Source organism: Poecile atricapillus, chromosome 3 (assembly GCF_030490865.1).
Source record: "Poecile atricapillus isolate bPoeAtr1 chromosome 3, bPoeAtr1.hap1, whole genome shotgun sequence".
NCBI lineage: Eukaryota > Metazoa > Chordata > Aves > Passeriformes > Paridae > Poecile > Poecile atricapillus.
This window is the reverse complement of record NC_081251.1, coordinates 115,771,136-115,824,021: the sequence shown is the minus strand read 5'-3', so window position 1 is coordinate 115,824,021 and position 52,886 is coordinate 115,771,136. Positions and strand designations below refer to the sequence as shown.

At 52.4% G+C, this 52,886-nt stretch overlaps 2 protein-coding genes and 1 long non-coding RNA gene across 5 annotated transcripts; 2 read left to right on the top strand and 1 right to left on the bottom strand.

The window, feature by feature from the left end:
- The first annotated feature begins 1,078 nt into the window (after positions 1-1,078).
- ANAPC1 (anaphase promoting complex subunit 1) lies at positions 1,079-26,023 on the top strand. The gene is made up of 47 exons (XM_058835888.1): positions 1,079-1,404; positions 2,172-2,333; positions 2,485-2,536; positions 3,094-3,203; positions 3,383-3,465; positions 4,386-4,459; positions 4,706-4,851; positions 5,469-5,689; positions 6,268-6,477; positions 6,749-6,844; positions 7,095-7,185; positions 7,276-7,341; positions 7,490-7,627; positions 7,951-8,091; positions 8,327-8,387; positions 8,672-8,859; positions 9,268-9,342; positions 9,483-9,748; positions 9,957-10,048; positions 10,347-10,495; positions 11,442-11,520; positions 11,599-11,635; positions 11,726-11,796; positions 11,915-12,093; positions 13,963-14,189; positions 15,298-15,416; positions 15,830-16,101; positions 16,638-16,872; positions 17,631-17,722; positions 17,859-17,993; positions 18,111-18,193; positions 18,293-18,371; positions 18,649-18,723; positions 19,259-19,335; positions 19,525-19,615; positions 19,709-19,762; positions 20,033-20,226; positions 20,427-20,513; positions 20,863-20,980; positions 21,509-21,586; positions 21,902-21,969; positions 22,910-23,048; positions 23,699-23,785; positions 24,215-24,310; positions 24,475-24,673; positions 25,123-25,257; positions 25,750-26,023. The coding sequence occupies exons 1-47, from the start codon at positions 1,192-1,194 to the stop codon at positions 25,863-25,865; spliced, it is 5,856 nt and encodes a 1,951-aa protein (XP_058691871.1). The 5' UTR covers positions 1,079-1,191; the 3' UTR covers positions 25,866-26,023.
- A 1,327-nt stretch (positions 26,024-27,350) lies between these two features.
- LOC131577786 (uncharacterized) lies at positions 27,351-44,877 on the top strand. Its single transcript, XR_009277280.1, has 3 exons — positions 27,351-27,558; positions 44,076-44,422; positions 44,742-44,877. It is a non-coding gene; the product is annotated as an uncharacterized LOC131577786 (long non-coding RNA).
- Positions 39,026-50,159, bottom strand: BCL2L11 (BCL2 like 11). 3 transcript variants are annotated; one of them, XM_058835923.1, is made up of 4 exons: positions 50,043-50,159; positions 49,541-49,907; positions 44,920-45,032; positions 39,026-42,755 (listed from the first exon to the last, which is right to left on the bottom strand). In XM_058835923.1, the coding sequence occupies exons 2-4, from the start codon at positions 49,896-49,898 to the stop codon at positions 42,666-42,668; spliced, it is 561 nt and encodes a 186-aa protein (XP_058691906.1). In that variant the 5' UTR covers positions 49,899-49,907; positions 50,043-50,159; the 3' UTR covers positions 39,026-42,665. The 3 variants fall into 3 exon arrangements, with proteins under 3 accessions (XP_058691906.1, XP_058691907.1, XP_058691908.1); XM_058835924.1 differs by lacking the exon at positions 50,043-50,159 and having other exon boundaries at positions 49,541-49,971; XM_058835925.1 differs by lacking the exon at positions 39,026-42,755 and having other exon boundaries at positions 44,867-45,032.
- Between the last annotated feature and the right edge of the window lie 2,727 nt (positions 50,160-52,886).

Below are 52,886 nucleotides of genomic sequence, written 5' to 3'. Positions count from 1 at the left end.
GACAGGGATTGCTGGGAATAACAGACAGGGATTGCTGGGAATAACAGACAGGGATTGCTGGGAATAACAGACAGGGATTATTGGGAATAACAGACAGGGATTGTTGGGAATAACAGACAGGGATTGTTGGGAATAACAGACAGGGATTGCTGGGAATAACAGACAGGAATTGCTGGTACTAAATGCCAGGGAAATGAACAAGATGTGACCGGAGAAAGGGCCATGCAGAAGTAGGGCAGGGCCTTTCTGGGACAAACATCCTTGTTCCAGTTCAAAGAGACACAACAACAACAAAAAAAGGCAGTGTCAGCACTGAATTCTTTCTTCCTTTATTTCCTGGAGCCCCTTCAGGCACTGGAAGGGGCTCTAAGGTTTTCCTGGAGGCTTTTCTTTTCCAGGTGAACACTCCCAATTCTGATGGAGATTGAGCCTAAGGTTGGAGCCATCTCCATCCCACCTCCTCTCTGAGAAGGAGTTTAGGAGACAAGGGGGCTCATTCTCACTCTCCCTTACCCTCTCCTCTTTTTTACATCCCTGGTTTCTATAAAGATCACTCTACATGGATTCTGATTGTTCTTTACCATGGAATTCCGGGATGATTTGGGTGGGAAGGAACCTTAAACACGATCCAGTTCCTTGCCATGGGTTCGCACATCTTCCACTATCCCAGGTTGCTCCAACCTGGCCTGGAACACTTCCAGGGATGGGGCAGCCACAGCTGCTCTGGGCAACTCTTCCAGTGCCTCACCACCCTCACAGGGAAGATCTTTTTCCCAGTAAAACGCACTTTCCGTCAGTTTAGACACAATCTAGGACGACCCCAGGCCGTGTGCTGGGCCATCCATGACGGAAACCGCCACAGGAGGACAGCAGTCACCAACCACTGCAGCCCGGCACGGCTCGGCGGGCCTGTGGCACTAAAGCGGCATTTGGGGGCAAGTTTCCCGTCAGGAAGTGCCGGGAGGCGCTACAGTCCCGCTGCATTCCCACAGAATTCCCAGCAGGACACCCCGGCCGAGGCGCGGCCGCCCCGTGAGGCGCGGCCATGGCGGAGCGCGCGCGCGCGGGGCAGGGCGGGAGCGCCAAGATGGCCGCGCCCGCGTGAGGGGCCGCCGGTGGCGCTGCCCGCGCGTCCCGGTGCCCGCGGGAGCCGCCGGAGCGTCCCGGAAATAATGTGGATATCGGGGCCCCATGTCGGACCACTGTGACGAGAGGGCGACGATGATTGCGGCCGGCGACCTGCAGGAGTTCGCGCCGCGGGGCCGCGAGCAGAGCCGGCGGCACCCGAGCGCCCTGAGCCTGCAGCTGCGGCGGCTCCAGCCCGCGCCGGAGCTCTGCTCCTCCGACGGCGCCGCGGGGCTCGTGGGCTCGCTCCGAGAGGTCACGATCCACGACCGGCACCGGGTACGAGCCTTCCTGAGCCGGGGATTCCAGGGGGGTTGGGAGGGAAGGGGACTTACAGCCCATCCGGTTCCCTCCCGCCGCCGTGGGCTGGGGCACCTTCCAGGGTGCTCCAAGGCTCCTCCAGCCCGGCCGGGGCTTGCAGGGATGGGGCAGCCTTTGCCAGGGCCTCACCGCCCTCCCCGGGAAGAATTCCATCCAATATCCCATCCGACCCTGCCCTCTGGCAGTGGGAAGCCATTTCCCCTTGTGCTCTCCATCCAAACTCGGGTCCAAGTCCCACTCCAGCTCTCCTGGAGCCCCTTCAGGCACTGGAAGGGGTTTTAAGGTCTCCTTGGAGGCTTCTCCAGGTGAACACCCCCAGCTCTGGTGGAGATCGAGCCTAAGATTGGATCCATCTGCATCCCAGCTCCTCGCTGAGGAGGGGTTTAGGGAGCAGGGGGGTTCACTCTGAATCTCAGAACTGCATGAAGGGTGTCCCTTACCCTTTACTCCCTGGCTTCCATCAAAATAAATCTAAATGGATCCTGATGGTCCTTTACCTTGGAATGACAGGGTTTTTTGGGTTGGAAGGGATCATCTCATTCCACCATTCCACCCCCAGCCATGGACAGGGACACCTTCCACTATCCCGGATTGCTCCAAGCCCCATCCAAGCTGGCCTGGGACACTTCCAGGGATCCAGGAGCAGCCACAGCTTCTCTGTGCTGGCCAAACTCATCACACCCGAGGGTGTTGCGGCTTTTCCTTAACAAACCCCTGTTTTCCAGGAAAGCTGGCAGCTGAGGAAAGGCATCAGTGATGTCGGGGAGGAGGTGGACTACGACGAGGAGCTGTACGTGGCCAGCAATGTGGTCATCTGGAGCAAGGGCAGCAGAAGCCAAGCGTCCACCGTGTACAAGGCATTCACCGTCGACAGCCCCGTCCTGCAGGTGTGGAAACGTGGGAAAGAGGCACTGAGGGAATCCACAGACCCTGTCCAGACCGTGTTTTGGGGTGGGGTTGTTTGGGGGAACACGGGAAGGTGGCGTTGTGTGGGAGCAGCTCGTTCTGGAGAACTGATGATGCTGTGTTGGCTTTCAGGCCTTGTGGTGTGATTTCACTATCCCCCAGGAAAAATCGGAAAAAGCTGATGGTGAGTGTCCTATTTCTTGTGCTGCTGGGCTGATGCTCAGAGCTCAGCTCCCTTGGCTTGGAATCATGGAATTGTTTAGGTTGGGAAAGCCCTCGGAGGCCGCCGAGTCCAGCTGTTGCCAAGGCCACTGCAAAACCACGTCCCCAAGTGCCACATCCACGTGGCTTTTATGGCTCTGTGCCTGGCTGGATGCCCTTTTGGGGAAGAAATTTTCTGAGTATCCACCCTGAATCTCCCCTGGTGCATCTTGAGGCTGTTCTCTCTCATCCTGTCCCTTGTTCCCTGGAAGCAGAGCCTCACCCCCACCTGGCTGCACCCTCCTGTCAGGGAGTTGTGCAGAGCCAGGTCTTCCCTGAGCCCCCTTTTCTCCAGGCTGAGCTTTCTCAGCCATTCCTTGTTTTCCAGCCCCTTCCCAGCTGCATTCCCTTCTCTGGACACACTCCAGGAGCTCATTCACCGAGAACCTGAAATGTCAGAATTTACTTTTTGTGCCTAAGGGATGTCTGAAACAGAGTGCAACTTCACTCTGTGTAATTGTTTTCTTCCTTCCTTTCCAGTTTCAGGCAGTGAGGAAATAGTGGAGAAATGTATCTGCATTTTGCAGAATTCCTGCATAAACGTGCACAGCATGGAGGGGAAAGATTACATCGCTGCTCTGCCTTTCCAGGTAATTCTGCCTTGCTTTTTGTCCACATTTGGAACCTTTTTGTCCACATTTACATTCCCCAGCTCTCCATAAAAAGCCTGAACATCTTATTTTCCTGTAAAATCCTCAAACATAACCGATACAGCAGGTTATTAGGTTTTGTTTTTCCCCCTTTGTAAATCCATAATTTTTCTTTACAGGTTGCAAATGTTTGGCCAACCAAATACGGGTTGTTATTTGAGCGCAGCAGTTCTTCCCATGAGGTGCCTCCAAGTCCGCCCAGGTATGGGATGAGGGATTTGGGTGGTTTCCTGTTGGATAATCTAATAAGGAGTGGAGGAGTTGGAGGGAAGTGGTGGAAGATCCGTGTGTTTCTGATTGGAAAAGGTGAAATTGGGTGGAAGAGGAGGAAGCTGTGGCTGCCCCTGGATCCCTGGAAGTGTTCAAGGACAGCTTGGATTGGAGCAACCTGGGATAGTGGAAGTGTCCCTGCCTGTGGCAGGGGGTGGGATGGGATCATTTTAAGTCCCTTCCAACCCAAACCAGTCTGGGATTTTATCGATGTGACTCCTCCAGTCTTTTTATCCCATCCCAGTGACTCTGAGTGAGCACATTGAAAGCTGAGTGTTAAAAACTATTTGGGAGTGCTGGTCCTGGAAACAGGATCTGGGAAGCAGCATCCATTAAGGTTTGTCCTGGGAATTGATTCCAGGCTGTCATGGACAACTGGGAGAGTCACTGAGGGATTGGCATCAAGACAGTTTCAGCTGCAGGATCCCACTCCCTGTTGGCTGAGGATCCCATTCCCTGTTGGGTGGGATTCCATTCCCTGCTGGGTGTGATCCCATTCCCTGCTGTGTGGGATCCCATTCCCTGTTGGGTGGAGATCCCATTCCCTGTTGGGTGGGATCCCATTCCCTGTTGTGTAGGATCCCATTCCCTGTTGTGTGGGATCCCATTCCCTGCTGGCTGAGGCTCCTGTGGGAGCCCCCTGTGGATCCCTAAGGAAGCAGTTGGACAATGAGCAGTTTTAATCCTCTCTCTTGGATTTTCCCCTGGGATTCTCTAGTCCTTGGAAGAGCTGGATTAGGAAGAGAGCTCTGAAAAGCTGAGCCTGCTCGGTTAGCCCAAGGAGCTTTTGGAGATGGAATCTGTGTCCCTGCTGTCCCATTCCAGGCTCTGATTTGTCCGGCTTTTCCTTAGGGAGCCTTTGCCGACGATGTTCAGCATGCTGCACCCCTTGGACGAGATCACCCCTCTGGTGTGGAAGTCTGGAGGTATGTTGGATGTCACTGGAGTCCCTCAGGGTGGCAGCAAACCCCAGCGTGTCCCTGGAGCGTTCCCTGTATCACAACACCCGGGAGGAGTCACTTCCAAGGATGCAGTTAGAGGGGCTGCATGAGCAGGGATGCTGCACGGGGGCACAGCTGGAATTCCTTCCAGTTGTGGAAGGAAGAGAGCGTGGGAAATGCTGATGGCATCCTTGTGGAGCTGATCCTTTGGCACACATCCCCGTTTTCCAGGAGTGTTCGGATCGTCCCGGGTACAGTACGTGGCCGACCACACGCTGAGGATCGTGTTCCTCAGCGCTGACCCTTCCATCGTGATGACCTACGACACTGTGCAGAGCTTACACACGGTCTGGGCCCTCCGCAGAGTCAAGCCAGAGGTACGCTTCATTCCCTGGGGAATGCAGATCCCTGGAAAACAGCTCTTTCCATGCCCTTCTGTCTGTTAGGAACACCTGGGATATGGGATTTGCTTCATTTCTAAGAGGAAGACGTTGGGTGGGGCTGGTTCTTTGGGTTTTTTTAAGAAGTTTTTTCCATGGATTTCCCTGGAGCAGGGAGATCATGTGGTGGTGATGGTCATGGATCACGTTATTAACGTGTTATTCCACACATTGGACCAGAAGGTTTAAGAAAAGTGGGAAGTAACTCAGTGCCGTGGAAACTTTGACAGTGAGGGTTGGGATTCCCAGAGAATCCGTGGCTGCTCCATCCCTGGAAATGTTCCAGGCTGGACGGTGCTTGGAGCAGCCTGGGATAGGGGAAGGTGTTCCCATGGCAGGGGGTGGAGCTGTCTGGGTGTTAAGGTCTTTTCCAACCAAATCCTGTGATTTTGTGAAAACCATTGGAGCAGTTCCTGTGGGAGTTGAAGAGCAGGGTTGATGGGATTAACTCTGTAGGATGAGTGTGAATTTGTAACACATAACCGCTGAGAAAAGCTGTTGGAAAAGCATCTCCCTGGCTGTCCTTGCCCACATGCCGTTGGTTTTCGTCCTAGGAGCAGAGCCTGGTGCTGAAATTCCCAGAGCAGGGGGGCACCCCTCAGCACATGGCCACCAGCAGCTCCCTGACCGCTCACCTCCGGAGCCTCTCCAAAGGAGAGTCCCCTGGGGGCTCCCCTTTCCAGAACTACTCGTCCATCCACAGCCAGAGCAGATCCGGCTCCTCTCCCAACCTGCAATCCCGCTCCCCCACCATCTCCAACATGGCTGCTTTGAGGTGAGCACCCACAGCAAATCCCCAAGGATGGGACCTATGGAATCCCCTGGATGTGTTTTGCTCTCTGTCTTTCCATCCAAGGCTCAGGTGCCTCTCGTGGTGCAGCACCTGAAATTCCCTTGGAATGCCCTTCCCGTGCTGTTATCCCGACAGCACAGGAGGATAATGCCTGTGCCTGAGCCAAGGAGGCTGCTCTGTCGTGGATCAAGGAATGTCTCCAGGCTGTTTGAGTCCCAGGGGTGTTTTGGGCTGGCTTCTCTAAAGAAATTAGAGGGAAGAGGTTGGGAGGGATTTTTCATGGAATGAACCATCTGAAATCCTTTGGAAATCTCATCTATTGCATTCCGACAGAGATGCCTGGAAAATAATTAGAGAATTGTTTTCCTGTGCTAGAGAGCAAAGGGAAATCAACAGTGAGCCAGTTCCTGGTTTGGGGTTTGGTTGGGATTTAAAGTCAGTGGATGAGCTCCCTGGGATTCTCCCTGATTTTGAGGATCCGCTTTTTGTCCGCATCAACGTCTGATTTTTCCGTGATTTTGAAGCTCTCCTTCTGATCCGTGTCCTGTCTCTGCCTGCAGCCGCTCCCATTCCCCAGCCCTGGGAGTCCATTCCTTCTCTGGAGTGCAGAGGTTCAACTTCTCCAGCAGTGCCCAGTCCCCGAGGAGACCCAGCGTTACCCATTCCCCCAGTTCCGTAGCCAACGACTCCTTCCTCGTGCCGGAGACAGAGCCGATCGTTCCTGAGCTCTGCATCGACCACCTGTGGACAGAAACGGTCCCAAACATGAGGTCAGGTGGTTTTTTTGGGATGGGAGTTGGGAAGCAGGGATTCAAGTGAAATCACAGCTTATTTGGGTGGTTTTTCCGCAATTGGAGCCATCTCAGAGTCAATTCATGGACTTGCGCTCCCTGATTTTTTTGGGAAATGATTCCCTTTAAGTGCCTGGCTCCCTTGCAGAGAGCAGTTTTCCCTGGTGTGTTATCCCAGGCTTTCTGAATGGTTTCATGAAGTCTCCAAAGCAAAGCAGGTTCTAACCTGGTCCTTGTGTCTCTTTTCCAGAGAGAAGAATTCCCAGGCATCCAAAGTGTTCATTTCCACCGACCTCTGTGGGCAGAAATTCCTGTGCTTTTTAGTGGAATCCCAGCTCCAGCTGAGGTGAGCATTCCTTGGGGACAGGTGAACCAGGAGAAGCACTCCAGAAATTCCCAGCTGGAACTACATCAGGGGTTTTAATTAACTAGAAAATTAAAAACAAGTTGATTTATTTTGGGCAAAGCCGGGTAAAAGAGGAAAGAGCCACAAAACCCACAGGAAAAAAAAAGCACTGCACTGTTGGAAGAGTGTGTTTTCTTTCTGTAACACCCAGGACAAACCTTTTACCTTTCCTGTTCTCCCTAATCCCCAGGTGTGTAAAATTCCAAGAGAGCAACGATAAATCACAGCTGATCTTTGGATCTGTCACCAATATTCCAGCAAAGGACGCGGCTCCGGTGGAGGTATTGTTAACCTGTGGAATGTCCTTGTCATCCAGCTGGTGCCTCCTTAATGGAACACAAGGAGCTGAATGTGCTGCTTGAATATTCCAGGGAATTGACACTCTGCTGGTTCTGGAAGGCAGCGGGAATCTGGTGCTTTATTCTGGAGTGGTTCGGGTGAGCGACACCTTTTCCATCCCTAATTTATGTGCAGTGCTGGAAAGGGAATTCTGAAGCATCCGTGGCATTCATTAAATCATTTTTCTGGGGGTTCTTTTCAGAGAAAAACTGAACTTTTTTTTCCTTTCCCTTTTCCACCAAAAAGGTGGGAAAGGTTTTTATTCCCGGGCTTCCTGCTCCATCCCTGACAATGTCCAACCCAATGCCTCGGCCAAGCACTCCCTTGGATAGTGTCAGTACTCCATCCAAGCCTCTGAACAAGCACCTGGGGCCCCTGGAAGAGGTAAGAAATAAGGAAATATTCCTTTTGTTGTAATGACTGGTGGTCTTTTAACTTCCAAGGTGCCTTTTTGGAGTTGAAGCTTTCCTTCTTGTTCTGTAAATCCCCCGAATAAACCGTGTTTAAAGAAGATTTTTGTGGTGCCGTCCTGTTCATTTATTTCTGCTTGCCATAAAACTTCCAAGGCAGGGATTGGAGAGATTTTCAGTAGTTTCCAAGATTCTTGTTAGTACTTTAAACCCAACAATTTCAGCTCAGATCCACTTTAATTCTGAATTCCAGTTTTATTTGAACTCTAAAAAGGGCTCATTTTTCCCACTTTCCAGAGCGTGCTTTTGTCACCGGTTCCGGAATTAAGGGATTCTTCCAAGCTCCACGACTCCCCCTATGTTGAGGACTGCACTTTCCAGCAGCTTGGGACTTTCATCCAAGCTCTGAGGGATCCTGTCCACAACAGAGTAACTTTAGTAGGTATTTCCCTGTCATTTGGGGCTACGCTTCTGGTAACCAAGATTATTTCAAGATAATTCCAAGATTTCCAGTGTTTCACAGAGCTGGCGCCTGAATTCCACGTCTTACTGTAGCAAGAGGCAGGATGTGGGAATAACTTCACCCACTAAGGAGTTCTGAGTTGATAGAAAAGGACTCTGCCTGCACTTGATGCATTTCCTGATTTGTCTCCACTTTTGTTGGGTTTTCCAGGAGCTCAGCAATAACACCATGGTCCGGATCAGTATTCCTGAAATCGCCACCTCGGAATTAGGTAGGATTCCAAAGCTTTAGGTGGCTTTTGCTTTCCTTGGGGAAGGGCTGAGATGCCAGTTCAGGCTGGTTTCAGTAATGAGCAAAAAAAAGGAGCATTTTTCCTTATTTTTGTTGCAAACTGGAGGATTTGTGCCCAGCTTAAGGAAGAGCTGTTGGGAGTTTTGTGGCTTTGTTTAGAGCTGAAAGCAAGTCCAGCAAGAGGAACCTGTGGGGTTTTCCACCACTGATGAAGCAAATCCCAGGAATCCAGAGCTGATGGGCTGTCTCCTTCTTTCCCACCAGTGAAAAGATGCCTGCAGGGGGTGAAAGCCATCCTGCCCAAGGAGACAGCTGTGCAGATGTTGGTGAAGTGGTACAACGCCTACAACGCCCCGGGAGGGCCCAGCTACCACTCGGAGTGGAATTTATTTGTCACCTGTCTCATGAACATGATGGGTTACAACACTGAGAGGCTCTGCTGGACACGGAACGTGAGCAAATCCATTCCTCACTTCTAATTTCCAGTCCTGTTTTACTCTGTGTTTGTCATGAGGTACAAGGCTCATTTATCATGAGGCTGACAAGGTGCTTACTGTGAAAAGAAACAGTGAGGATTTGAGTCCAGCTCACACCTCACACTGCTGCAGGAAATTTGGTTCATCTCATCTGTATTAAATTGATTCCGAGTTGAAGCACAGGTCACAACTCAGATTGTTATTCCTTAAAGAGGATTTGGGATTTCTGGGGTTAGTTCAGCCACATCATGTCCTACTTGGTTGGAGCTCAGGTGTTGTGATTCACCTAGGAAACCTTCACTCCTGAGCTGCTTCCATTTAATTTTCTTTTCCCATTTGTTACTTTTAGTTTTATTTCCTTTTTTTTTTTTTTATTTGTTGCAGCTCGATTTTGAAGGATCACTCTCCCCTGTCATTGCTCCAAAGAAGGCAAGGCCGTCAGAAACTGGGTCAGATGAGGTAAGAAATTGTTCCCTGAGTTATATTTGGCTTGGTTTTTAGGGAAAAAAGTTCCTCTCTAACAGTGCTTTGGAATTACCTTTCTGGAAATTACGTTCACCATGGATCCTCTGTCTTTCTTCCCTGTTTCTTTGCTCTAGGACTGGGAATATCTCCTGAGCTCTGACTACCACAGGAATTTCGAGTCTCATCCCGTTGCCAAAGCTCTGCGCCTGGACCCTCTGGAGGTTTCTGCTTCCAAGGATGACTTTTCCCAGAGCCTCAGTTTGGATTCCTCCACCCTCCTTTTCTCCCACATTCCTGCCATTTTCTTTGTTCTCCACCTCATCTACGAGGAGCTCAAACTGAACAGTCTGATGGGAGAAGGGCTCCGCTCCCTCGTGGTTCTCCTGGTTCAGCTGGCCAGGTATTCCCACTGGAAAATCATTTCTTTTGATGGGATTGCCCAAACTGGAGCAAACTCGCCCTGTATTTGAAGGAAAGGAATATTTCAAACCTTTCCTGTCTTTTCCATGGCTCCAGATTCTTCCCCAGCAGCAGCAACTGCCCAAAGGTGGCATCTGGGAGGTTGGAATGGTTTTTCCTCAGTCTGTGACTCCCTCCTCTCATTCCAGGGATTTAAAACTGGAAGCTTACATGGATTATTACTACAGGGACTACCCAGCACTTGTCAAAACCTCCAGGCAGACCTGCATAATTGACCAGGGTGAGTTTAAGCCTTTGGCTGTTCCATGATATTTGGATATTCCCTTTGCTTTTTTTCACATTCCCCTCATTCTGGAGGATCCCTGCTTATTCCTTTGAGATAATTTTTCTTCCTTAAGGACATGCCTTGAGCTTTCATTCCTGTCATAAAAGCCCTTCTGACAGGAGGGATCTGTAACATTTTAGGGGGTGTAACTGCTGGATTTTTGTTGTTGAAGGAAATACTGGAGGAATTGGGAATGGTGAGGAATTCTTGTGCCATTTCCCTGGAGCTCATGGTCTTTGCTGTTCATCTTAAGTCCAAACAGGTTTCATGCTCCATCCCTCCTTTTTTTCTGCTGAGCCTCCAAGCATCTTCCAGTGGCTGAGTTCCTGCCTGAAGGGAGAGGGAGTGCAGCCTTATCCCTACTTACCAGGGATCTGTGAAAGGAGCAAACTGGTGGTACTGGTGAGTCCTGGGGGACAGGGAATACAGGGAATGTGCCTTGTTCTGGCAGCGCTGCCCTGTGGGCAGGGGTTGCCCCAGCTGCTGAATTTCCTGGGAGTGAAACATCCCTAAAGGAAGGTGAAATAACAGAGGGATTCACGCCCTGGATGGATTTTCCAGGTGGGAAGGATGTTCTTCTGTGTTTTCCTGTGGTTTGTGCAAAGTAATGATGGAGGTATCTGGATTTTGGGGATGAGAATTCCCCAGTTTTCTCCTTGGGCATGCCCCAACATCAGTACTTAGTCCTGTGAGTGCTGGAGGCATCTCCTGCTCAGCATCACTTCCTTACTCATTGGTGGGAAAACCCTTCCAACTGGGAGCAGAGGTGCCTAAGGAGGAAAAAGCAGGGAATAAAAAAAAAGCCAGGATCTATTTTCCTCCTCTCTCTGCCTGATCTGCCCTTGCAGAGCTCAGAGTTGAAAGATCTTCGTAAAGCCCACAAAAATCATTTTACCCGGATGCAAGTTTTCCCAGAATTGTCAAAATAGAGTGACAATTCCCTGGGATTTTCAGCTTTTCACTTGGAACCTTCCCAAAATATCCAAGATGTGGAGGGAACCATGTGGAAAAGGGTGTCTACAGACAGTGTGTGTGTCCTGCAGGAGAAATGGAATGTGAGAAGCACAGGAAGGATAACTGGGAACACGTTTTTCCCTTGGGAAGATATTTATCTTTTATCTCTGGAGCAATCTCCAGAGGGAAAGTTCAGTGCATTGTTTCAGGGTGGATTTTTTTTCCCCCCGAAATTCAAAGCTTAGAAGTTTTCAGTTGTTTTGGTTTCCTTCTCCTCACAATACACCTGCCCCACTTCTGAGGTTGTATTCCAGTTATTTCCTGCCTGTTTTTCTGGGAAGCAAAGGAATATCAGCCCCAAAATGACTTTTTTTTTGGTGTCTCTCCTCCCCAGAGTGTGGCCCTGTATATCCTTGGGGACGAGAGCGCCGTGCTGAACGAAGCCTCCCATTATTTGTACAAGATCACGTCAGGTAAGGATGCTTTGGCTCCATCCTGGGAGTGCCTCCAGCCTGGAAAACATGGAATTAACACAGCCTTGTCTTTCCTAGGCCAACGGAAGCAGCAGATGGAGCAGGATGACAGCCGGTATGGAGGCTTTTGCTGTTGTTTGGTTGAGTTTGTGACTTCCTGCTGACTTTTGGATGAGCATTTATTGGCTTCTCCTTAATTTTCCAGGTGCAGTTTCAAATCCAGCACTTCTGTTTCCAGCCTGGCTGAAAAGTTGGTCCTTTGGATGACCAGTGTTGGTAAGAGTGGAACAACAACATTCCCACATAACCATGTGCTCAGATAACAGGAAACACTCTTTGTCTGGGATTGATAACACTTTTTTTTGGGTTTTTTTTTTCCCTCCTTAATTTTCAGGTTTCACCTTGAGGGATCTGGAATCTCTCCCCTTTGGGGTGGCCCTTCCCATCCGAGATGCCATCTACCAGTGCCGGGAGCAGCCGGCCTCGGACTGGCCGGAAGCCGTCTGCCTCCTCATCGGCCGCCAGGATTTGTCCAAGCAGGCCTGGGAAGGGAGCCTGCAGAAGGGAAAATCCGTGAGTATGGCCACAAAGGGATTCCCCAATCCCGGCATTTGGGCAGAGCGCCCGCCTCAGGAATTTCCGGCTTAATTCCCAAACTGAGGGCGACAAAACGGAGGCTTTGCATGTACAAGGGTTTTGGTGTGAAAACCAACATCCAGCGGGGATGGATAATCATGGGTAGCTGGGAAAACTCAAGATAAATCACATTTTAAAACTCAGGCAAAAGTTTTGCCTCCAGAGCTGTTGGATTCCTCCTTTTCCCACCCTTTGGTTCCTTCTCCTGAGGCTCTGCCATCAAAAGCCACGGCAGAAGGAGAAGGAAGTGGGTATTTGTCTGTGGCTCCTTGTGTTGGCATGGCCAGCATCCTCCTTTCCACTAGAAGAGCTGGATTTGGAAGTACACTTGCCATATTTCTCTTTTTTCCCCCCCCAAAAAAAGGTTTTAGTTATTTTTATCCTGAGGTAAAATGATTTAAAAACCAGTGTGGCGTTTGTCTCTTCAGCATTTTCTTCTGATGGTGGCAATCACCAGCATCCCAAGGAATTGCATCTCACTGAAATTTGCTTTGTTGGGAGCCAAAAATCTTTGTAAAGCTGACATAAAATCCCTTCGTGGCAGAAGATTGGAGCCTTTTCCAAAGCCAGGAATTGGGATTTGGAATCTCAAGCCCATCTTGGTCAAGATCCTTTTTTGCTGTCTCAGCTTTGGAAAGGATATTAAAGTTATTCCAGTTCTCTACAACAAAGGCTTTATGACTAATTGCACATCAAAACTGTAATTAATTTGGCAGAAAGGTTAATTAACTCCAGGTCAAACCCCACCTGCCACCACATGAAAAATCCTTTTTGTTTGCTGTTGATGGAAGCTGTGCCCAACCGAAACCCTCACGAATCGTCAAAAACGATGATAGATTTGATCTTATCACTGACTTTATAACAATGCCTCAAATTGATGTGACCTTAAAAGGCCAAAGTGAGCTTCAAACCCCAAATTGTTTGTAATTTCTGGGGAGGGCAGGGTGGAGTTTCCTGTTTCAGAACGGACGCTGCTGCTCTGGGTGGTGCAGTTGCGCGTTGAGATGGAGCGCGGATTTACCAGCAGAAATTGGGTTTCATTCATCAGCTCTTCATTCACTCGCCTTCCTGGGGCCACGTGTTCCCAGAGAACCACAGGAAGATCTGCTCCCTTCATCATCCCCTGTGTGATGAGAACAAACAGGAGAGCAGAGTTTTAGAAAAGCATTCCTTGGAAAAAGGCTTTTCCAAGAGTGCTCCTAAGCCTTGGTGCTTTTCTGGTCATGTGTGGAAGTTCCAAAACCATACGGGTGCTGTGGTCAACTCCAAGTTGACTGATGGTGAGGAATTTTGGGATTTTCTGCTGTGCAGGCTGTTTGTTTTAATGGGTAATTCGCTTTTCCAAGGTGGTCATGGAGGGAATCCAAATTAATGTGTGAAAAGGCCGGCGCTTTGAAAAATAACGCGGGGTTTGGAGCAGAATGCAGCTCTGGCTGGGCTGGTCACAAACTGGGCTAATCACAAACTGGGCTGAGCAGGCAGCAAAAGGAAACCCCTTCCCTATGACTGCTCTGGAAAAGGGAAAGGTTTTGAAAGGACAAGAGCTTCGTCACACGTCACCTCCTCAATGTATTTGAGGTGTCATCTCTCCTCTTCAGTTATTTTTCCCATTTGGTTGTGCAAAAGAATTTGATTTCCATGTTTGGAGATCCTCCAGGCTTTTAAATTCCCGTAAGGAGCATGGGAATGCTGTGACCCTTCATCGGTGTGTCCACCCCTTCTGCACACAGACCCATCACTGTGCTGGGTGAGTTGAGGATGTGGTGCATTCCTGACCCGGAATTTCCCTCTCCCTCTCCCTTGCAGTCCATGGGCACGGTGCTGTCCTCGGATATTCCATCGGCAGCCGAGTCGGAGGAGGACGAGGATGGCATGAATGACATGAACGAGGAGGTGATGTCCCTGATCTGGAGCGAGGACCTGAGGGTGCAGGAGGTGCGGAGGCTCCTCCAGAGTGCCCGGCCTGTCCGGGTCAATGTGGTGCAGATGCCGGAAGCCAGCGACCACGAGTACATCGAGGAGAAGGAAAACAGGTAAGGAATCCTGGAAGCATGGAATACCTTGGGTTGAGTTAGGTTTGGTTTGGAAGGACCTTAAAGCCCATCTCATTCCAACCTCTGCCATGGCCATGGCCACCTTCCACTATCCCAGGTTACTCCAAGCCCCATCCAGTGTGGCCTTGGAACTTTCTCCATTTCCAACTGTTTCTATTTCCCAGTAGTTCGTTCAGCTAAAAGGTTGTGGGGATATCTTTGGAGGCTCAGAATCTTAATTTTTTTTTAAAAAAATCATAATCCAAGTCTTTGGAGTTCCGTGGATATCTCCAAAAGAAAAGAAAGCTCTGCTGTGTTGGAGCTGGGGGCTCTTGGGAAGGACACTTAGTGTGGACTCCAAGCAGCACACTGAGGTCAGTTGGGGTTGAAGGGATTTTGTAGCACTTTCTTCTGCCCAAAAAATGTGAAATATAAGCAGGACCTACTCTGTAGGGACCAAACCATCCATGCCATGCCTAAAGCTGGAGAACTCTTTGTGATAGGCTGGTCTTGAGTCAGGAGACCTTGGAATTCCACAGAAAGCACATTCACTGTCCCATCCCATTCCTTTGAAACCTGTGCCCAGTGGCCTCGGTTATCCCTGTCCTGCTTCTTTATTCACTTTTTTGGGGAGGGGGGTTTAAAAACCACCTCTTTAAAAAGCCAACCTGAGAACACCGTCACCATGCGATGTGCTCCGAGTCTGACCTAGGGAGCTGAGTAATCTAACGAGTCTAGAAAGTGTTTCCAGACTAAATCGTAGAGAGTTGTGGTCGGCATTCTTGGAAGCGCCTCATCACCTCTGTGCGTGGGTTATTACTCGGTGTTATCACCACTCATAGCAGGATCCCACAGGGCAGCCACCTTTGCTTGGCTTTCTCCTCTCCCCTTGCTTCCGACGCGGCTGGGAAGCGTCCTTGGAACGCGTTTATGGATCCAGCTTTAAGGGAAAAACGGCTAAAAGGTATCTCGGAGATGAACCTTGTAAGGACCAAAGGTTTGGCTCCAAAGGAGAAGGAAGGAAGGAGTCACAAGGAGGGAAGTGTTTGTAGGTTTGTTTATATTTGGGAAAATTTTCCATGTGGGTTTGGATTCACCTCCCCACCAGGTTGCTGCAGCTGTGCCAGCGAACCATGGCGCTCCCGGTTGGACGAGGAATGTTCACGCTCTTCTCCTACCATCCCGTGCCGACGGAGCAGCTGCCCATCCCAAAGCTGAACCTCACCGGTACGTTGGTCAGGGGTTCCATCCCAGAGCTGGATGGGCTGAATTCCAGCTGTTACCCCGTGACTGGGATTTTTATAGCATCTTCTCCACCAGGAATTTCAGGGCGCAAGTGTGGGTTTCGTGAGGAAGCAGCTCCTTTGGGCTTGGAATCTGCCACCTGGAAGGGTGGAAGATCCTTCTGGGATGGTCAGGGCCAGTGTTATCGAGCCCTGAGACCTTTTATCAGGTACAGAAGGAGAGAGAAGTGGAAAAATGGCCTGAACTGGTCAGTGCTGGGGTCATAGAGGATGGAGATCCTGCAGAGGGCTGTCCTGACATTCCTGAACGTTCTTGGATCGGAGCTGTTCCCTCACTTGGCGCAGCATGAAGAGCTTGGCTTTTCCTGACTGCTGTTCTCCCCTCTCCCGTGGCAGGCCGTGCTCCTCCCAGGAACACCACGGTGGATCTGAACAGCGGCAACATCGACGTGCCCCCCAACATGGCCTCCTGGGCCAGCTTCCACAACGGGGTGGCCGCCGGCCTGAAGATCGCTCCCGCTTCCCAGATCGACTCCGCCTGGATCGTCTACAACAAGCCCAAAATCGCCGAGCTGGCCAATGAGTACGCGGGCTTCCTCATGGCCCTGGGCCTCAACGGGCACCTCACCAAGCTGGCCACCCTCAACATCCACGACTACCTAACGAAGGTGAGACCTTGTGGCACGTCCCTGAGCCAGGTCGCGGTGGGGTTGGATTCTTTAGGCAAAATGAGGAAGGAAAAATCAGCAGGTTCCTTCGAGCTGTTGGGTTGGAAGTTTCCTGGTGTGGGAGAGTGTCGGGGTTGCTTCGTTACGGTCGTGGTGTATGGTTCGGGTCGGAAGGATCCTCTCTCAGCGTCAGGAGGGACTTCTTTCTGTGGGAGCAGCAGAGAATGGCTGTCCAGGGAGGGCATGGAGCCTCTGAAGGAACTCCATTCCAAACCCACCTGGATGCATTCCTGTGTCAACTGCTCTGAGTCAGCAGGGGGGATGGACTGGATGATCTCCAGAGGTTCCTTCCAATCCTAAACATTCTGGGATTCCGCGGGATGAGGAAACTTCATTTCCATTCAAAGATTCCCAGCAGCTTCACCACCAGACCGTTCCACCCTTCTCAGGGCTCGCTGGGATAGGCCACTGGAACACTGGGACAGGGGTTTTCCCATTCTTGGCCGTGCCTCACTGCTCCTTATCCCCTCTCCCAGGGCCACGAGATGACGAGTATCGGGCTCCTGCTCGGCGTCTCCGCCGCCAAGCTGGGCACCATGGACATGGCCATCACCCGCCTGCTGAGCATCCACATCCCCGCCCTGCTGCCGCCCACCTCCACCGAGCTGGATGTGCCCCACAACGTCCAGGTGGCTGCCGTGGTGGGGATAGGCCTGGTCTACCAGGGCACTGCCCACAGGCACACCGCCGAGGTGCTGCTGGCTGAGATAGGTGGGTGCCGACGCCGGAAAGACGGGATGAGGGCCGGGATGGCCGGGATGGGAGATGTAACGTCGGCACCTTCCCACCGCGGCGCTCCCCTCCCGTTTTCCAAACCTCACCGTCCCTCCTGGGAGCTCGTGCAGCGTGAAAAAGGAAAGCCAGGAAAGCCACTGGATTTAGGAATAGACACGTGGCGGCATCATTACTGTTCCTCCTTCTTCCACCTGGAAATTTGGTGTCCTAAATTGCCCTGTTTGGAATTTGAAGGGTTTTTAACCACTGGGCCTTAGGAGCTGATGTGAACAGCAGATTTATGATCTCACTTGTGCCCTCATTCTGAATTAATTCGTAGCAGCTTTTGCTCCATGTTTGCGTGGGACTATATTTGGAGACTGTGTGGTTTATTAAGCAGGGAATGGGGTCAGCTTTAAGGATGAAATTTCTGGATTCTGGAGCATTTAAGGATGATGCATTTCTGGAAATGGGATCTGCGCAATCCTTTTTTAGCAGCAGCGTTTGGATTCGTTCGGGATATTAAAGTACCCTCAGTTAAACTTGGCATTGTCACCGTGGCTCCGAACTCCAACCATAACATTTAGGAGGGAGCTGCTATTTGGGAGTGGATGGATGAGCTGCCAGTTCCTTGTCATTCCACTGGGGACTTCCCTAAGGAGGGACGGACAATATTTTCTTTTTCTCCTTTTGGTTGGAATTAAGCAATAAGCTGGAATTTTCAAAGGTGAATTTTGCTGGTTTGGTTTCTCCAGGGCGTCCTCCCGGCCCAGAAATGGAATATTGCACGGACAGAGAGTCCTATTCCCTGGCTTCAGGGCTGGCCTTGGGAATGGTGTGCCTTGGGGTAAGTCAGCTGCAATTAGGAGACTTGTTATCCATTGGGATGGCATTCCAAGAGCTGTTCCATCCCGCCTGCCTGTGTGTTTTCCTCCTAGAGGAGGGCACTTCCATGCTCTTCCTTCCTTCCTTGCATTCCTTAGCACGGCAGTAACCTGATTGGGATGTCGGACCTCAACGTTCCCGAGCAGCTCTACCAGTACATGGTGGGGGGACACCGGAGATTCCAGGCGGGAATGCACAGGGAGAAGCACAAATCCCCCAGTTACCAGATCAAGGTACGTGCTGCCAGTGCTGCCTCACTGAAGTTGGAAGTCTGGGAGGTGTCTCCATGACTTTGGGAGCATCATTCCCTTCGAGTGAAGCTGTGGGAAGTGTTCCCTGTGTTTTCCCAGGAAGGAGACACCATCAACGTGGATGTGACGTGTCCAGGGGCCACCCTTGCACTTGCCATGATCTACCTGAAGACCAACAACAGGTACTGACCTGGGAATCCCTGCAGGGTTAAAGGCTCTGCTGAGGTTTGGAATTGCTGGAATGTGACCTGGAAACCCTTTTCCTTTGCCGTGTCCTGCAGATCCATTGCTGACTGGCTCAAAGCACCGGACACCATGTATCTGCTGGACTTTGTCAAGCCAGAATTCCTTCTGTTGAGGGTAAGATTTCCCTTGGGTTTGTTCCTCAGTCTGTTTAAACGATGTTTAAGAGTTCCAGCCCATCCAGAATCCTTTGCTTCCCAGCCAAACTCACTCCTTCCAACAATTCCTCCTTGTAGTGTGGCAGCTTCCTTGTCATGGAGACAGAATTTAGGGTAGATGAATGACACAATTTATGGGGAATGTTGCATTCATTTTTTAGGTGTATTTTTATAGCTTTTCCCAATTGCATAGATAAATTTCCTCCCTCAGGATCTGGTTTTCTCCCTTTTTCCAGACCCTGGCTCGATGCCTGATTTTGTGGGATGACATCCTGCCCAATTCCAAGTGGGTCAACAGCAATGTGCCTCAGGTAGGTGTTTGTTTACGTGTGGTGTGTTTGCTTCCCGGTTTTACTCCTCCCTGGATTGTTTTCCGTGTGGATATTTCCATAGTCACGTTAGGAGCACAGGGAAATGAGCATTAATCTGACAGAGGTGACTGTTCCATAGGACCCCTGGATTTTAGGAGCTCCAGGGGCTGGAAAGGAGATGCTTGAGGAGGGAGGGGTGGGATTGTTCCAGACACAAAATGATGTCATGGAAAGGAAGGGATTAAACTTTTCCCTGCATCGCCAGGTCCAAAACTGCTGCCTGGAGCTGAGCATTGGGAGTAACTTCCCAACAGTGGAATCAGTGATATTCCAAGATATTGTATGGAGTTTTTACAACCAAATGAGCTCAATACCTATAAGAACTACAGGATGCCGATGGTCTCTGTGGGGAGAAAAAACAGCTTTTCCTTCCCTTAGACCCGCTTGGTGTCCCTTACCAACTCCTGATGGCCAGAGTTTCAGTTAGGCCTCAGCTTTCCCATGGATTTCTTTTCCTTTCCTTTTTCCTTTGCAGATCATAAGGGAGAACATAATCTCTCTCCATGCAACAGAGCTGCCTTCCTCCGAAGACCTGAGCTTGGAAACGCTGGCGTGAGTAACATCCCAAAAATCTCCTCCTAGGGAATTTTACCCTCCTGTAAAGGAGAGTTCCGTTACACGGGATATCCTATGAAGGATGAGTCTTCCCTTTTATTTTTAAGGGATGAAGGAGTTTGTGCTGTGCATTCAGATGAGGAGAAGAGGGACATTTAGTCATATCCTGTTTATGTTGTTCCTTAGGCAAGCTCACGTCTACATCATCGCCGGAGCGTGTTTATCCCTGGGATTTCGCTTTGCCGGGTCGGAAAACCTGGCAGCATTTCAGTGCCTGGTAAGGGGAGGGTTATTTCATTCCATTCACTTCCCAGGGAGCTGTCACTCACCTTTTGGATCCATAATCACTGGGCATTTCTCTTCTTCCTAGTACAAATACGCCACGGATTTCCTGAAGTGTTTGTCAGCTCCGACAGCATCCATAGTAAGTTTTTCCAAGTTCTCTTCCAGCAAAAAGATGGCTTTGTGTGGCCCTCAGCAAAACCTCAACGGGAACAGGCCCAGCCCTTTTAATTTCCTGGATTGCACATGACACATAGGACGTGGCAGGGCTGGGAATCATTGAAGGACTTGGCTCTCCCTCGTGCTGGGGAATGTGGTTTCCAAGCTCCGGGGTAGAAAGCGGTGGATCATCCCGTCAGGAACGTGCTGTTGGCCATGGAATTGTTATGAAACCTCTCTGTTGTGCTTGAAGACAGGTCACTATAACCTGGAGACGTGCCTGAGCGTCCTGCTCCTGGCCCTGGCCATGGTCATGGCCGGCTCTGGGAACCTCAAGGTGCTCCAGCTTTGCCGTTTCATGCACAAGAAGACGGGGGGAGAGATGAACTACGGCTTCCACCTGGCTCACCACATGGCTTTGGGGCTCCTCTTCCTGGGAGGAGGAAGGTAATGGGCCTTCTCCAAGGCCAGATCTCTGCTTCCATTTCCTCCATTTCCCCTTTTCTCCATTTTCCCAGGCGTCTTCTGTTGGAAGAGGAAGTCTTGTTGTCTCCATGCACTTTTGGAAATTCCTTATCCCACCAATTTGGCCTCCTGTGTTTTTCAGAAGGAAAACTAAAGGATAATGTTGGGTTTTTTTCCTACAGATACTCCCTGAGTACTTCCAACTCCTCCATTGCTGCTCTCCTCTGTGCTCTGTACCCTCACTTCCCCGTTCACAGCACAGACAATCGGTAAGGCTTTCCTGGGGGTCCCATTTCCTCCAGCTGAACCATCTTCTTACAAAAGACATGTATTGTCTACCAAAAAGATGGATTTCTATCAAAAAACAACTTTTGGAGGTTCTCCATTTAAAAAATGCTGTGCTCCTGTGATGTGGCTGCTCCAGTTTGCTCAGCTGGAAAGTTTTTCGTGGAAGAACTGTCCATTTATGACCCTTAATCCCTTTTGGTTCTGCTCCATGAAGCCCTGTTCTGTTAATTAACCAATACCATGGCTACAGGAGCTGTGTTTGGGTGTGGAATTGGGTGTCTGGGATGATTCCCAGCCCTGGGAATGCTGAGCTCCTGGTTCCCACCCCAGGTACCACCTGCAGGCTCTGCGTCACCTGTACGTGCTGGCGGCCGAGCCCAGGCTCCTCACTCCCGTGGACGTGGATTCCAACACCCCCTGCTACGCCCTCATAGAGGTCACCTACAAGGTAAGGTGGCTGGGGGGGCCCTGAGGAGCTGTGGGATGAGCAAACTCTGGAATTTATCCCAGTTTTCATTGGCAGTGGCCTCCAGTCTTGGGTGTGGTTTCAAGCCGTGGTGGAGACGAGGTGAATTCTGCACAAAAAAGATAAATTGGGCTCAACCCGCTGACACCTCTTTGTGGTGCTTTGGTGGCACCTGGAGAGCAGAGGGGAGGACAGGGAGAGTCACCAGAGGCTTCAAACAGGCAAGGAAGGGTGTCCTGCCTGACCCAGGTGCTTCTCCCTCTTCAGGAGGATTTCCAAAGGCACAGAGGTTTTCCAAGCCTTCTCCTAGTTCTGAGATGAGCAACTTGGTGTTTCTCCTGGGTGCTTCCATCAGGGAAGAGTCCTTTCTGCAGGATTTATTTTATGTGGGAGAAGGGAGATGCTCAGGATGGAGTTCTTGGAATTTTTAGGGGGAGGAGGTGCTGGTGTGTGGTTCTGCCAAAGAGTTCTCCATGTTTCCTAACCTGTGGCTCCCGTGACGTTTCGCAGGGCACGCAGTGGTACGGGGAGGCCACCGAGGAGCTGATGGCACCCACGCTTCTCCCAGAGCTCCACTTGCTGAAGCAGGTAGAGGAAATCTCTGCTTTAATGGAAAATCACCTGGATTTTGTGTCACAGATCTCAAGAGCTGAGGTCTCTGATGGGTTTTGATTCCTTAGCCTGACTCTGGAGGACATTGTCCCCTTATGATTCCAAAGACAATTCCCTGTCTCCTGTCTTGATCAAGATCCTCCGAGATCTGATGCAGCAGGAGACACAAACCTCCCCCTGAATTTTCTGCATGGGCAACACTATAAAACAGCCCAAAAAAAAAAACCCAGTGGAAACCTTTTAATTCGATGATTCTGGTTATATTTAGTAATAAAATGTTTTTATTGACAGATCAGAGTGAAGGGCCCCCGGTACTGGGAATTATTAATAGATCTAAGCAAGGGAACAGCTCATCTCCAGTAAGTGTTTTTTTAATGCTCAACTGAATCGTGACCTCGTAGTAATCTTATTTCATGGCTTTTTTTAAACCCTCCCACAGCTCAGAAAGAAACCTGGGTTTCATCAAGTCACTGTTGTGCATCTGACAGCACTTTGGGGGGGGGAAGAAAGAAACTGCAGAGTTGGGTTTCACCCATTGAGGTGAATAATTCATGCAAAAAAACAGGGTCGGGGAAAACCTGATAGTAAAACCCACAGAGGCTGGCAGTGGGATGGAGGCAGCAGAGAGCAGCTACAACTCATGGTTTTGGTTTGGTTTTGAGTGGTGGTGATGTCACCTTTCCCAGACTGCTGGGGACTGTTACTGCCCTGCGAAATGGCTTTTTCTCATGTCACCCCGTGTCACAGAGCGCCACCCGCCCTCGTGACGCGCTCGAAACGCGGGGGGCAGCTGTGGGAACCAGAGATTTTACCGGAACACAGGATCTGGGGGCGGCGGGGGAGCGATCGCTCTCATCTCTGCACGCCCCAGTGAGGGGTGGGAGAAACCAGCTGCCTCTTTCCTCAGTAATGTGCTGCTTTTAGGGCATTTACTTGCCATTAATCAATCCCAGAGTCATTTAGGTTGGAAAAGACCTCCAAGATAATGAGTGTAATCGTTGATCACCCTCTTGTCAGCTGGAGGGATTAAACGAAGCACAGTCCATTAGTACAGCGTGCTTTAGGTTGGATTTAAGGGTCACCCAGTGCCACCCCCTGCCATGGCAGGGACATCTCCCACTACCCCAGGGTGCTCCAAGCCCCATCCAACCTGGCCTGGGACACTTGCAGGGACCCACAGCTTCTCTGAGCAGCCTCTGCCAGGGCTCCTCTCACAGGGGAGAATTCCTTCCCAATATCCAGCCTGAATTTCCTCTCTTTGAGCCGGTTCCGTAAGTGGGCCCCATTGTGCCGTTCCAGGTCGATCCTTTCCAAGGGTGGCATCCTGTACGTGAAGCTCCGAGCTGGGCAGCTCTCCTACAAGGAGGATCCCATGGGCTGGCGCAGCCTCCTGGCAGAGACCGTCACCCACCGCAGCTCCGAAGCGCGCGCCTTCAAGGTACCGCTCCCGGGATGGTTCCTGCCAGGAACGCTCCTGAGGGAGGGAATTCTGCTGGCTTTCACAGGACAGTCATGTGTGGCTGCATCTGCCGTGGGCAGACACGAGTGTTGGACACCTCCGGCCCGTGAAGTGTTTGATCGTTGAATCATTTGGGGTGGAAAAGCCCTCCAAGGTCATGGAGTCCAACCTTCAGGTCATGGAGTCCAACCTTCAGGTCATGGAGTCCAACTTTTAAGTCATGGAATACAACTTTTAGATTGAGTCCAGCCTTCAGGTCATGGAATCCAACCTTCAGGTCATGGAATCCAACTTTTAGATTGAGTCCAGCCTTTAGATCATGGAATCCAACCTTTAGATCATTGAATCCAACCTTTACATCATTGAATCCAAATTTCAGATCATTGAATCCAAGTTTTAGATGATTGAATCCAAGCTTTGGATCATCTAGTTGAGCCTTTATATTGAGTCCAGCATTCAGATCATTGAGTCCAACCTTTAGACACGGATTCCAGCCTTTGGTGTGGGTTCCAGTTTTCTCCCTTGTGTTCTGGACCCTTTGGAAATCAGCTGTTGTTACCTTTGTGCACAGATCCAAAAAGTTCATTTTAGGAATGTGTTTTAATCCCCCTTTTTTTTTCCCCCCCCAGCCAGAAGCGATTTCCGCTTTCACTTCCGATCCCGCTCTCTTTTCCTTCGCCGATTATTTTTGCAAACCGACTGCAAACATGGGCCAGGTAGGAAGTGTTGGTGTGGACCAACCCTTTTTCCATGGATAAAAACTAGGGAAAACCTGCCTTAAACTCTAGAGCAGAATTTCACCTTGCAATCAGCAGGAACAGGGAACATCCTGCAGGATGTTGGGTAATACCAGGGCGATCCTCTGATTCCTGTTGGTTTGACATTGGGATTTTTTTGTCCCATTCCTTGAGGAACGTGTTTAACAAATTCAGAGATCCCTGAAGCATTTAGAGGGAGTCACAGAAGGTGTTTTATATGGAATTTCTTAAAAAAAAGTATTTAAGGGAGGGCATAAAACCCAGTAATTATCCCAAGGAAGAAATGGAGTGGTATCATTAGTTATCACAAATTCCTGTGATGCCACTGCGTGGATTAACTTCAGTGGGGGCAGGAAGCTGGGATGAGTTGTGCCTGTCTTTCCTCAGAAACAGGAAATCCTGGATCTTTTCTCCTCCATCCTTTACGAGTGCGTGACCCAGGAGAATCCGGAGATGCTGCCCACCTACATCGCCATCGACCAGGTAGGAAACTCCTGTTCCTGTTGGGGACAACGCTTCTTCCCACTCTTTGAGGGGACAAAGAGTGGCCATTCCCTGTGCTTTTCCAGAGGAGGGAGGGCAGGGGTGGAGGAGTCCTTTCCTTCCTGTTTCACTCCTGCTCCACTTCCCGCTCTCCCCGCTGCCAGGCCGTCAGGAGGCTGGAAAGGCGGGAAATGTCCGAGACCTTCGAGCTGTGGCAGATGAAGCTGGTGCTGGAATTCTTCAGCTCCCAGAGCCACCAGGAGAGGATGAGCAGGAATCCAACCCGAGGGCTCTTCATGAACTCGGAATTCCTGCCGGTGATGAAGTGCACCATAGATAACACCTTGGATCAGTGGCTTCAGGGTAAGGAGCAATTCCAATCCAACCAGTGTTGGAATCCTGGAATGATTTGGGGTTGGAAGGGACCTTAAAGCCCATCTCATCCCATCCCCTGCTGCTCACCTGGTTCTTGCCTTTGCTGATCCAGGTTGATTTTTTGCCTCAGAAGTGTGGAAGACTGATGAGGGAAGGGTTTTCAGTTTGGTGTGCAACATTCCCTGGAGAACTGTGTTTGCCTGGAGTGATGGGGGGTGTTTTTAGCAGGGAAAGTGACATTTCCCAGAGAAAATCCCTTCCTCATCTTGCACTGGGAGAATTTTCCCGGAGCAAAAGCAAGCGGTGAGCGCGGCAGGAGGAAGGAGCTCGGAAAACAACCTCCCACCTTCTGTGGGGAATGGAGATTTCATTGTGGGATTTCCCTGTGGGAATCCTGCTTCCCAAACCTCAGCAAAGGTATTCCTTGTGCCTTGCAGCCGGAGGGGACGTGTCCCTGCATTCCTACCTGAGCGGGCGGGCTCCGGAGGAATCCCAGCTGAGCATGCTGGCGTGTTTCCTGATTTACCACTCGGTGCCCACGCCGGGGCAGCTGGCAGCTGGAGGCTTGGAAGGTGAGTCTGGAATTGGGATCCTGGGAAATCCTGGATCCTTGCACTGGGCAGCTTTTCCTTGTCCTCCAGCAGCCTGGGAATACACCAGTCCTGAGGTTGCTCAGGGAAGAGGAAGGCAGCTGGATCTTCGTTTTGGGAGCTCTGTTCTTTCCTGGGGCCTGGGGTGGGAATGTCACCACATCCATGATCTGGGCCTATCCCAGGAATCTTATGCCAGCCACAGATTCCTGTGTCTGGGCATGGAAGATTGCAGTTGCCTGTTACACACCTCTCTTCTGGGTGATCTTTTCCTCTGTGTTCTCCTCCTTCCTGGATTTGGGATCTCTCCTAAAGGAGATTTGAGATCTCTTCCAGAGCTTCACTTCCCAACCAGCACACAGCAAAGGGATCCACGGGATGGCACCTCCAGAGCTCCCTGCAGCTTCTCCCTCTAATCCTGGGCAAACCTTTGGTCACTTTTACACCCTTTTCCTTTGCTTTGGATGTTTTTAGGGAGCAGGAACTTCTCAGAGCTGCTGCTGAAGCTGCGGAGGCTGCACGTGCCCGTGCGGGCGCTGCTGCGCCTGGCTCCGCTGCTCCTCGGGAATCCCCAGGCCATGGTGCTGTAGTCCCAGCAAACTTCCCAAAATCTCCTTCTTTTTGTACCTTCCCAAGCACCAGACTCACCCCCAGCTGTGGCAACCACGACCAGGAGTTATTTATAAATTGTTATGAGGAATTTAAAAAAAAAAAGCTATAAAAGTGAGGTCATAATAAATTTACTTTTGTATCGAAGGCTTGTGTGCAAATGTGTGGTTTTTGTGGGGAATTTGGGAAAGACCTTGGCTGGGAATGGTGCTTTTCCTGGGTTTTAGAACTCATTTGCTTGTGGTGGATCTCATTTCCAGACAATGGAGATAATTCCTGGTTTAATCACTTGCTGTTCCCTGCCTCCTTTCGTATCCTCCGGGATGAACTTGGAGCAGGGCTCGTTCCGTGTTGGTTCTGGGCAGAGCAGATCCTTAATTTGTCACCAAACCCTTGGAATCACTCCATGAAAAGCGGCCAGAGGCAAAGGCTTGGATTCTGCTTGTTCTGCTTCCAAATCTGACCTTTTTCTGTGGTTTTTATCCCTGTTTTTTCCCAAGGAGGGGAATCCTCAAGGAGAGGAGCCCAGGGATTTTGCAGAGGGATAAACGGAGGGAGGGAGGAAGGCAACAAAACAAGAAAAATTACACAAACCCAGTTATTATTAAAAAGAACAACTTTATTGTGTGTTCACTGAGGTTTTCCAGTTGCTTGAGGTGTCCTGACAAATCCCAACCCTCATCCCTTTTTTTTCCAAAGCTGTTCAGAAGCTGCTCTAATTGAATAAAAAGCTGAATTAATTTAATTTATCACACCTACTCCACAATCACCTTCTTTACGTGGATTCAGTGAACAGATGGGAAACCAGAGGAGCCACGAGGGGTGAGCCTGGAAGTTCCTTCCCCTGGGAAGCGGCTGCAGCTCGGGGAATTCCTTCTAAACTGGGGAAATGGGAAGCATGACGGGCTGATTTCCCTCAGGGAGTGACACCGGGTTTTCATGGAATCCTGGAATGGTTTGGGTTGGAAAGGACCTTAAAGACCACGGGCAGGGAAACCTCCCTTATAGCCCCATCCAACGCCGGCCTCGGACGCTTCCAGGGGTGGGGAATGCGATTCCCCACGACTTTTCCAAGGACTTTTTTTGCCTCCTCAAGCCTCTACCCCAGCCCCAGAACGAGCCTCCCGCGTTTATCCCAGCTGGACAAAGAGCCGAAAATCCAACTGCTGGATTTGGGGTGGAAAGCTGAGAAAGCTGGAGGCGTCCTGCATCCTCCTGCCGCCCCGATGGATCCCTGGGGTTTATCCCGCCTTCCCAGGGCGCTGCTGGAATCCCGCATTCCGAGGGAGAAGCTGGAAGGTGCGGATTCATCCCACCACCAATAAAACGAGCAATGACGATGAAACCAAGCATCTCCAGCGGCTCGGTCCTGCCAGGAGCCCGGCGCGGGGATGCTCCCGGTTTCCGCCGGATGCTGGAAAAGCGCCATTCCCGGCGTTTGGCGAGAGAGGGAGGCGAGCTGGCGGCCGGGGGGAGGCTCTGCCGAGGAGCTCTGGGGCTTCCTGTTTCCTCCCGAGCAGAATTTGAAAGCAGCGGCTGCCGTGAGCTGGACCAATGATCGGGGCACAGCGCGCCCGGGCCGCCCGCGCCCGTTACGGGAGCCCGGGCTGCGCTTCCCGGGAACACCGGGAGCACCGGGAACACCGGGAGCACCGGGAACAACGGGAACACCCGGTAAGGCGCTGCTCCCTTCCCAATCGCGGGGGAAAGGAGGGAGGAGAAAACCCAGCGGGAACATTTGGGGTTTGGAGCGGTGCTCGGGATCTGCCGGAGGAGCTCTGGAGGCGGCGCGGGGCTGCCGGGAGTTTGGGGATGCTCCGGGGGAGGTGGGGTGTGCAGGGTGAATTGGGAAGTTCTCCCTGGTCCTGCACTCCATTCCTCACCTCTGGAAGTGCCTGGGAGGTTGGACGGGGCTTGGAGCAACCTGGGCGAGGGGAAGGCGGCCCTGCCCATGGCAAGGGGTGGGTCGGGATGGGCTCTATGGGGCATTCCCAGGGCAGTCATTCCCTGATTCCACGGTAATGGCACAGCTGGGAACAGAGGCTGGGTTCCGCTGGAGTCTCCACATTGCTTAGTCACCTTTTTTGGGTATTTTGTACCGCCCTCTCCCGCCCGTTCTGTGCTGTCCTTTGGGATTTGGGCTGGGAAAGGCAGCGGCGATTCCCCTCCTGCCTCTGCCTCCATCCATCCATCCATCCATCCATCCATCCATCCATCCATCCATCCATCCCAAGCTGCGGTTCCCTGCGGAATGCTGTGTCCCACGGGCTCCCTCCTCTTCCTGTCCTGGCTCAGTTTTCACCCTCGGGATCATCCCACGGCAGCACATTCCCTCTATTCCCTCTCCCGGGGGGAATTACCCTCACCATCCTTCTCCGGCCCCGGCTGCGCGTCCCGCGGCTTCTCCGGCTCATCCCATCCCAATGCTCCGGTCCCGGCTGCGCTTCCCGGTGCATCATTCCCGGGAATGTCCCAGGGCCGGGACGCCGTGCCTGCCCCATCGCCGCTTTCCCCACTGAGTTCCTTTGGGGTTTTTTTTGGCCGGGGCTCGCAACTTTTCGGCAACAGTGACCTCTGTCGGCATCGCCCCCGGGGCTCCCGGCTGCTTCCCACGGCTCCATCGCGGGTCCCACCTCCGGCACAAACCGGACGCGATTATTTGGGAGCGATCCCGCCGTCCCAGCCTCTGGGGGATCCCACGGCAGAGCCCCGGGCTCGGGAAGGGGCAGCGCTGTCCCAGAGGTGTCCCCAGGAACACCGGGAACATCCCGGCTTCCATGGGCGGCCAGAGCTCCGTGACTCACGGCAGGATCTAATCCCGGGAGTGCCGCCTGCCCGGGCATCCATCCCCTGCTTGGCATGGAACCCAAATCCATCCAGCCAAAATCCAGGAGAGGGGACGGGAAAGAAGGGCTTGGAACCCAAAATCCAGCCAGCCAAAATGCGGGAGAAGGGACGGGAAAGAAGGGCTGAGCGGAGCTGCCAGCTCGGTTTGGGCATCACCTCAGCTCCTCCATCCGTGCCTGCGCCCACCCAGAGAGGCTTTCCCGGCTGGAAAACGCTTCCCGGCGCCTTTGGAGCGCGGATCGGCGGCTGCAGGTGGCGGCGAATTTTGGGAGGGCTGTGGGGCCGTGGTGGCGGCCGGGGAGTGACTCAGAGGCTCTTTGGGGCTCTGTGGTTTTGCTTTCATGGTTTTGCTGTGACTTAGCAACTTGTTTGTTCGCTCTGAAGGATGGCAGGTGCCGGCATGCCCGGCAAAAAGCTGCATCCCGAGGGATCCCAGCCTCATCCCGAGGGATTCCAGCCTCATCCCGAGGGATCCCAGCCTCATCCCGAGGGATCCCGGCATCATCCCGAGGGATCCCGGCATCATCCTGAGGGATTCCAGCCTCATCCCGAGGGATTCCGGCACCCTCGGGGTGTCCCATGGCCCAGGTGGATGTGGCTGAACCCCACAGGTGATGCAGGCAGGAGGTGACGCCATCCTTTGGGATCTGCATCCCTCAGCAGCTCCATCCTGCCGGGAATATCCGGCAGGAGAGGTTTCCACCCCTTTCTGTTTAGAAGGAGAAGGGGATTTTTGACGGTGATTCTGGTGTTTCCTAAAGCTCGCAGCCACTCCCGGGGTTTCTGGAGAGCTGGATTTGGAGGCTGGGCCAGCAACCTGGCGTTTTCCAGGGAGATTCAAATGACCCCCAGCATGTTTTCCTGTTTTGTCACAATATTGGAGGGGAAAAAAAGGTAGGAAGAGGGAGCCGGCTGAGTGTTTTCCCAGCACGGTGGAAAATACTCCCAAATCCTCGTGTTGCTCCTTCCCAGAGGATGCTCGTGGTGTGATTTATTCCAGGAAGGGCAATTCCCACCGGGCTGTCCTCTGCTGGGAGGAGCTCCAGGGATGTCCGTGGGAAGCACTGGACAAAGCAGCATCCATCTCCTGGTTTTTTTGGGGGAATAACCAAACATTTGGTGCCGCTGTAGCCAGTGTGGTGCTCCAACACCTCCAGAATTCCACAGGAATTTGGAGGTTTGTGATCCCTGGAGTCTCAGCCAAGGGAGCTGGATGGGGAATGGGTGAAAGCTGCAGATGAGGGCAAAAAGGGGATGGTTTTGGGTGTTTTTCCTCCCTCAGCTGGGCCAGGGCACCACTCATCCCATGGCAGGCACTGCCGGGTTTTTCCTTGTGGTGCTGGAAGGGTTAAAGCCAGCAGCAGCTCCTGGAGACAGGGATTGAGGCTGGAATGCTGGGCTGGAAGTTTGAGGAGCCTGGATTTAAAAAGGCTGATTAAAGGTTCCCCCTTCCCTCCGTGTCCCTGAGTCATCTCCAAACTCCGGCTGGATCCGGGAGCGCAGCCCTTGGGGCGCGTTGTTTTCCCAGAATTCCTGAAGGTTTCCCACAGCCCACGGAACAGAACCGGGGTGGGAAAAGTGGGGACAGGGGCAGGGTGACAGCCACCCCCATGCTGCAGGAGAGAGGGAAAAGGTCCCTTAGCAGTGAGGGAAAGGGCTCAGAGTGGGGTGAGCATTTCTAGGGAATTTGGGCATGGTTTCCATCCTTTCCCAGAGGATTTGATGGGAGGTCACGGCTTCTTTCAGGTGGGAATGGGGGAAAACGGGGCTTTCCAGGCTGGAAGAGTATCCAGGTGCCTGGGAGCATTCCCTGGATGAAAGAGCCTCCCTCTCCCACTCCGGGATATCTCATCCCTTTCCCAACCCCCTCCCTGGCCAAGGGTCCCCATGGATTTGGCTCCAGGCCCTGGGAAATGAAACCTTTCCCAGCAAAAGCTCCTTCTGCTGAGAAAAAACTCCCTGATCTTTTCCCGACGGGGGAGGTGGGAGAGGCCCTGGGAAAATCTCCTTCCCCACATCCTGGCGGGAGGGATATAAACCCCCGGCACATCCCGGGCTGGGAGCTGCGGCGAGGAGAGGCCAGGTAGGATTGGGATGGATTTGGTCTGGGATCCGTGGAGGGATGTGCCTGTGCCTGGGAACTGGGGGGCTCTGAGCAGAGGGAAAATGAGGCTGGAATTAATGGAATTCTGACAGTTTTCCCTGGCTGATGGCTTTTCATCTGCCGGGACAATTCCTGCAGCCCAGGGAAGGATGCTGGAGCCAAGGTTTCCACTGTCATCCCAACATTCCCCGTTATTCCCATTAATCCTCAATATCAAAGCATTCATGGCATTCCAGCAGAAGCTGCTGGATGGGGCTGGGGTTTCCCAGGAAAGCTGATCCAACCCCATGCCCCTAAATAACCATAGGAGAAGTGTGGGAAGCGCAGGGATGAATCCCTGTGGTGGAGCATCCTGCCTGGGATCCGGGGGGCACAAAGCCATGGATCATTCCCACCCTGGGAATTCCCACTGATTCCCACATGGATCAAACCCCACCAGCACAAACCTGGGAGCAAAGGGACAGAAATCCCACTCTTCTCCTGCTTCCAGCATTCCCAGTGCTGCTTCCTCCTCAGGGGATTCCCTGTCTCTGGAACAGAGGGAGCAGCAGAGGTTTTTAAAGCAGCCTAAAATCAAAAAATCCTTTACTCCCCATTTTTCCCCAGGGAATCAACAAGAGCACTGGGATTAGGACTGGGAAGGGGGATCTTGTCCCATTCCCAGTTATTTCAGTGGGAAACATTTAATGGTGGGAAACAAATGCAGTCATCACTTTGGGATTCACCCATTCCCATGAAAACATACCCAGAGCTGGATGTTCCCTGTCCAGCTGAGGGAACGCTGATCCTTGGGAACGCTGATCCTTGGGAATGCTGATCCTTGGGAATGGTGATCTGTGGGAACACTGATCCATGGGAACGCTGATCCTTGGGAATGCTGATCCGTGGGAACACTGATCCTTGGGAATGGTGATCCATGGGAATGCTGATCTGTTGGAATGGTGATCTGTGGGAACGCTGATCCATGTCCCGGTGCCGGAGCAAGGTGGGGCTGCCACCAGCGAGCGCTCCCAGCAGCACCAGTTTGGCTCCTGGCTGGAAACTGGGCTGTGGGGAGTTCCTGGAACTGCAGCCCCACGTCACGGCCGGGTGATTCCGTGACACGGGAGGAAGGGAAAACCCCACGGAGCAGCGCCGGGAGGCTCCGGCCAAAAATGAGTCAGCAGCGAGCGGGGGGCTGCTGGGGCTGCTGGGGCTGGGGATACTGGTGCTGGTGGTACTGGTGGTACTGGTGGTGCTGGTGATATTGGTGGTACTGGTGATACTGGTGCTGGTACTGGTGATACTGGTGGTACTGGTGGTGCTGTTCCTGGTTGTACTGGTGGTGCTGGTGCTGGTACTGGTTGTACTGGTGCTGTTCCTAGTTGTACTGGTTGTACTGGTGCTGTTCCTGGTGGTACTGGTGCTGTTCCTGGTTGTACTGGTTGTACTGGTTGTACTGGTGCTGTTCCTGGTGGTACTGGTGCTGTTCCTGGTTGTACTGGTGCTGTTCCTGGTGGTACTGGTGCTGTTCCTGGCTGTACTGGTGCTGTTCCTGGTGGTACTGGTGCTGTTCCTGGTTGTACTGGTTGTACTGGTGCTGTTCCTGGTGGTACTGGTGCTGTTCCTGGTTGTACTGGTGGTACTGGTGCTGTTCCTGGTGGTACTGGTGCTGTTCCTGGTGGTACTGGTTGTACTGGTGCTGTTCCTGGTGGTACTGGTGCTCCCAGTGCTGCCCTGCAGAGCTGCAGCATTTCCCAGCTGCTCCTCTGGCAGTGCCCAGGGCCTGTGGGCAGCTGCTCTTTTCTCCTGCCTGGAATTCCCGGGAATTCCATGCTGGGATTTTCCGTGTCTGGCCCAGGCCCCTCTGGAGCCCATTCCCGCGGTCTTGGGATTCTGAAGGGATTTGGGGATTTCCAGACCTTTGGGATTTATTTTCTTTTGGAATATCTGGGACCAAATCCTGGCAGGAAGGTGCCCCTTCCCAGGCTCTCTGAGCTCTTCCACATTTTTCCACGGCATTAAAATCAGGGAGGAGAATTTAAGTCAGGAAAGGCAATTAAAATCCAGCAGGGCAATTAATTAAAATCCAGCAGGGCAATTAATTAAAATCTAGCAGGGCAATTAATTAAAACCCAGCAGCTCCCACCATTCCCCTGCTTTTTATGTTTAAATAAATGCTATATTTGTATATTCATGTAAAATTTTAATTTATGTAAATATATTTATATATTACAATCAAAGACGTTTCTTTCTATTTAAATAAAAGTATTGAATGTGTTCCCACATGTAAACTTGTTTGTGTGTTTGTCGAATAATGCAGTGATTCATACATCAAAATACTTGTTTATAAAATGGAGTTGAAAAATAGGAATATATCATTATTATTATATTTATTATTTGTTATTAGGAATTTATATGTATTAAATTAAATTTGATAAGAGTGTGTGATGGAATATAATGTGATAGATATAATGAAAATAATATAATTAATATATTATATTAATACATAAATCATATATTCATATAATATATAATACATAATATATCTCTATAATATATAATATATATAGAGTAAATGTATATTATATATATATATTATATATATTATATAGATATAATATATATATAAATATATAATTAATATAATAGTGATGATGTTCTTAGGGGTGGAAATTAAGGAATTTAATTAAAATTAATTACATTAATTTTTATTTTACAAAGGGGTGAATAAAGGATTATTTTTACAATGGGAAAGGACTGGGAATAAATTAAAGCACTGGGAATAAATGCAAGGGTTGGGAATAAATGGAAGCACACCAGATTTAATGAGAGAATCACGGCAGGTGCGTTTCTTGGGATTGAAATTTCCAGATTCATTCCTAGGGACAAATCCCAATCTCTGGGATTTTCCTGTCTGATTTTCCAGCTGGATTTCTTAATATTGAATTTTTCACCTTAATTCTCAGAGGCCAATTCCCAACCCCCAGGGGGAAGCCCTGCACGGTTTTCCTGCTGGGATTTTTAAACGCTGTGAGCGTTTTCCCGGGATAAATCCCATTCCCTCTCAGGTCAGAGGGATCCTCCTCATGCATCTGCTGGGAAATCACGATGGAGAAAAATCAGACCAGCCCCAAATTCCCTTTCCCCCCCTGTTTTTCCATCCAGGGAGCGCTGCTGGCAGGGGGCAGCTGGGGATTTGACTGATGGAATATCCACGCGAGGATTATCAAAATCCAATTCCTGGTGCCGAACTTCCCCAAATCCCAATTTCTTCCCCGGTGGTGAATGGAGAGGGAAAAACCTGAGGATTTGGGGGACTCTCGGTGTTCCCCTCTCTGTGACACGAGCCAAAGCAAAAGGGATTTGTCTCGATTTCCCTTCTCTGCTCCCCTCAGCCAATATTCCCAGTCTGACCCTGGCACAGGGATGAGCCAATCCCCAAATTTATCCCCTGTCCCCTCCTTTTGCCACCTTTGGCTCAGGCTTGAGCTGGATAATGTGGAGAAGGAGAAGTTGGGTGCAGGAAGAGTTTGCCTCGAGCAGCAGCAGCGAGACGAAAACAGCCGAGTGGAAATTGAGCCCATCTCGAGATTTGAAATGAAATCCTTTGGAAATTCAGGATTTCGTGCCTTGGCGAGGCTGTTCCAGCCCTGCTGCTCCCTCTGCACTGCGCGGGACGGGGAGCAGCGTCCCAGGAGCCTTCGGAGGCTGCTTTTGGTCATCGCTTCTCGGCACTAAATAGAGGAAGAATAAGTTTCAAGCGAAGCGTGTTTTGTTTTGTCACAGGAAGTGGAGAGAGCTTTGGGAGAGCCCTGCGACACTGACTCGAAATTGTGCATTTTAGGGTTTTCCTGGCCAAACCGATGGCGTGGGATTGGCACCCGCTGGAAACCGCGGCCGGTGGGCACGGGGGGAGCCGGGCAGCGGGGCTCCCCTTTCCCAATTTTCCCGAGAGAGGAGGTTTGGGGCTGCAGGGCTTTTGAGGGGGAAGGCAGCCCTTCCCGAGGGAGCCTCTGGCCGCTCTTCCCTGCTCCAGGGAGCCCGAAATTGTGGTTCCCAAGGGCGGGGGGCCGGGCGGCTCTGGGGTGCCCCTGCTCCGGGAAACCGTTTGGAGCCGCTTTTCGGGCGCTTCTGGGCTCGGGCGCCGCCGCCAGCGGCAGCCTCAGGAAAAGGAGCCGGGTTTCACAATGGCTCAGTCCTCCCCCGGCCGGGCAGCCCCCGCCGAGCCGCCTCCTGCCCTGAAAAACCCCAAAATTGGTTTTTTTCTCTGTGCTCAAGGGGCCGCGCACGGCGCTTCCCTCGCCGGCACCCCGGGAGAGGCTGCGCTGCTCGGGCATCACCGAGCTCAGCCCGGCTGGGTGACAGCTCCCAGCCCTCCCTCCCAGCCCAAACCCCCCAAAAACCCCCTGCCTTTAACCCCTGTGCTCCCCCAGAGCCGCTGCTGCCGGCAGGAATCGCCCAGCGCGGCGAGCGCGGTGTGCGCCGAGGAAACGCCGCTTGAATTTCAACCAAATTGCCAAATTCCCGCTGCTCCCGCCGTGGTAATTTGCTTTTTGGTTTCGCTATTAATGCTGGAGGGCTGCGAGGTCGGCGGCGTCGGCTTTGGGCTGTAATTCACAGCCCCGCTGATTTCATCCACGCTCCGCCGCCAGCACCGCGGCTCACCCGGGGAATTTGGGATGGGGACGTGCCCAGGGCTGGGAAAAAGCTGGGAAAAGCTGTTTGGGAAGGGGAAAAATCCGCTGGGTGAAGCAGGACTGAGCTTGGCTTCTCCTGCGAGGGAGAGATGGAATTAATTCCTGTCCAAGCCAGGCTGCTCCAGGGGGTGGGCAGGGGTTGGTTTGGTGGTTCCCAGCGCTGCCCTGGGGCTCGTCCCTGCCTTGGGGACACGGATTTGGGCAAGGGCTGATTTTGGGGTTAACTCTGCCCTTTTTCTCGTTGTGCTGTGGTTCTGCTGTGCCTGCCCTCGCCGCTGTACCCTCGTGAAAGGTTGCAAGCAGTTTTGGGAACACGCTGTCTGCCTGAAACATGACAGAATCGGCCACAAATTGCAGATGAGACTGATAACAAAAGCCAACAACAGAAAATAGGTAGAAAAACAACACGGTGGAGGTTGAGAGACCACTGAAGGGCTTTTTTTGTGTGTTTTTTTTAACCGGTTCTCTCATGATGGAAGTGAAAACACATGAAAAGAGAAATGTCTTTTGTTCTCCCACTCGAATTAAGATGCTCCCGCACCAAACCAGGGCTGAACCCCGTGGCTGGAGCTGCTGCCCAGCCCAGGGACTCGTAAATCAGCATTTTGGCACCGATGAGGATGGCTGGGTGTGCTTTTGGGGGTGTTTGTGGTGCTTTTTTAACCCTACAAAACGCTCCCTGCAGCACGTGGGTAACTCAGCTCATTTTCTCAACCCAGCTCGCTCCACCTGAACGTCTCAGCTCGAATAAATCAGGCTCCAGCTCAGAAATTAGGATGAGGTTTTTGTTTTCGTTCTACTTATTTCATCTTTGTTTTTATAAATAAATACAAATCACTCAAACTGAAACTCGATGGCTTTGGTGATAATCAAAGAGCAGCCCTGGGGAAATTTTTCTTCATTACCATGTTCTTTCACAGCCCACACTCGGGGTTTCGGGAGGAAAACTTCTTAACCTTTGCAGCAGCAGCACCCGACGCTTTTTGAAGTCCCGGCACGCTCAGACTCGGGGTTCACATCCCCGAGCTGTGTCGGCATCACCTTTATTTTAGGGCCATGTGGAGAGGAGAAATTCTCTCACCCCCCAGCCTTTTCTCCCCTCCGTTCACCCCTTTCCCCTCCAAACAAAAAATAAAAATATAAAGAACCCCCAAGAAAATGTTGGGCTCGCCCCTTGAAGGGCTTGGGCTTTGTTGTTGTTTTTTCGGTTCTGTGGGGCAGCTCTGTTCTCTACCAGCTTTGTACAATGTGTTTTAGTATTTGCAGCTCACTTCCTGTATGAGGTTACTTTGTTTACCATAAAACCCCTATTTTTAAACCCATTTCTGCCAAAAAGTCATTTGAATGGTGATGGTGAGCGCTCGTGACTGTCCCCTCTGCCCCCGGCTGACGGGGGGGACTCCGGTGCCTCCGGCAGGGATGGCTGTCAGAATGTGGGCTCAGGGGGGTCCCGTGGCTCTTCCCTCAAATCTCAGGGGAATTATTTGTGTGAAAGTCACCAGGATTTCTGAAAATCCTGACTTTTTTAGCTCAGGGTCACGCACGTGGTGTGAGGATGCAGAGAGGCAGAGCTGCAGCGCTCACCGTCCTTTCCATCCTCAGGGAACGGCCACCGTGCCACCTTCCAACTTTATTTTCATTAATTACCGGCCAGGAGAACTGTGGGATTGTCAAAAAGCTGTTGGCTCTGCCCACTGTGCCCATAATTGCGGCGAGATGAGGCGTGGGTTAATTAGCGGCCCGCGAGGCCGGGAAGCGCCGGCTCCTCGCGTGTCCTCCCGGGAAAAGGGATGGAGGAGCCTGTCACAAACCCAGCGAGGAGAAATCCATCAAATCCAGGAAGAACGGGCCCTGTATCCCCACAAGGGCTGTGTGAGGCCCCCTGAGCTCCACGGGAACGGCTTTTGTTGGAACAGTGATGTCTCCGTCAGGGGGAACCTCGTTGTCTGCCTTTCCTTGGGTTGCAGGGCTTCGTTTTTCCAAAATTCCACAGAAAAGAGGTTTTGGGATGCTCAGAAAGGGCAGCAGGAAGGTCCCCTTGGTCCAGCCATCCCTGAGCTTGTTTTGCACCCTATAAAAACCCCGCTAGAGCACCTTTAACATCTCTTTGTTGCTCTTAGAGACCTCCCCGGTATCCAGCACTTCCCATCTCCGCCTGGTGTGACCCCAGGAGAGGTGAAGCATCCAAGGAGCTGCCAGAAAGGCAGAAAAAGCCGCTGGAAAGAGTGAGCTTTGTTGCAATATGAAAATCAGATGCAAAGCTCGGGGGGTATTTTTAGCTGGTTTAGGCTGCACAGGTGTTTGAAAGGTCAGCGGCGAGTCATTGGAAAAAAAATAAATATATTTCTTTCCATGTGTGGGGAGAGCTCGGTGTCGCTCCCGTGCCTCTGGATGGCTGGAATCTCACCCTCAGCTTGGGTTGCTCAGCATTCCCGAGGCCAGGGGGCCGTGGGAGGGCAGGAACATCCCAGTTTTGTGTGTCCCCAACAGCACGAGCAGGTGGCAGCCAGGAGTGTCCAGCTCTGATGGACACGGGGAGCTGTGGCTTTTCCCAGGAATAAAATCTGGGAGTTTGCTCCTTTTTAGGGAACAAAGGCAATTTGTCATCTTTGGAACAGAATTGCCTGGGGGTTTTTAGGAGCTCCTGGAATTTTGGAGCATGGACAGGGCCTGGCTCGTGGGGAGGAGCCACCGGTGTGGCTTTGGTGGGCCCGGGCCACGGCCAGCGTGGGCTGAGGCCAACCTGAGCTTGGTGGACCCGTGACCATTTTGGGCTTGGCCACGACCAACGGGCCACGAGCACCTTTGTGCTGGCCACGGCCACCTTGGCCCTGGCCGGCCTGAACCGTGACCACCTTGGATTTGGCCATGGCTGGCGTGGGCCGTGGCCAAGCTGGGCCTGGCTGTGGCCAAGCTGGGCCAGGAACACCTTCAAAGTGGCCCCCTTGGAGCTGGCCACGGCCAGGCTGGTCCTGGCATGTGCCGAGGGCAGATCCCGACATTCCCTTCCCGTTGTGCCACCAAGGACGCTGGGCTGGCCAGCAGCTCCTCCCAGGCCACAGCTGGGTGGTGTCCCAGGTGTGACAGCAGCTCCCAAATTCCAACAGAGCCACCAGCAGAGCAGAACCAGCAGCTGCCACAGCCTCAGCCTGGCAATTAGACCTTTTTTTTTTTTTTTTTTTTTGTGAGTTAAAGAAGCCCCCAAAATAGCACCTGAAACCAATAAACTTCCCTTTCAGGAACTTCTGTAATTTGAAACACACTCAAGAACAAAAAAAAAAGAAAAAAAAAAAAATCCAGAAATTTTTTTAGGTTGTTTATCAAGTAGGACTTGGAGGGGTTGTTTTTAAATCCCTTTCAGGTGGTGACTGCTGAGGAATAAGTGGAGGGATAGGAAAGGCTGGAGGGACAAATGGGATGGAGGGCCAAGGTGGAAGGAAGGTGGGATGGGAATTTTTAGGAACAGATGTAAAATTATAAAATAAAAACTGCCACGTGAAATAATAAAAGGGAAAAAATAGTGATGTTCCTTAAGAAACTCAAAATACTGTTAATAAACACATTAAATAATAAAATAAAAAGAAAACAAGACACAAAACATAAAATAAACCCCAAAACTTCTTCAATGCCAGTGGAAACCAGCTGGGGACAAGAGGTACATGGAAGGGGCTCCTAAACTGGGCTTGAGCCCACGACCACATAAATGTGAGGAAAAGCAAAAAAAATTCCAAGGAATCCCCAAGTAACTCCCAGCTGGAGCAGCTTTTGGGGTTGGGAGCACTCAGGGCAGCACCTGACAAAGCAAATTCATTCCAGAGCTGCATTTTGGGTGGCCTGAAGCATCTTGGAGCTTCAGAGAATGGAGATGGGAGCACCAAAATGGAGATGGGAACACCAAAATGGAGATGGGAGCACCAAAATGGAGATGGGAACACCAAAATGGAGATGGGAGCACCAAAATGGAGATGGGAACACCAAAATGGAGATGGGAGCACCAGATCTGGAAGGAGAATGGGTAAAAAATGGGGAAAATTGGTGATAAAGCAACAAATACCCTCTTTTCAAGAGAACTTCAATCCCCACAAAAGAACCAGCACTCGGGACAAATAATTGAAAGTTTTTATTCATATAAAACTCATATTAAGGACATAAAAGATTCTTAAAAACAAAACCAAAAAACAACCCCCAAAAACAAACAAGGCTCTTGCGATTATTTACAGCAGTATTGCACAAGTAAAGTGGCAATTACCCTGTCCAAAATTCATCAGTGCAAAACACAAGGAAGGCAGGGAAATTGCAGTCAAAAATGCTACATACGCTGGGTCCTGCGACACGATTTAGTGATTCACGCGATCCCACGGGACGGCTGCTCCAGGAAAACCTGGCTGGAGCAATCCCTGGGGGGGTGGAGGAGCCAAATTCCAAATTCCCACTGAATTTCACTAATGCTGAAGTCTTTGATGTGCCTAAATCACTCCTGGGAAGTGGGGACTTAGGCACTTGGAGAGGAAAAAAAAAAGAGATTAAAATCTTGTTATCCACACCGCGATGGCTTTGGAAGGGGATCCAACACTTCTGGCAGGGAGGAAACCAAATCTTCACAGGAACTTAAATAAGCAGGAAATAAATATACAACATTTCTACAAGTTACAGCATTAAACAGTAGAGTGCATTAATTACACAGGGGGGAGAAAAAAAACCAACAAAAACAAAGAAAGGACCTACAGTATTTACCAATTCAACTCTAAAAAAGTGTAGGAAAAAGAACAGAATTTTTTTATTTTTTTTAATTTTTTTTAGGTTTTTTGAAAGTGTTTCTAAAGCTGTACAAAACTTACAGGAGAGAAAGGAGAGGGAGTACATTGCACACAGATATTTGGCTCAGATGATGAAAATAATATGGTGCTCTACTCTAATAAATATTTGGGTATTTACAGTTTGGTGGAAAAGAGGAGAAGCGAGAATGGGATCAATCTGGTTTCCAAGGAAAACTCTTCATCCTTTTGGTGCAACACAGAGCACAGGCTACGCTAAAACACGACCCAGAGCAGGCAGCCAACATGGCTGAAAGGAGCAGAAATCCCTATTTTATATCATCCTTCTGTTCTGAGGCTTTTTTGGGGGGGGCTTTTTCCCACTAAACCTCACAATGCCACAGGAATCCCGCTTTTTGAGGGTTCCTTTTCCTATGATTCTTGGCTGGGAACTCCTCCTGTGGAGAAGGCCCTGGGAGACTTTGCCAATACCTTGAATTTTTATTTTTATTTTCTCCTTAAAACGAACCTGGTCTTTGTCTCCATGGGAGGACAGGGTAAAGTGCTCTTTGGTGATTCTTTGGTGTACTCCAAGGGACACATTCCGGGATGCCAAAAGTTGGGAGATCCCAAAGCACCATTTTATCCACCAGCAACGATGGAACAAAAGCGGCAGAAAAAACAAAAATCTCACTGGGTTTCCCCACCCCCCACCACCTCTGCTGCCAAGTTTTATCCGTTCAATTTTCATTTTACCAGTGGAATTCCATGGGAAATCCCTGGTGGCAGCATACAGTAGGGCTGGCTGGGGCACCACAGCCACGGTGAGCCAAAGCCAGAGGCAAATCCCAAGGGATGAGGAGCAGGATCTGCCCTGGCCAAGCTCCCTGGTTATTTGAACCGCTCACTCTCCACCAGTGCAAAGGTTCCCCACAAAGGGCTCCAAAATGCCCTTCCCAAAACATTCCCTGCTCCTGCAACTGCTGCTCACCTTGCACTTCCAAGAAAAAAAGGGGAATTAAATTGGCAATCGATGTTAAAACTCCCTCTGGGAGCAGAGAGCTCCGACCCGCCGGGCACAGCCGTGCAGAGAGGTCCCACTGGGGTCTGTCCATCGTTAATTAACACTAATCATCATCCATGGCACTCAGCAGCTTCTCCCTGTGGGAAGAACCGCTCCGAGGGGGGCTTGGGATGGGGTTTTCCTTCTTTTCCTACGGTGCTGGTGAGACCAGCAAGGACCCCGTGGCTTTTGGGGAGCACCTGCAGCAGCCTGAGGGAGGGGGGAGGTTTGTGCATAGATACAGGACGGCCGGAGCAGCCGATCCCCCAAAAACATCCACCGGGAGACAACGGGAACGCGCGCGGATCCGCGGCTCCGCGGGAACGGCCCCGCGACACGGAGCACCTGGGAAGTTCTCTGGGAGGACACAGAGCTCTCAGATCCCCTTGGAACGTCCTGGATGGATCCACGTCGGGCTGGCATCCTTCCGTCTGCAGCCGGGCGTTCATCCCCGTCCCAACACGGAGAGGATCCCGGGAAAACGCGATCTTGGAAACCTCTTTTTGACAGCCACGACTCACAGCAGGTCCTGCTGCCGTCGCCTCCGGCTGCAGCGCTCCAGGAGCTGCTCCCTGCCTCCAGAATGGTTTATTGCTGGATTACTCAGTCCCCCACATCTGCTAGCAGACACTACAGAAGCGTTTTCACACGTTTTATATAGAAAGATTTTCTTTTTTAAAAAAGGCAACCTGGTGGCTTGGGGTTTGGTTGGTTGGTTGTGATGGTTTGGACCCTGGAGTTCGACAGCAAAGTCTTGAAATTCAGAGTGGATCAAAAAAATAGAGATATCCAAAAAAAAAATCAGTCAGCAGGAAATAGGCTGATTTGCATGATGCAAATGAAGTTGGATTTGGGGTAGCATTAGGTATTTACAGGTAAAAGAAGTGCTGATTAAACCCCTCTGCCCTTTTTCCAGCCTTTTGGGGGGCAAACAGCCCAGAGGGAAAGGGAGAGGGGAGGAATCCGAGCCTCTGCAAGGCAAACTCCGACGGCTCTGCCCATCAGCTGGCTCAGGTTTCCCTCTTTCCTGATGTGGGGCTCATCCCACAGGACTCCAGGAACGATGACAAAACGTTATTCCACATTTCCACTGAGACTCTTTCGGGGAAAAAAAAGGAAAAAAAAAAAGAAAGAATAAAAAGAGCGGAGAGAAACAGCGAGTGAACAGCACTCTGCCATAAAACGCCGCCATGGGAATGGGATGTCCACCCTCATCCTGCCACGTGTCCTGGGGGAGAGGCAGGGTGGGAGCCCCACATCCATCCATGTGTCCCTCCTGCCCGGGCTTTCCCAGCGAGGAATTCAGTCCTGGTGGTTTGGGATGCGCCCGGCGCTCACTGGAGCCTCCAGATGAGGCGGATGATGTAACGCAGCAGGCGCAGGATCACCACCTGGGGGTTCCCCACCTGCTGATCCAAGAAACCCTGAAAGAGAGGGAGAGGGGAAAAAGGGGAAAAAAAAAAGAGAGATAGAAAAACCAAACAAAGCGGTGACTTTAATTCCCAGCATGAAGCTCCCCCCATGCTATATAAACACCTGGAAAAAATTCCAGAGGGACAAAGTGAAGCGTTTAACGCTTTGCAGCCAGCAGAGCTTGGGGCTTGTGACAGCAGTCAAGGAATGCTCCCTCTCCCAGGAAAAGCCTGGGACTCACGAGCCTTGCTGGCACAAGGAGTGGCTGGGTGGCGAATTGCCTGATTTCCTGGTGTCTTGTCCAAGAAACAGTCCCGGGGGGAGGCCACACCCCGGGGAACGTGACAGGGAACGCGCCGGGACCGCGCCAGGACCCGTCCGACAGCCCCGACCTGCCCGGCGAGTGCGGCTCTGGCACTGCTGCAGTTCCCCATTTCTAACCTCGGGCTGAAAGGGCAAACCCCAGAGCCAGGGGAGGCCGGCAGGCACGAGCCCTTCCACCTTCCCCTCCGGAGCTCTCGGAGCCGAGAGAGCTCGGGAGCAGCCAGGAGGCTTCCAGAAGGAAAAGGGACCTCTCCAGCAAGCGCCTCAGGGATGATAATTAAACAATGGCTCTGGTGCTCTGAAACCTCCCCAGTCTGGGGTGCAGGGAGTGAGGATCTGTCACACGCTGACTGCACCAGGTACAAAGTGTTTTTAGGGTCACGCATGACGTGCCCTGAGCAGGAGGGACGTGTCCTCCGTGTTCCCCGCGTTGGAATTGCAGCTGCGGTGCTGGGAACGGCCTCCCACAAACCTGGGGGATGCTCCCTGCACCTCACCCTGCTGCTGCTGCCTGGGAAACACCCCTGTTCCCACTAAATTCACCCCCTTATCCAGCACAGGCTTGTCAGGAGCAGCAGGATGCACCAAGAGATTTCCAGCACCAAAGGATAACGCTGGAAGGACATTCCTGCTCCTCACAAAGTTTCAGGCACTGCTCTGGGAGGCAGGGAGGAGATGGGATGAGGGTGGTCCAGCACTGGACAGGCTCCCCAGGGAATGGTCACAGCCCCAAGGCTGCCAGAGCTCAAGGAATGTGTGGTCAATGCTCTCAGGCACGGGGTGGGAGAAGTATGGACTTGGATGATACTTGTGGGTCCCTTCCAGCTGCTACCAGGTGCCTCCAGCTTCCTGGGCAGCCTGATCCCTCCCTTTCGTTGGAAAGATGTCCCTTCATCCCAAAAAGCAGCCACTTTGCATCACAAGGGATCAGCCTGGATGGGGGAGGTGGGAAGATGCGCATTTTGGATTCTGGGTTGGGATATCAGCTTATCATCGTTTTGTTGCAGGTCAGGAATGCCAGGGAATTTGGGAAAAGCAGGATCACAGCAGCTTGACCCCCATTTTATGGGAAAGCCAGCCCTGGGAGCAGTGAGGAAGAGCTGCAGGAGCTGTTTGGGAGCTGAAGAGGATGGATAAGGATCCAGCAGCCAGGATTCCATCACCAGCACTGCTCCTGGCTCCTGTTCCCACTGCCGAGCCCGAGTGGATGGAGCAAAATGCACAAGCAGGGACACGCAGCTGTCGAGACACCGGTGAGCTCCTCTTGCTTCACCCCCTGGGCTGGGCTGCCTTGGGCTTGGGATTGGGCTTTTCTGCAGCATTACTGCATCGATTTGGGTTGCAACACCCCAAGGTGAGCGAGTTCGTGGGCTTATAAAAACTCTTTCAAAACAGCCTTTGCAAGAGAATTAATTTCTGGGACCGAGTCTGTACTTTGCAGCAGTTGGGATTTGGGAGCTGGGCTGGGAATCCCACTGAATGATTCCCTAAAAGCGACATCACTGGGCAGTGCATCCCCCAAAACCCCCACGCTTTCCCTGCCTTTTCCTTTTTAAAACTTTCACCATCAGGTCTGGGCCCAACCCAACACCTCTGTCCCAAAACCCTTGTGCAAACCTGGTGCCCTCCAGCTTCCAGCCCCGATCTCAAGGTTATTTTTAATTGATTTAAAGGTTATTTGTCATTGATTTGAGGCTGCTGCCACCACTGATTTGCCTGGTCCAGGCCAGCCCCCGCCCGCGCAGCCTTTTCTCCATCTGAGTGAACGAAATGCTCACCGCAGAGAGAGTTTCCAGAAATGATTCAGCCTTTCCCTCTGAGAGAAACAGAAAGCCAAGAGGGGAAAGTTACCCTGCGTGGACAATAGGAGGCATTGAACTCGTCCCCGATGCGCCGCAGCTCCTGCGCGATCCAGATCTCCGGCTGCACCTCTTCGGCTGCAGACTGGGATTGCCACCGGGAAGCTGCGAGGGATGGAACGGGAGAGTTGGAAACCCAGGAGCAAGAACAAATTCTGTAGAATTTACTACATAAAACTCTGTAGAAACCCATCAACTCCTGCCATCTTATTCTTATTTTTTATTCCTATTATGTTTTGACTCTCTTAAATCTTAAATTATGCATGTGGGGACTCAGTGCATACAATGAACAACAGGCTTTTACTCATTGTTATTTCTAGACTATCATTACTACTATTAGGCTTTTATTTATTTATTGTAGGCTTTCCCTGGGAGCATCTCCAAGCTTTTCTCCCTCTTAAGCAGGGATGGAAGCCAAGATGCCACGCTCCAATTTCTTTCCTTCACCAAACCTCCTCTTGCCCCTTTTTTTGCTTCAGCAGCAACTCCTTCCCTAACCTTAAAAACCCTCTGCCTGGATATTTTCATCCAATCCTCACGTTTCTTCCCCAAATCATCCTCAAGTGCCCAACAAGGAAAACCAATGGCTTTGGCATAGGGAGGAGAAAGCCACAGTTGGATTTTTGTGTGGAGAAACCACATTTCCAGCAAATCCAAGTGCTGGCTTGAAAGAGGAAAGGAAGAGTTAATGTATTTGTTATACTGCAATTGTTTAGGTCTCCATCTTAAAAAGTTATTAAACATGTGATAAATCCTCCAAATAGCCAGGGAACAGAAAGGAGACAAGGACCATGTTTGGTACCAGCACTGCCTCATCCCCCTTCCTTAAAGTTCAGGATCCGAGCAGGAACTGCAGCCTTAAGGAATATTATAAAAAAAAACAAAAACAAAACAACAAGCTAAAAAAATAAAAATAAAACAACCCCACACAACTAAAAAAAAATATTAAAATTACTGCACAAAACAAAGCAGTGTTTTGGCACGCCAGTTTTGGAGGAATCACAAGGGAACAGGAATAGCTTCCAATCTTCCAAATATTCAAAGGATTAGTAGGGCAGTTAAAAAAATAAAAAATAAAAAAAAAAGAAATTAAATAAAAGCCTGGCTCCAACCTGACTGGAAAATGCATTTCCGAGCCAAGGCAGCGCTGCTTGGCCGGAGGATGTGTTTTGTTTTCACGCTGTAGTAGTGGAGGAGCAGCGCCTGCCCCGAGCGCTTCTCCTGCCGCCGGTGAATGAAGCAGGCTCGATCCTCCCTCCCTCGCTCCGAGGAGCCAAACGGGATCCGGCCGGGGCGGAACCTTCCCAAACCTCACCGCCGCCGTCAGCAGGGCCGGCCCAGCCGGGGAAACAAAAACACGCGGCGAGCAGGGCAGGAAGAGGCGAGGAGCGGCGGGGACGTGAGGAAAAGCACGGCAGGAACCGCTCCATCCTTCGCCATCCTCCCTCCCGGCCCGGCAGCCACGGGCTCGGGCTGGGCTCGGTGGCTGAGAGCGAAATCGGGCTGAGGTTTTCAGAAAGGACTTTCTGCGGCGCTGCCGAGCGGCGGCGGCGAAAGGGGCCAGTCATATCTGGTCCCCAAAGCTGTCACGGGCGCTTTCGGGGGCGGGGGGACACAGTCATAGCGCGAGGGTGACACCCGGGCACGGGGACAGCCCGGGGACACCGGGATACCGCGGCTGGCTCCAGCCCCCGGGATGCTCCGGCCCCCGGGATGCTCCAACCCCCGGGATGCTCCGGCCCCCGGGATGCTCCGGCCCCCGGGATGCTCCAACCCCCGGGATGCTCCGGCCCCCGGGATGCTCCAGTATGGAATTGCTGCAGTTCCGGCTCGGAAGGGCGAAAAAAACCAACCCCAAGCTGCAGCTTCAGCTCCTGGGTTAGGTATCCGACCCCCCTGCCTGAAGGAAATCTTGGGAGAGCCAGGAGGAAACAGCAGTATTCCAAAACAAGAGCGTCAGGATGTCACCACCAGATTGCCAGCTCGAGGTTTCCCCCTTAAATCCAACTATTTGCACGAGGAGGATCTCCTCTGAGAGCAACAGGAGGTTTATACTGCTTCTCTCCTTGTGGGAATACACACCAAACCAGCACTGGGATCAAACCAGCACTGGGAAAACCCAGTTCCAGAGCACCTGCTCCAGCCACATTCCCAAAATCCTCACACAAACAAACACCGTGCGTTCAGACCGAAGATCTGACGGCAGGAAAGGAACCTCTTCCCATGGAAATACCACGCACAGAGTCACCCAACCCCTCCACAACGGGTGAGTTTGTCTTGGGTGACTCAACACTCCCAGCTGGGAATTCCCCATCCCTTCCAACCTCTTCCCCCAAAAGCAGGACCAAGCCTCTTCCTCTGGCACCATCAAATCGATTCAACCTTGCTCCTCTCCCTCCCATCCCCAGAAGCATTTTCCTGGATATGCCAGCCACTGTAATCCTTGTTCCCTTCCATCCCAGAGCATCCCCTCGCTGCTTTTGTCACATTTCCCAAAAAAAAATCCAGCTTTGGAGGCAGCCGGATGTGTCCCCTGAGCTGTCAGAAAGGCGGCACAGCCCAAAGCATCACTTCCCAAACTTCCACACCAACAGCTCTTCCTCACACAACCCAAGGCATTCCCGAGGGCTGCCTCCACCTTTATCTGCCCTCATCAAAACCTCTGGGGAAGGTTTTGGGAGATTTAAAGAGGGACTTTGGAGGCAGAACGTGAGCTTGCCGTGCTGGAGCAGCCTTGGAGCAGCTCCCCGCTGCCCATGGGAGAGGCCGGGAGCATCCGTCGCTCCTGCTCACAGGAAACGCCTGTTTATTTTAATAAAAATAATAATAATAATAATTATTGCTTATGCTTCCGAGAGAAACTCTCCACCTTGCAGCCTCTGCCCACAACTGATAAAATCAGTGGGTAAAAGCACAACAAAAATATCCCCTTTGCTTCCTTCCCGAGGGATTCACCCACTTCCACGTGGAAAACTTCACGGCATGCATCCAGCTGGACACCGCCAAGGCACAGGGATGGAGGTGTGCAGGGCAAAGGCACGGATATTTCCCAAGGAGAGCTGTATGGGATGGATGAGCTGCAGGCCTGGATGAGGATAAAACAGCCCCACAGCTCCATGTTCCCAGCTTAATCCATTCAGGAGCATCCAGGAGTCCCGGTCAAACAGCGCCGAGGATTTTCCATTTGCTTATGGCTGTTTAGGATGATGCCCCTAGCAACACCAACAGAGCGAAGGCTCCAATGAAACAGCTGATGAGAGCACAGGAATTTGGGGGGGGAAAAAAAAAAATCAGGGAAAACTTCAATTTCTTCCCAGATAAAAGAAACTGAAGCCTTGGCTCCCCCGGCGAGGAATTCCGGGAGCATCCCTGCCTGGCCGTGCCAGGGTGAGGTTGTGAAACTTCAATTAAGCTATAATTACTGCAATAATGTCACAAAATCTTTCCTAAGGGCACGTTACAGCCAGGCCTCCACAGCCAGAGCCACAGCCTGGAGCCAGGAGGGAGCAAAAACACCAGCAACCAAAACAGACGGTGGTTAGATCCCAGAAAGCTTGGAGCTGTTGTTTTGTTATCCCCACACCTCGCTCCCACCGTGCCCTGCCGGATGCTAAAGGGTGGAAGTTCAAAGGTTTCTTCCGATGAGAGGGAATTCATCAGGAGAGGGGAACGCTGGACACGCAGGCAGCTCCCAGGGGCAGGTTTTTCCCCTGCTGGAGAGGCTTCACCTGGCAAAGGCACTCGTAAACACGCGCCCGTCCACCTCCAGGCCGCTTTTTGGGATTTTTTGGGATCCACCGGGATTTGGGGATGCATGAGCCCAGCAAGCACCCCGAACACCGAGTCGTGAGAGAACCGGCAGCGCCGCACCAGGAGCCAGGAGCCACTCGCTTGGCAAAACAGCCTCGGACGAGCGAGCCCTGAGTAGGAAGCCGGACTCAACAACTCTGTCCCCTCCTCCCCTGGCAGCGACTGACCGAGCCAGGAAAAGAATAAACATCATAGTAATAAAAACCCCGGCGCTGGACGCGCGGGAGTTCCCCGGCGCTGTGTTTGCTCGGCCAGCTTCCACAAATCCCAGAGCGCCGGGAGAGCCTCCAGCCCGCGGCTCGGCTGCTCCCAAAAATCCATGGGGTGGGTGGGATGCGCCAGGTGCTGCTGCAGGTGCCTGGCGAGGCTGAGTTTTCCATCATTCCCGGGGAAGCCGAGGCACAGAGCAGGACCCCCTCATGCACCGGCGAGCCCCTGGCACTGCTGCGCTCACAGCTGTGCACACCTGGAGCCAGAGCCCCGGCGCTTCACAAACCCCCGAGAGTTTTGCACGGCTCTGAGGAAAGCCGAGCCAGGTGAGGAGGGGAAGGTGGGGAAAGCCAAGCCGGGTGAAGGGTGGGGAAACCTCTCCTGCACTTTCAACCCACCCCCTCGCTCGCCCTGTGTATTCACCCTGTGCGCATCTCCCCCGGCACTTCGCTGTCCCACCTTCACACACCCCCGCGGGAACTGCACTGAGGAAACTGAGGAAAGCCACGCCAGGTGAGGAGGGGGAGGCGAGGGCAGCCGAGCCCGGCGGGGAGGAGGAGGAGGAGGACGGGGAGCCGCGCCCCAGCGCTTACCCATGGCGCTGAGGCAGTGGCTGAGCGCCTGGCAGGGCGGGCTGGGGGTCTGCGTGGCCTTGTCGCAGCCCAGGGGCGCGGGGCTGCGCTCGGCGTCGAACGAGAAGTAGCCGCTGGAGGAGCGCGGCAGCAGCGGCGACCTCCGCACGAAGATGAAGAGCGGCGAGCGGGTGGCGAAGGGGCCGGGGCTGGCGGGCGGGCCCCGAGCCGCGGCGGCCGCGGACACCGGGCCGGCCCCGGGCAGGGCGGCGGGAGCGCCGGGGCGCAGCTGCGCGCCCGGGCCCGGCCCCTCGGCCGCCGGCAGCCGCCCGCCCTCGCCGTCGCGTCGCGCCTTCACCTCGGGGGGCTGCTTGGCCATCGGGGCTGCCTGCGGGGAGCGGAGCGCGGTGAGCGGCCGAGCGCGCCGGGGCCGGCCCGGCCTCCCGCCCCCCGCCCCATTGTTCTGCCGAGCGCGCCCCCGCCCCGGCCCGGGCCCCCGCCCCGCGCCCCCGGCCCCGCTCACGGTGCTGCCGCCGCTGGAGCGGCCCCGGCCGCGGCTGCGCTCGGGTGTGCGCGGGAGCGGTCCCGGGCCCGCTCCGCCCCGTGTTTACAGCCCCAGCACCGCCCCGGCCTCCCCCGGCCCGGCACCGCCCCGGCCCCGGCACCGCCCCGGCTTCGGCACCGCCCCGGGCCCGGCCCCGGCACCGCCTCGAGCCCGGCCTCGGCACCGCCCCGGCCCCCGGGAGGCAGCGGCTCGGCTGTACACACACACACACAGGCCCACGGCCCAGCCTGGTAAACACGCAGCGGGGCCCGGCCAGCCTGGCACACAGAGACACACAGACACACACACAAACACACACACGTGCGCTCCCTGCCTTACACACAAACAGTGCACGCCCCAGAGCGCTGTGTGCTGCTGCCTGTGCCCTTCCCGCCCTGCACTCGCTCCTTACACACACAATACACACAATACACACCCCGTGCACCGCGGGTGTGCCCCTTACACAGCCCAGGCCTTGTCGCACCCCCGTGCCTGCCCTTCACACACACCTTGCTGCAGGGCAGCCCCTGCACCCCACATTGCCTCCTGCTGCACCCCTTGCACACACACCCAGCACTGCTGCACCCCCTGCACACACACCCAGCACTGCTGCACCCCCTGCACACACACCCAGCACTGCTGCACCCCCTGCACACACACCCAGCACAGCTGCATCCCGCCAGCAGCAGCAGCTCCAGCCCGGGGAGCTGCGGAGAGCAAGGGCCATGGAATGGAAGAAGGACCATGGAGAGGTAGGACCTGCACGGAGAGGTGGAGAAAGCCCTATGGAAAGGAAGGACCCGGCCCATCCACCACAGGGAGTGAGCGCTGCTGCTGGAGCAGATTCCAGGGTGGCCACAGGGCCCCCTGTCCCAGCCCAATGTCCCCACACACTGCTGGAGCACCCCTAGCTGCTCCTGCTCTGTTCCCACCCCTTCCACACCACTCCAGTGATGGGAGGGGAAGGAAAAGTGTCTGCAGGTGTTCCAGTGGGCAAAAATAATTAGGGGAAGTTGTTAGGAAGACACATGACTGAAAAATTGGAAGTCAGGCACCAACAGCAGAAGGGAAGGGCCCGAAGGTCTGGCCATCACCTTTCCACACCAGGAAAGTGAGGGAGAAGCAGGGCTGAAAATCAGACTGGTTCCTCTTTTCCCAGCCTTCCAGCAGTGGTGCCCCCAGCACGGAGCTGGGCTCCATGGGGCCCCGCTTCACTCACACTTCCCTTGGATCCAGGAGCCACCCGAGGCTTTTCCCCTTGGCCGGGGTCTGCAGAGCGAGGGGGACACTGGAGGCACCAGGGCTGCCAGGACACGGGGCCAGCCAGCAGGTGTTGAGTCTATTTTCTCCTCCTGAGTCGCTCTGGTTTCTGCGTGGGCAGCTCACGCGAGCAGAAAGGGGATGGGGAACAGCCTGGCCTTTCCAACACCCAGCCTTGAGCTGGCCCTTCTCCTCCTGCCCTCGGGTTTTTGGAGAGTCAGGCTAGGCACCAAGTGCATTTTCCCACTGTGAATCACAGCTCCAGCCTCCTGGAACAAATCAGTTTCGACATTATCCTCGTTCCTCTTGTCATGAGCCACCTCGGAGGAATTTGCACTGAGGCCAGTCCCAAAGGTCCTTCATTTTCAGCACCGTGGGCACAAATTGAGAGAGGGGGAAGTTGAAACCTGCCCCTCAACACTGCCTCAGGCCCTGCAGCATCCGTGCCCAGCTCTCTGGGAGTGCTGTTTAGGAATGCCTCATCCCAGCCCTGCCATGCACACACCAGCATCCCTGTGCAGGGAGCTTTCCCATGTCCCACATGGAAATGAGGAGGGAGAAAGGAGAGGGATGGAAGAGGATGGTGGGAATCCCATGCTTCTGCAGCACTCTAAGCAGTAGCATCTCCCACCCATCCTTCCCTCTGCGCCATCACAGAATCACTTAGGTGGGAAAAGACCTTCCAGATCATGGAGCCCAGTCCAATCCCACGAGTTGTCCCTGCCACTGGGAAGTGGGCAGGGAGGAGGTTGGGGCAAAGGAGAGAGGCTGGAGGGAACAGGCTCCTCACAGTGCCAAGAAAAACCCCCAGGGAAATCCACCTCAACCCCTCCTCCCCACCCAGTGGGTGCTCACCAAACCCATTCTGAGCTGAACAAAGCACCAACGGAAAAAAACGACACCTTGTTCTCCTTCTCCTCCAACCATGGTGATAAATGTTACTTCACTCGTGCTGCCAGATAAAATCAGGTTTGAGCCTCAAGCACAAGGCTTTGAGCCAGGCTTGGAGCCTGACCTTTACCGTGTGTCTTGCTTTGAAAAGACAGGTGTCTGCTAAGGAAGGCAGGAGCTTCTCTTGAAATGGAAAATGTAAACCTCCTCCCTCCGAATTATTATGACTTTGAAATTAAAGGGCTCTTAGGCAAAGATATGGGAGTAGGAATAACTGTTCTTTACTAGTATGTGTAACTGAAAAAATCCTACAACTTAATAGGAAAATGAAAAATGTAATAGTACCAAAAAACTCTGACAGAGTGAGAATACAACCTGACAGCCTGTTGGTAGCAGTCTGATTAAACAGTGGCTGCAGTCTTCTTGGAGTGACAGATGTGGTGATCCTGTGGAAGGGGGTAGTTTTCCTCTGGAGGTTCAGTGGTGGTGTAGAACAGTCTGGTCTTCCTCTGGGAGTTTTGTGGAAAAAGGTTGACTGGTGTTGCAAATCCCAGATTTTGATCCAGGTAGGAATGCTCTGCTCCTCCCCCTGGCTGGAGCATCTCCCAGTGGGATGTTGGAATTTTATCAGCCAGCTCAATGGCCTGTTAACAGAAGATATCCCCCTGCAGG

What these genes read in the sequence shown, in the direction of transcription:
- ANAPC1 (XM_058835888.1), top strand. Translation starts at nt 1,192, where the DNA reads ATGTCGGACCACTGTGACGAGAGGGCGACGATGATTGCGGCCGGCGAC. An exon ending in GGTGCTGCTGGCTGAGATAG is followed by an intron (nt 16,873 to 17,630) that starts GTGGGTGCCGAC and finishes TGGTTTCTCCAG; the next exon opens with GGCGTCCTCCCGGCCCAGAA. An exon ending in CAGCTCCGACAGCATCCATA is followed by an intron (nt 19,763 to 20,032) that starts GTAAGTTTTTCC and finishes TTGTGCTTGAAG; the next exon opens with ACAGGTCACTATAACCTGGA.
- BCL2L11 (XM_058835923.1), bottom strand. Translation starts at nt 49,898, where the DNA reads ATGGCCAAGCAGCCCCCCGAGGTGAAGGCGCGACGCGACGGCGAGGGC. An exon ending in CCACTGCCTCAGCGCCATGG is followed by an intron (nt 45,033 to 49,540) that starts GTAAGCGCTGGG and finishes CATCCCTCGCAG; the next exon opens with CTTCCCGGTGGCAATCCCAG. An exon ending in CCTCCTATTGTCCACGCAGG is followed by an intron (nt 42,756 to 44,919) that starts GTAACTTTCCCC and finishes CCTCTCTTTCAG; the next exon opens with GGTTTCTTGGATCAGCAGGT.